We start from the raw sequence: 72,089 nt of genomic DNA on the forward strand, positions 1-72,089 counted from the left end.
ATGGTTTGTCTATACATGAGAAACAATGGAATATAATTTAAAATATATTTTTGTTATAGAGCTTTCTGTGTAGATGTATACTATGATCCTGGATCATTGAGCTATAATACATACATGAACACCCTATGCATACTCTCATCAGCATCACACATACAGTACATTTAATTCTTATTCATGAGAAATAATACGTATGCTTGACCTATTTACGTCATGTCTTTTACACATGCTATATTTACATCATTTTTGGAATAATGTCCTTATTGTCCATAATCCATAATGTATATCATTCATCGTACAAAATGTATTTTTTTTATTCACTGCACATGCAAAGATGCTCATGGAACCGTGAGAGATGTACAAATGAGAAAGTAACGTACTTAACAAGTAATATTCCGGTCGATTTGCCCTTTACAAAATTACACTGACAAATAAATGAAGGGGAAGGGGGGAAAAAAATTACATTCCATAATGGACTACGCCTAGCTATACTGTACAAATCAATTAGTCTTGATAACATTTCAGACTTAAGATAATGCTGCGTACAGTATTGGGTTTGTTGTGTGAAAATAAATAAATTAATCTTTGGATGAGGTCTTAAAAAGTGCACACGTGTAAGAAAATATAGATCAATTGATCAAATTAAATCGAAACAATTCAATGACATGAATGACAATTCAAAACAACAGAGAGTGATCTTGATACAGCAACACTATAGGCTACAGTCCTCAAACATGTATGGTTCCCCATGATCCCTCATACACACACATACAAACAGCTGACAAAACATACAGGCAAAAAATGGTTGGTGGGTCCTCACACAAAACAGAATGTCATTTCAGTTTGATAAGCAACTAAGGGTTGGATTCAATCTAAGCATGTGGGGTCACATTGTCTGCAATGCAATGCACTTCCAGAAGCGTGTGTGATCTGCACAGTAGCTTGTCCCAGATGATTTAGAGAGATGATTTAGATAGATGATTTAGCTAGATGATTTAGCTAGATGATTTCGAAGTCCCTTAGCCAGATGCAGCTCTGCTCACCAACATCTCAGTCAGGTTCCCAGAGTGCTGAGCGGGCCACCCAGCACACGCCAAGAAGGAACCTCGGAAGGGATTTTCTAAATCAGTTGTCAAACCTCTCCACCAGGGACATGCTCATGTACAAATCCACCGCATTTATAAAAGTCTTCCCAGACTGTGCTGTGCTTGACTTGGATATTTCCTTATCGTATTGTCCTTTCCAACACTGTTCCAACCACTGTGGTGGAATGCGTCACCAGGCTCAGCCCGGTACAGCTCAGTTTGGCTCAGCTCGGTTCGGCTCTGTACTGTGATTGGGGTCAAACGGTCTTCCCCCGTAGCCTCACAGAAGACACCGTATCTGACCATCCATGACGTCAGTTTCAAGACCAACACTGCGGTGTCTCTGTTCTGATTGGTCCATCCGAGCATGTATACAGTCAACATGTCCCCCTAATGAAACAGGAACACACTTATTTGCACACAAACGACAACCCATGCTGATATGTCCATGAACCACACATAACAACACTCCAGATCAACAACAGAAGAGACCAAAGAGATGAATCGTATAGAACAGCACAATATTTAGAAAAAGAACATTGTCCGTATTTATTTTTTATTTTTAAGATTTTCATCTGGGAATCGCACCGTGATTCATATCTGTCCATATCTGTTGTCTGTGTCAAGATATGTTTGGAACGTGTGGTGACCTGTTCCTCTGCAAATCCGATTGTTAAAAATAAAAAATAAAAAACGATGACACCATTTGACTTCACCATTATTCGACGAGGGCTTTCTGAGGCATTAAAAACGTTGACAACAAAGTTAAAAGTTCAAATTCTAGTTTTTGTAGAAGGGTGGAGCAGTCTTCTGTAGTGGTTTGATTCCACTGACATTCAGTGGTTCAGATCAGTAAGATCCAGAGTGACTGAGACACTTCGACCTCTTCTCCATCGATCACTACAGGATTGTACAAAACAACCTTCATCATCTTCAAGTCCTCCGTTCAATTTACGTCCCCTTATGGCCACGCATGAGTTACCTGTTATGATAAAAGGAGAATGTATAAGCGTGACATACAATTAAAACTGCAATTGGTATATAATTCGCATGGTTCAGTAGAGAAACAGAGGAAAGGCTCTGAACCACAGTGATGATGACCATGTTATTTTTGGGTGCGAGCAAATGACACTTTTCACAATGGGTTTGGACTACAGCCTGCTAATGTAACACTGAATATGCTTTGTGACTGAATGAGGCTAAAACACGGGGTGTTCCTTTAATAACCTCTCAGATGATGGACTTATGTGATAATATTCAGTGTTTGGTCCCTGGATTGGTCATAGGAGATCTGCTGCAGTATCCCTCTGTGCTTTCATCATTCACTGAGCCGAGAAGCAGAAGAAGAAAGACCGGAAGGAATGAGAGAGAAAGAGGGGGGGGATAAAGAAAGATATAACAGGAGAGATAGAGCAAGAGAGAGAGAGAGGGGGTAGAGGGAGAGAAAGGAAGAGAGGGGGGTAGGGCGGAGAGAAGAGTCACCAGAGAGAGAGAGAGAAAGAGAGAGGCGTAATAACAATGGAGGCCCCTCTGAGCTTCATAGACAAGGCATTGGAATGATCCTATTTGCAGGGGTGCACATAACTTTTTGGGGCCAGTGCTCAGAGGAGCACCTAGGGATGCTGCTTGGTGCTCCCCGAGCTCGCGAGTCACGACCCCATCCCACAGGATGGATGAAAAAGGGATACATGGATAACTTATATTAGCAAAACGACATTTATTCATAAATAAAGATGAACGAACAAATGATTGTGTGCAAAACAAAAGAAACAAATGCAAAATCAAATGACTGCTCTTTAAGCATGAAAGTCTGTCAGACTCCTTTAAACACAATGAAATCAACTGACATCTCTTTAAGCACTGCTCTGTTCTGTAAATACTGAAATCAACTTTTCAACAAAAAGTTACAGCCTAAGCATTTACTTATGCTACAAGCTTAATCATCATCACTGCTCTCTTGACTGCTGTAAGTTATCACTGTCCTCAATTTCAACCATGGTAGAGGATGTTGTAGGCCATCACTTTAAATAGCTCGTTATTTTGATTGTGCAACAAAGCCTTTTTTCTTCTTCTTTTTTCTAATAGAATTCCCAACCATATTCCCTGGGTCAGGGGTCTAGGTGCGATAATGAAGCTGTAAAACAAACGTCTGAACGTTTGAAAGCTTCAGAGAAAAGAAACGTGAAGTCCCTTGGTGTTGTTTTTCCTTTTAGCGACGAGTCGTTCGGGACTGAATTTTCAAGTGTCGGTGTGATAACCATGCGATACGCGATACGCGATACGCGGAATGAAAGTACGAGTTACGATACTTTCCGAATGTTTTCGTGAGGGGAGTCGCCGTGGTCGTCGTGATGGATTACTCGTCGCGCCTTCGGCTGAGGGGACGGCAAATAGTTACTTACTTGGTGGGGCTTGCTTCTTGGACCCAGCTGTTGGTGCGCAAAAGCGCCTTCATGCCGCTGATCAGCCGCGCAGCATGCATTTTGGCGACGCATGCGCACTGGCGCACCAGTTATGTGCACCCCTGCCTATTTGGTTGGAAGACATATTCAATTAAACAGTTTAAAGCGTAATTACATGTACATACTGAATGCATGACAGGCAGTCAGTATTGCAACTGAGGGCGGGATTTTTTGTGGGGATTTTACCATTTTAGACCTTTGTATCCTTACAAGGTTTGGTAAAGGCACCAACATGTTCAATGGAAGTAGCATACAGGATTGTTTCATAGGCTTTAAAGGCCCAAGCCAGCCAGTTTTGCAGCCTGTCTTTTCTTGAAAGAATGCAATAAAAATTGAGTGGTGACATCAGAAACAACTGTCAATAAAACGTGTGGAAAGGTTGTTAGACTCAGTCCGAGAAGAAGCTTCAGAGGGTTATATTTGACTGATTCGGGCGCTCACTTTAGCAGGTTAACCATGTTACACTTCAGAGCTCAGAGCTATACGAAATGTCATAGGTCATGGCACATGGGAAATCGTTTTAGGAGTAGCTAAGAAAAGAGAATATAACGCCGAAAATACACATGCTTTGACCTAATTTTCGGGCTTGAATCATTGTGCAATAACATTGTGCAGCACCAACATATCATATTTCAGAAAAAAACAAAACTCAAATTGACTAATGTGGGAGTTGTTTTTAATGCAGGCCTTTAACATGATTGATTGCTATAATCCATTATGAAAAAAAGTGACAATGTGAACTAATGAACACATGGCTATCAACAACAGTTTAATTATTATAGCTTTGATTTTGGCCCGTATTTGAAAAGATGAGTTATAAATAAGCAGTTTCTGTAAGCTATTCAGTACTTCAATATCCTGTTTCAAGATGGAAGAGATATAAAATCCATGATCTCAATAAAAGCTATTGACTCATCGTACCAAACTCACTGTATGATAAGGTTTATACAAGCTGGAATATTCACCACCTAAATATTAACCAGAATTTAATTTCCTCTTAAAAAATAGCTCCAATGATATGATATCACTTCATAATAGAATAAACAAGCACAAATAACTACTAACTCTATAGAGTGAAAAGATACTTTGAGTAAACCATATTGCAGGTTGAGAAGAATAGAGAATGGAGACTGATTCGTAAGATGTTTAAAGCCTGATAACCATTATTTACGTTATAATTAGATTAGATTAAACTTTATTGTCATTGAAGAGTACAAGTATGAATGAATGAATGAATGAATGAATGAATGGACTTTATTGTCATTGCTACAGTACAGGTACCAAACAACGAAATTTAGGAGGGGTGGCTCCCCTGGTGTTAGGAAAGGGAAAAAAAAAAAACTTTTAGAAAAAGAATAAAATCACAAGAAGGTAAGGAGCTGGTTTACACAAATAAAGGCTATGTACACAATCCACTGTACTATACTGCACAGATAGTCAACTAGGGTTGTCATATTGCACAAAAGTATTTTTTCACGTTATTTAAAGTGTCACAGTTTGCAGGCTTGAAATGTACCTTGTTTGTGCCTCAGCACTAGCTGCCATACAATCCGTCCAGACTGTCCTGGGCCCAGAACTTAGGCTTTTGCTGTGTTCAGGGCCTTGACGGCCCTGTGGTAGAAGCAGTTCTTCAGTCTGTTTGTCTTAGCGGCCGGGGTCCTGTACCTCCTTTTCGAGGGCAGCCTGATAAAGTGTACGTGCCCAGGGTGGGTCGGGTCCCTGGAGATCTTGGAGGCCTTCCTGAGACAGCGTGTGTTGTACAGCTCTTCCAGAGAGGGGAGGGGGGCGCCGGTGATCTTCTGTGCTGTTCTCACGACTCTCTGTAGCGCATTTCTCTCCGCTGTTGTGCAGCTGTAGAACCAGTTGCAGATGCCGTAGGTGAGGATGCTCTCCACTGCGCCGCGGTAGAAGGCCACCAGTATCTCCTGCTTGTTGTGTTCTTTCCTGAGGCATCTCAGGGTGTATAGCCGCTGTTGTGCCCTCTTGATGGTGCCTTTTGTGTTGTCCTTCCAGGTCAGGTCATCCCGCATGTGATGTCCCAGGAATCGGAGGGTTGAGACTCTCTCCACGCTCTCTCCGTCGATGAGCAGGGGCTGGATCTCGGACTTTTTCCTCCTGAAGTCTACGATGAATTCCTGGGTCTTTGACTTGTTCAGCAGCAGGTTGTTAACCTTGCACAGCTTGCTCAGTTGCTACCAGTCAAGGTATAGCATCTAACCAGAAGTGCAAATAGTGACGTAAAAACATGATATAAATAAGGGAGTAGGTTTGCATATGGACGGTAGGGACATGTCGTGAGCTTAGAATGATAAGGTTCTATCTCTGTTTAGGGTAGTTCTACGGAGCCCCCCTGGGGTCACATGGTAGAAGAAAACAAATTTGATGTGTGAATCCGTTCCCTCGGTTTTGTAATTCGTTCCCTCGGTTTAGTAATCCGTTCCCTCAGTTTAGTCATTCGTTAGGGTTAGGGTTATGGTTAGGGTTAGGGTTAGGGTTAGGGTTAGGCCCTACGAGCCAGAACGATCGCAAGGATTAGGGTTAGGGTTAGGGTTAGAATCCTTGCGATCGTTCTGGCTCGTAGGGCCTAACCCTAACCCTAACCATAACCATAACCCTAACCCTAACGAATTACTAAACCGACGGAACGGATTACTAAACAGAGGGAACGGATTACTAAACCAAGGGAACGAATTACAAAACCGAGGGAACGGATTCACACATCAAATAATATTTTTTTTTCTACCATGTGACCCCAGGGGGGCTCCGTATAGTTCAGAGATATTCAGCGTCAAAGTTTTTACATTCCATTATGTTTTACGAGATGGAACCTTTGTATTTTATTAATTACTATTAGAAACAAAAAAAAATCAACATTTTATAAAAATAACACCACACAGGCATTAATAAACACCTAATGGATCAGATTATGTAAAAAACTCAATTTTGACAAAAATGGAGATAGAACCTTATAATTTTAACCTAACCCTAAACCCTACCAATATTTGAGCGAACTCCTTCGCATTATCTTCGGAGTGAAGTCATATATTACATCATTCCGATGTTGTGTTCCTACCAATGTTGAGACCAAACCTACGCCCTTGGATATAAAAACATGACAATGGTAGTGATACAATGTTGTATGTGCAACGGTAGTATTGTAAACAGCAGTAGTGCAAAGGTTAAAGAGTGGAGTAATCATGATTGTATCATGAGTTTCTTGTTACTGCTAAATCAAATGATTAAGTAAGCCTCGGACAGAGTAAAATGGTTTGTATGGAGGAATCAATACTGTGTTTGTTGCGAACTGTGAGACTCTGAAACTGTAGAGAAAGCTGTGTGGAAAGTTTCATCTGCAGGAGGAACGCATTGAGAGGAGCATCATGAATCTTTCAAGAGGGTGAATTCTTAATCTTTACAAAATGTCAACTTGCACTCTGCAGAGATTTGATAAAGTCAAACCATTTCTCAAATAGATTAGAAGGGAAAGCATTTTTTTTTATTCATAAAGATATTAAAATATGAAGATAAGGGGAGGTTCATTGCTGAATCAGTGCTTCTTTAATTTACCTCCAGGTATACACAGTATGTTTCTTTCATAATTTATATTCAAAGATAGACTCTCATCAAATATTGTAGTGAACAAGAGCGAACAAGAGCATCCAATCGTTTTACAGTGAGTCTACCTTTATTTTATTTTTTTAAGTTTCCTAATGTGCATTATAGTAATGTCATGCTAACTGAGCAATATTTTGTTCCAAAGATCCAATAATAATGCAGTTATGAGATTAGTGGTCTGAAACTGCTGGAAGGTTCCTTCAGTAAGTGGAGTGAGATCTGACAATAAAGGAGGAGTGGAAATAAACCCTAACAGGTTTACATATGAAATAAACCCTAACAGGTTTACATATGAAATAAACCCTAACAGGTTTTTCAGAGATTTAGGAAGGAGAGAAGTAGAAGGGATTATTGAACAGATACATCTCGAGATAAATGCTAAACAACTTTGCATGAGGCCATGGGGCACTTCAAACAGACAACTTACAAGGGTTGAAGTCGCCTAATAAATATAAAGTGTATTATACACATTAAGAGCTGCTAAAGATTGAACAAGTTCAATTGGGATCCTACATTTGCTTTACCATGAGGCAAAAGGATTCACATATGTTACATGCTAAAACAGGATGATTCATTAATATAATTAGAAATTCTGTTCACTGTATTTGCTTTGCTTTAATCCCTGACAGCTGACAGTCAATACATAATATCTGAGAACCCCCCTATCCCCCGCCGCACCCCCCAAAAAACTCAAATTGCAAGTGTGCGCTTGGTATATCTCTTGAGTTAAATTGAAGTAGACACAGCACTCACTGCTGGAACGCCATGTGGAAAACACCGTCTTTTTAGACCAACATGTTGTGACTTTAGAATTATAAGGTTCTATCTCAATCTCAATTTTTTATCAAAATTTAGTTTTTTACATAATCTGATCCATTAGGTGTTTATTAATGCCTGTGTGGTGTTGTTTTTAAAATGTTTACATTTTTTAGTTAGTAATTCATAAAATACAAAGGTTCCATCTCACAAAACATAATGGAATGTAAAAACTAAATGTTATCTCTGAACTACCCTAAACGGAGATAGAAATTCTAAGCTCACGATGTGTCTCGGTCGACCACAGAGCCCCAATACCAGTGGCTCTATTTCCAATGAAAACCGCAGAGTTTTAATGCAGACGCACCTTTATGACAACTTTACAATAACACTTTTAATCAGAATGTGGTCACCTTTTCAGTGCTAGGGTTTGTGGCCTCTCTGTGCAAGCCAAAGGCAGGTTGAACAAAGTGACCAGAACAGGCTCCAAAATCACACAAACCCCACAAAAGACCACCCCACAACTGACTAAGCAGTACACCATAAACCTTGCCCTGAAAATTCTGGACAACCCTTCCCATCCATAGGACCTCCCTCCCTCCCCCTCTCCCTCCCTCCCTCCTTCCCTCCCTTCACAGAGTACATTCTCCAACAATCTGGATGTAGATTCCTGATGTCCCAGGGTCAAATCAAAGACAGCTATCACCTCCTTTCTACCGAGGAGCGGTCGACCTGACTGCACTGCTATGCACTTTATATTATTATTAAATTATTATATTATTATGCACTTTATGTAGTCCACTGTAAGCCCATGAGGTGATGATGATGTCTATTTTAGTGTTGATACGTGTTTACGTGTTTTAATGACAAGGGGACAAATTCCCCTTGGGGCAATAAAGGTTTAATTAATTCATATGGTTTCTCTCCAGAGGCGTACTATCCCCTGGCCTTTATCTTCTATGTTAGACATTTGAGACTCATTCATTTATTAATTATTAATTAATCTTTTTTTCCATGTGACTCCAATTGGGATAGAAACCTCTTTGAAAACGCAGCTCTGAAGAAAATATGCACACCTGATAGTGTGCAACTTACAGTATAATATTATGCACTGCTTACTTGCACAAATCACCACGTTTCGGTCAAGAGATTTTCTTCAGAGTGTGGTCAAATTATTTTTACAAGTAAGCAGTGTTGCATGGAGTTTAAATGTTTTTACAGTTTCACAAGGGAACTCTGGCAGACACGATAGACCTACTGTGTTCTGTCAGGCTCGATCTTGGCTCTCTCTCCATTCTGCTTGTCGTTTGGAGACTTCTGGGAGAGGCGTGTGGACATGGTGGCAGCATTGACCACAGCCTTGAAGCTCCTCTTCCTCCCCTTCTGGACGTTCTGCTCTGGGTGGAAGAGGATGACGTACACCTTAGGGATGTAGAGCATCCCCAGAGACACACAGGCGCTCAGGGACATGGACACGGTCAGGGTGGTGGTCTGGATGAACATCTGAAGCCCAAGGACAGAGAAATAAAACCGTCAGAGATACAGTAGGAACCCATATTCCAGTCTTTCTGTCTACACACTGGCTCTCAATTGTTAGAAACTCTCATTCTCGCCTCCTCTCACCAATCCTCCACTCATTTCCTTCTCGAAAAGCATTGGAGGAGAACATCTAAGGGGGAGATTCTAGATCTTCTCCTCCAATGTGTTTTGAGTAGGAAGCGAGTAGTGGATGAAGGAGAAGAGTTTCTTACAGTTCACAACAATGATGTGCCCTGAAATAGGGGGACTAAGTATAAAGACAATTATTTATTTATTTTAAATTGTGAAATTTGATGGCACACAAATACTGTCAAGTAAAAGCTAAGAATAATATTATTATTAATAATATTATTAATATACTTCCAAAAACCTCACAGTAATTGTTTGATTTCAAATAATTTTTGGAGTATAGAGGGAAAAGAGGGGGGAAAAACCCTCAATGTCCCATTACTTATGCAGGGCACTGTAGTTCAAAGCCAATACAAAGCCACCAAAAAAGTGTTATATTATGCTCTGTCTACACACTGCAGAATACAGAAAAGGTCATCAAAGGCTCAGAGACGCAGGACATCGCAGGCAGATTATTCCATGAGCAGGAAGATAGAGAATAATACATCTTAATCATGGGCTTTTGAAACACAAGCAGCCCTGTAGAAGAGAAACCCCCCTGATAATAATCTCTCAGGCTACAGACACTAAAACATCTAAATAATGGGCATTTGAAACCTAAGCAGCCCTGTTGAAGAGAAGGGCCCCCGTGATAATAATTTATCAAGTGTTTCAGGGGAATTCCTACATGACAGAGAGATTATTCTATCTACACACTCAACTGTTTAGAATACAGTTCATCTCAGTCACGGACTGTTGAAACCTAAGTTGCTATATTTCAGAGTTGGGTTCAAATGTCTCTGTCTCAAATCATTTCTAAAGAGTTAGAGGAATTCCTAATTGGTTCCTGACTGCAATGACCTAAAAAGGCAAAGAAATTAGACAAAATACTGCAGTATCGCAAACAAAATGACATGTTCAATATAGCTATGTATGCATGTTATGTATTCATAATGGGCTATTAATGGGTGTCTCTACTAATGGGTTTCTGTCTATGGTGTAGGAGGCTAAGTGTTAACACTAATTCTTTATTCCATAGCATATTCCGTAGCATCACACCTCTTTATTAAGATGGCTAAAGCATTGTTCCCACTCGCCCACACACACACTCCCCTTATCTGCCTGCAAGCACAATAACACTCCCCCTAAACCCCATGCTGCTAGGGAAGCACACTCTTTGTCTGCGTGTCATAGTGTGTCGTTTTAAGATAAAGAGGAATGAAGCTTTCCTCTCGTTTCATCCCCCCCCGCCCCTGTGTCTCCTCATCCCCATATCAAAGACAGCCTCAAACTGAATATTGTCTGCCTTGAAACTGCAAAAATATGATCAAAAGCTGAGCAGGTGGTTTCCCTACTTAATTTCTCTCCGTTCGACAATTGTTCGCTTTGCATAAATTCCCGCAGAAGTGCAGAGGTGAAGAAAGCGTGAGCAGGAACGTGTGAGCGCTAAACGGTAAATGGACTGCACTTACATAGCGCCTTTATCCAAAGCGCTTTCCAACAGCCTCTCATTCACCCATTCACACACCAATGGCGGCAAGCTACCATGCAAGGCGCCGGCCCGCTCACCGGGAGCAATTTGGGGTTCAGTGTCTTGCCCAAGGACACTTCGACATGTAGCCAGCCGGGGCTCGAACCGCCGATCTGCCAACCTTGCGATCATTAGACGGCAGCTCTAACCTCCTGCGCCATAGCCGCCCCGGTACTTCTGTGTGCGACAACAGAAACTCACTCAGTCAGTGTGACCGGAGCGACTGTTGCCACAAGCTTGCCATCCGCATCACGTAGTCAGTAGAATTCCAATTTGTTTTCGACACACCACAGCGGAACCTTCCTTACCTTCTCGGTGGACTGCGCCGTGCCAAAGAAGATGGGCACGAAGGCCAGCCAGATGATGCAGGTGGTGTACATGGTGAAGCCGATGGGCTTGGCCTCGTTGAAGGTCTCGGGGACTCCTCGGCTCTTGACGGCGTAGACGGTGCACGTGACCATGAGGACGATGCTGTAGCTCAGGCAGCAGATCAGAGACAGGTCAGACATGTCGCACTTGAGGACGCCGCGCGCCAGCTCCGGGTTGGGAGGCCTCTGCTCCTCGTAATCGATGATGGTGTGGGGGGGGACCACGGCGAACCACACAAACACTCCTAGAACCTTTAGACACACAGAAACACGTAGAGACAGAACCTTTAGACACACAAACACATGTAGAGACAGAACCTTTAAACACACAGAAACACGTAGAGACAGAACCTTTAAACACACAGAAACATGTAGAGACAGAACCTTTAAACACACAAACACATGTAGAGACAGAACCTTTAAACACACAGAAACACGTAGAGACAGACAAACAAGGGCCGTCCAGGCCCTGAACACAGCAAAGACCTAGGTTCTGGGCCCTGGACAGTCTGGACGGATTGATGGCAGCTGCTGGACTGAAAAAATCAGGTGTAGTGCTGAGGCACAAACATGTACATTTCAAGCCTGCAAACTGCGACACTTTAAATAAATGTGGAATAATACTATTGTGCAATATGACAACCCTAGTCGTCTGTCTGTACAGTATAGTACAGTGGATAGTGTACATAGCCTTTATTTATGTAAACCAGCTCCTTCCCTTCTTGTCATTTTTTTCCCCTTTTTTTTTCCCTTTTTTTTTTGTTTTTTTTCCCCTTTCCTAACACCAGGGGAGCCACCCCTCCTTAATTTCGTTGTTTGGTACCTGTACTGTAGCAATGACAATAAAGTCATTCATTCATTCACAATGAACCCGGGGGCCACAATCTGTTATGTTAACATATCATTGGAGGGAGGTTGCATTGGGGACTGCACTCCTAGAATAAAGGGTACTTAATAATAATAATAATAATAACTTTAATTTCTATAGCGCCTTTCAAACAACCCAAGGACGCTTTACAATTATAAGATGGTCAGACAGACAAAACAGAAAACAAACAAAGCAAAACTGAAACATTGACTAGGGGCTAAAGGCCTTGGTGAACAGATGGGTTTTCAGGGCTAATTTGAAGGAGTCCAGGGTGGGGGCGTTGCGGATCACTATGGGGAGGGAGTTCCAGAGAGTAGGTGCGGCTACGTTGAAGGCTCTGTCCCCAAAGGTCCGTAGGTTGGTGCGGAGGATGGATAGCAGGCCCATGTCTGCGGACCGCAGGTTCCGGGAAGGGGTGTGTTGGGAGGAGGTCAGTTAGTTACTGGGGGGCGCAGGCGTCGAGGGATTTGTAGGTGAGGAGGAGGATTTTGTATGTGATGCGGGACTTGACCGGGAGCCAGTGGAGGTGAATGAGGGTGGGGGTGATGTGCTGCCAGGGCTTGGTGTGGGTGAGGACCCTGGCAGCTGCGTTCTGCACATACTGGAGCCTGTCCAGGGCTTTGGTGGGAACCCCCGAACAGGACTCCATTGCAATAATCCAGACGGGAGGTGACGAAGGCGTGGAAGGCGTACTTGATTTGTCCCTGTAGGGGCAGCCTTTGACGAACCCTCTGTATATATATATATATATATATACAGTATATATATATGTTACGGTACATGTGGGAATACGGTACATGTGGGAAAACTAGGATTAGGGTTAGGTGCTACGTCCACTTGGTACATGCTGGCATGTCTAACCCTACCCCTACCCCTACCCCTACCCCTACCCCTAATCCTAACCCTAACCTTAACCGTAGCACCCTAGCACCTAACCCTAACCCTAGTTTTCCCACATGTACCGTTTTTTATATATATATAAGGTACCCTTTATAAAGGCGTTATAAGGCATCGGTAAAGGCTTTATAGTTTATTTGAGGAGGTAGGATGAGAGGAGCTGTGGTTGCGCTGCACTGTTTCCCCAGTGTCCCAAAAAAATAATTCTTCCTTCTTCTAGCACGATGACTGCCAATGGCTCCAGGCCTGAGCATAGATGACTTTTTCCTGCTATGACTGGTGGATAGATGATTCACTTACTTAGTCAAATGTATTTGTTGTAGTTCACTTTGGATAAAGGCGTCTGCTGAATGCCAAAAATGTAAATGTAAATGTTGAGGTAGTGGGAAAAGCAGAATGTGTAGAGGAGTAAGCAGATGTCTTGTCACAAGTGAGTGGTGAAGAAGATGGTGTCTGTCTGGCTAGTATGCAGAGACAGGAACACCAATGTTGTCTGTCTGTCCGTCTACTTGGTCTGTCTGTCTGTCTGTCTGACTGTATGTCCGTCTACTTTGTCTGTTTGTCTACGCTGTCTGTCTGTCTACCTGTTTGTTTCTCTACCCTGTCGGTCTGTCTGTGTGTCTGTCTGTGTGTCTGTCTGTGTGTCTGTCTGTCTGTCTGGCTGGCTGGCTGGCCGGCTGGCTGGCTGACTGTCTGTGTGTGTGTGTGTGTATGTGTGTGTGTGTGTGTGTGTGTGTGTGTGTGTGTGTGTGTGTGTGTCTGGCTGGCTGGCTGACTGTCTGTCTGTGTGTCTGTCTGTCTGGCTGGCTGGCTGACTGTCTGTCTGTGTGTCTGTCTGGCTGACTGTCTGTGTGTCTGTCTGCCTGTTTGTCTACGCTGTCTATCAGTCTACCTGTCTGTTTCTCTACTCTGTCTGTCTGTCTGCTTGTTTGTCTACACTGTCTGTCTGTCTGTCTGTCTGTCTGCCTGCCTGTCTGTCTGTCTGTCTGCTTATTTGTCTACTCTGTCTGACTGCCTGTCTGTCTGGCTAGGTCAGTCTGTCTGTCTGTTAGCCTGCCTGTTAGTCTACTCTGACTGTCTGGCTAGTCATTCATCTGTTAGCACCGTAGGTACACACACACAGACAGACACGCCAACGCTCGTCTCGCCTGTCAATCTCAGCTCTCCTAATCTGGCCTCAGTCCACCCTCTACATACACAGTGACTAATTCACAATATGCTGCTTGATGCTAACAACAAATGCTTCATGAAGGGCTTCTCTGTTATGGAAAAAAAAACTGTCAACATCACAATAATGAGGGGGCTGGGGGGATGTAGAGCTACAGCCTTTTCATATGCCAGCCACGAGCATCACATGCCTGTACTGTATCCCCCCCTTCCGCGTAATATCACATATTGGGAATTATACTCTAAATACCTCCTTCCTCTATGAGGACATTCTATCTACATTCACATTGACACTGGATCTCAGGTGGTGAGCATTGACCTATTTAACCCCTCGTATGGCATAGAAATTGTATTTTCTTCATGGGTTTTATATTCAGGGTGGAATCCTCGCTCCATATCTGCGAGCCGAACTCGAATCTTCACGCACAATTTCCCATTTACATCAACGCATGAAAATGCTGGGAGTGGTGCAGCTACGTGCGTGGATCTGGAGTTATAATACCACCCTTAGGTAACCTCGTGATTGACAGCATATGAATTCGAGTGGATCTGAAGTTTATACTTTTTTTTAGAATAGATTAGATTAGATTCAGCTTTTTGTCATGGACAGAGTACAAAGTACAAAGACGAACGAAACGCAGTTTGGCATCTAACCGGATGCAAGTTACAGTGAGGATTAAGTAAATGAGTAAAAAGTCAGTATATGTGGAATTCATCTTTTTTACTTGATCATATTGAATGTACCGCTGCTGTCAATAGCTGTCAAAAAGAGAGCTTGATCTTGAGGCTTAAAAAGCACACATAGGACAAGGTTATACCCTACATTATCATATTGGTATATACTGCAACACATCAATCCATACATTGAGCTTGATCTTCAAAAGCAAGGGGGAGGTTTATAGTGAGTGCATCACATGACACCTCTATATACACACGTGTCTATATGTGTGAACGACTGGTGTCGAACTCTGGATCACTGGGTGCTACCAGGCTGTGTTAGCTTGACTGAGGTAAAGTCAAAGCATTATCTCGGGGGAACTTACTCTGGTCTTTAGGTCCAGTTCGAGGTTCATCATCCCATGAGTGTAGTTTTTTTGTTCCTTTTTTCACATTAAGTAACAGCAGCTGGTGAAACAGCTGCTGGTGGAACAAGTCCGCAACTGATCAAAATGTTGCAATAGGGAGTAATTCCCACTACTCTACACTAACTAGGTAGTAGTGGGGATTACTCACCGAATCCATTGCATTGCAATCTTTTGGCTTGACTAGCGAGTGTGTCGTTGATTTTCAACAACCTTGACATGTATTTAAATTTTTCTGAATGAAAGTCCGAACATATGGTCGGTTGCCGGGTGTGCTAGTGGTGGGGCGGGTTGGGTGTGTGGGGCGGCCGGGGGTTTGGGGGCCACTGCTGTGTGCTGGTAGGCAAACTGGTTGTAGTCGCTCTATGAGTAGAGGGCTGCAAGGGAATTTTCCTGGCTGCACAGTGTACAGGTTTTTTACCTTTGCCTGCTTGCTCTGTCATCATGCGCATTGAGTCACATCTTGTGAGAAATGCACGATACAAATAAAACTTGATTCGATTTGATTTGCCGACTTGTCCCCGCTTTCACCAGCTGCTGTTACATTTTATTGAGATAGCCGGAAGATTCGGAGGGAAACAAGACGAGAGGGACGACCGGACAGAATTGGAATTGAAGCGCTGACCCTCAGCCGAGAGAGAGTTAGCCTGTTGTGCGCTGATTCTGGGAGCCTTTAAACCACGACCACTCCCCTCTAGAAACCTCACCTGTACAGAGATCAGGATGAACGTGATGGCCAGCTGGGAGGTGGGACTGATGAACTTGGGCGGCGACACCGACTTCTTCCCCTGCTCGAAGATCCGGTAGATCCGGTTGGTCTTGGTCAACATGGCCGAGTAGGTGATGCTCATGCCCAGTCCCAGCAGCAGCCTGCGGAACGCGCACACCACAGCGCCGGGCTCGGCGATCATCAGGAAGGTGATGAGGTAGATGAGGAAGATGCCCGTCAGGAGCACGTAGCTGAGCTCCCGGCCGGACGCCCGCACGATGGGCGTGTCGTTGAAGCGGATGAAGGTGATGACCACGGAGGACGTGGCCAAGATGCCCAGGATGGCCAGGAACACGGGGATGATGGCCCACGGAGAATGCCACTCCAGCTTGATGATGGGCGTGGGCCGGCAGGCAGTGCGGTTCGGCGTGGGCCGCATGTCGAAGGGGCACATCTCGCAGGTCAACTCGTCCAACTGATACTGGTAGCCGTCGCACAGCTCGCAGTGCCAACAGCACGGGACGCCCTTCACCATCTTCTTCCTCTCGCCGGGGTTGCAGGGGAAACTACACACCGAGTCTGGGATCTGACGGTCCCCTCCCGACCACTGCATCTCCTCCATCTGATGGAGAAAGGGGTGGAGTGGGGTGGGGGGGTGGGAAGAAGGAGACGAAAGAGTGAGGCAGAGAAAGAGAGAGGGAGAGAGAAAGAAGGATAGAGACAGAGAGAAAGAGATAGGGTAGAGAGAAAGGGAGACAGCCAGAGAGAGAGAGAGAGAAAGAGAGGAAGAGATAGAGTGTGAGGGTTGCCAAAATGTAGGAACTACCAAACTAGTTTAAAAGAGGGCTATGGTTTTACGCCTACTGTGTCAATATAGGATGTGACATCCCGGACATGTACTTCATAAAGTGACATAGAGGTGCATAGATTGTGGCCCGGGGTGGTCCAGTGGTCCAGCACCATGGTCTACAGTGCACACACATGCCCATGTCGGCATGGGTTTGAATTCGGCCCATACCCTGCTGACATACCCTCTCTCCCTTCTTCTCCTTACTTTCCTGTCTGTCTTCACTGTGTCTGTCTAATAAAATGTACAAATATGAGTGGGACTGCCCCACTCAGAAAACATAACCTTTAAAAAAGAGGTGCATATTTACATTGAGTCTCAGGTTGTTGGTCCATTGGCCAATGACTTTGTATCCAGGGTTTGTGGTATTGGACATCTGGTACTGGAAAATGTCATATCGTCCTGGTGCATCTCCATTCTCATTGAACAGAACCCCAGTTCCTGCACTGCCTGTAACGAAAGACAAATGAAAAGATGACTGGGTCAAAAACACTAGGGAGAGATTGCACAACATGCAGGATCTATCAAATGGAGGGAAAGAAGAAAATACTCAACTGACTGTCAAGTAAATCATTCAGTAACTAATTTCATCAATCATGTATGCACCATGTGCAAAGCATGGCTTATGAGAGGTAAAGTAGAGTGCATAACTCTGCATCCTTTAAAAAAGAGAAAGTTCTTTTTTTCCCTTTCTGTTAAACAGATAAACACCTGGCTTTGGTAAACAAAGTGACAACCGGAGGGGAGCGTTGCTTATGGTAAAGTGATGAAGAGGATTGGAGGGAATTAAATTCTCAGGGTAAGACGTGAGAGCACAGTGTGACTTGAGTGATTTTGACGTCTTCGGAGCCGTTATGGAGATTGAACACAGTTCTATTCTCCACAGGAGCGGTTGTCTGGACACAGATTAAGACCAACAGAAATCTCGGCTTTTACGCAACACAACCCTAACGACTCCCACTGCAGACTCCTCCTCAGAGCCTTTTACACAACTGTCCTTCAACCTACACAGCTGACATGTATTATTCATTCACACAGTATCGTTTTCTGAAATAACCCACAACCCCCACAACTAACGAGATATTTTCTTTTAATTTCTACACAGTTGGTTCATAATAAGAAACACTTTATAGACAGATGTACTCTCTCAGATATTAAAACATTAAACGTAGGCGGCAAACAGGAAATCGACATTAGCATCGTCCCTTATCTCCAAAGGATGAGTAACTGTTGAATAATCATTAGCTAAATGGAATTACTGTGTGTGCTCTGAAGCAGCAGTCTTCGCCCACTACTTGCTTGACAATTTTCAGTAAAAATGTGGATGTGTACTCTACTGAAGTGTATGATGAACGGTGAGCAGGACCCAGGAGTCACTAGAGATTCTCAGTCCTTTAAGAGGTAAGGGAGGACAGCCTGATTAGATACGCTTCCTTGAAAATAAGGACTTAGCAGGTTCTCAGCAGTAATGCGTATTGCTTGTTCAGTTGGCTCCCCTCAGGCGTTCCATCACAGAGTGTGTTCAAGAGACGACAGAGACATGGGCATGGGCACAAAGGGGACGGTCTAAATGGGACTGTTTTTCATAGAAAGCTTTCCTGCTGAGAAAAAGCAGTCACAGTGGGGGGCGGGGGAGTGTTATATTTCCTGAGATGAAGAGGAGGAGGAGGGAGGACAGTGGGGAGGAGGAGAGGGGGAGATAGGAAGAGAGGAGGAGAGGGGTTGTGTGCCTGGAGATAGGCATTGGAGACTCTGCGTTGGGGGTGGATTAGAGAGATGTATTTTCGGAAAGAGAAGTACTGTGTAGGATGTCCAATGTGTATCTCCATCAAACACAACGATTCATCTAACCGGCCAAGCCACTTCCTTCCTGAACAGATTCCTGAGAGAAACACCAACATCACCAACTTACCTTCTGTCAATAATACTCGATTACTCTTCAATTACAATTCTACTGTGTGTAAGGATCAATGCAAAGATGGACGGATGTTTGAGTAATCATACGGAAACCATGTGGACTCATAAAGACCTAGACTAAGCCGACATAGACTGAAAAGCATCTTCAATGACTAGGTCTCCATTGACAGTGCAATATAATCTGATGTAATGATCAGACTTTTCTTTTTCGAAAAATTTGGATACATTTTGAATACATTTCCGCGTTGTTGAAAATCAATGACACATCGCTAGTCAACTAACACAGCTTGTTTTGTGAGCCTGCTAACAATGTATAGTAGTGTTATAGTTAACTAGGTAGCAGTGGGGGATTACTCACCAAATCCATTGCGTTGCAGTATTTTAGCTTGACTAGCGAGTTTGTGTTGTGATTCTCAACAACGTTGAAATGTAGTTCTGTGTTTCAAAAGAAAAGCCCAAACATTTTTATTGGTTGCCGATATGAGGACAGAAGCTTTGGTCCCCATATCGGCAACCAATCAAAATGTTTGGTCTTTTCTTTTTAAACATGTCAGCCATTGTGCCAACTGCATGTTTGGGGTGGAGAAACTGACATTTGACCTGTGTGTCTTATGAATATCAAATCAAATTGTATCATATAAAAACAATAATATATTATAGAATAATATATATTATAGAATCATATATATATTATGGAATAAAACACTATTAACACAGTGAAATAATGACAACGGTACTGGGGGAGGGAGAGTTGCTATGGCAACCGTATGCAGAGCTAAAAAGGTGAGGTAAATGTCTCAGACCCCCTCACAAGGGGAGGCAAGGTATTTCACAGTGGGGTTTGATAGAAACAAGCCCTGCCTCCACCTGTAATCCCTTTTATGCGGGGGATCAAGCAGTCCAGCATCTTTGGATCTGAGGGTGTGAGTGGTTTGGTAGGGTTTGATCAGGTCTACGAAATAATCAGGTGCAAGACCGTTTAATGCTTGATAAGTTGAAAGTAGGGCTGTCAATGATAACGCGTTAACGCTCGCAATTAATCTGGAAACCTTCACGCGTTAACATGTATTTATTAATTAACGCAAATTAATCATATGACCAAGTTCTATTGATATGCTAAGGCAAACGCAGAGAGCAATGTAGAGGGGTTTCAGGACAGACTGATTTGTATACTGGGTTGTAATAATGATGACAGTCGTTGTTTACATTTGTGACCACTTATGATGTTTACATTATGTTTAGACGTGAATCACTCTCTATGAATCACTCTCTATGCTTGGGAGTCAAAGGAATTGCCTGACCCATCTGATACCACTTTATAAGTCTTCTGGGTCCTTTGTGAATTAGCACACCTAGCAGACATCCTGTCTGCCACAAATTGACACACACCTTTTTTCCTTATAGCATGGTAGAATGAAGGCTTCATATGTTTATTTGGACCAGGAATATCCTATGGGACAGCGACACTAGCTTCAATAACAACAGAGGCGACAACCTAACGGTAGGAGTTGGTGAATAATTGATGACTGGAGTAGAGAGCTAGCTAGCTAGCCAGCTCTGAGCTAGGTTCAAAAGACAGACAGTGTTCTGAGACACAGCCAGCTGTCCTTCCCACTACGGTGGTTAGGTCCAGAACAGGTCTGCCAGCGACAAGGTCTGGTGTTACAAACCAGTTGTGAAGCTCAACTTGTAGCTTAAAAGACTGTTGTTCATGGACTATATATGCTAATAGTGCTAAGTATAACAATAACAGCTGTTTAAACGAGCAATACAACCTGCTACTGTCTGTGTACAATAATGTTTATTGAAAGTACTCTTCAGAGACACTATGGCATTCAGTTTCTTAAATAGGTCCACTCACTGTAGCATTCATTTGGGTGAGATGTTACTTTGCAAACAATTTACAGGAAAGCTGTTTACTTTTTTAGCAGACATTACTTTATAACTGTTCTTTATGTGGTTGTCTGCTAATTAAGTCTGCAATTCATTATGGACGTTGTGGGCAAAGCCAAGCACTTCCTGAGACTTTTTTACTCTGCAAATGAAGAGATTATAATCTTATTCAGAAATTATCAAAACTAAGGTAAGGTGATTGACAGCACTAGTTAAAAGCAAGACCTTGAAATCTGGTTTGTGATGTTATGAAGGCATGAATCTATTACTCTGCGTCATGAAACGATACAAAATCCTTGACATCCACAGCTCTGGATGTGTTTTTGATGTGTGCATTGAATATGAGTTCAGGCTCAAGGATGACACCAAAATCCTTAACATTATCATTTGCCACAACATTGCAGTCGTCTACTTTAAATGTTTACCTGATATGAGGTGTCTCATATTTGCTTTGAAGCATAGTAGTGAAATGTCATGCACATTGAAAAAGATAAGGGTCCCAGGACAGAGCCTTGCAGAACACCACAGGTAACCATGTACCGTTCAGAGGCCTGGTCCTCGAGCTGAACTCATTGATGTCTGTCAGTTAAATATGAACGGAACCAGGAAAGTGCATCACCACAAAGGCCATCGTAGTCTCCTAATCTCGACAAGGGAATCTGGTGACCAACTGTATCAAAAGCGGCACTGAGGTCCAGAAGGACCAGACATGAAACAGAACTGCTATCAGCTGCAAGTCATATATCATTTACAACTTAATCTAGTTCCATTTCTATTGAATGACAGGGTCTAAAACCAGATTATAGGGTGTTGGAAAATGTGTCAACTGCTGGGCTAGGATCGTTTAACCCTAACCCTAACCCTAAGTAATTTGGATAGGAATGGAACATTCTAAATTGGTTTTCAGTTCTTCAGGTCACTTGGGTCAAGACTAGGCTTTTGCAGAAGGGGCTAATGACGGCCAGTTTAAAGCAGCTTGGCACACAGGGAGAGGGAAGCATTAATCATTTTCAAAATAGGATCACCAAGCACTGGGAGGAGTTCTTTAATTAGCTTGGTAGTAATGAGGTCAAGAATGCAGGTAGATGTCTTGGAGGAGGTGACGAGTTTAAAAAGTTCCTCCTGGTTTATGGGTCTAGTCATGGGTGAATTCACAGACTGGTTCATGGTGTGTCTGCAGAGATGAGGCATCAGTGGGGTATGTATATTGAGGGGTAGCCATATTTATTCTGTCTCTCTTCAGTCTGATAATAATAAAAAAGAAAGTTAATGAAATCAGAACTACTAAAACAGGATGGATGTGCTCTCTCTGAAGTCGACTGGTTCTGTGTAGGTTTACCAACTGTGTTGAAGAGAAACATGGGATATAGTATAATATATTATATTATTGTCACTTCAATTTAGAAAGATGGGATGACCTGGCAGATATTAGTGCAATATCACGATCATTTTCATCAGATCCAGTGGGGGAATAAGAATTCAACACATCAACACATTTTTAATTCAACATATTTCCATCGCAGCTATTCACATTACATTTTAGCACATTACATTTTTTGGAATTACCAATGAAGACCAGACATTGATATTAACTCAATACAACTACACAGCTAAAGAAATTGTAACAGTCCAATCCATAAAAAACATATGTGCAATAAAGGGGAAGCTCATCGGGGAGCGAAGCGTCAGTGTCCAAACTGCTTGGTCTCCCTTTATGGTCCGTAATAATAATACACAGAGCCTTGGTACTGAGATTCAATCTGATCCCTGTAATTCCACTTGGCGCCGCTGATGGCTTTCCAGAGGTTGGACCGGGACATCAAGTAGACATTCGAGTCCCTAGAATTGAATGCGGTGGTCCATGCTTTCAGCAAGGCACGGATGTCACCCTTAATCCATGTTTTTTTGGTTGGACAATGACCGTACTGTGACAGTTGGAACAGTGTTGTCTATACAACGCTTGATGACACCTGACCGGAGTCAGTGAAAACATTGATGTTGTTGTGAGCGGAGGCTTTGAACTCACTCCAATCCACACAATCAAAACATCCCTGAAGCATATCCTGAGTAAGCTCACCCCAGCGCTGAGTGAACACTGGTCACGCTTGCTTGAGCGTCTGTCTGGAGCTCAGCAGGAGCAGAACAGAGGCCTGGTGGGGTTTGCTGAAGGCAGGGGCCAATCTGCGCTCTGTAACTATTCTGACAAAGAGTGGAACAATGGTCAAGAATGTTATTGCCACGCGTGGGACCCTATGCTTTTTCAATCTCACCTCTCACTTGACTAGTCTTAACCCTTACATAAGGAATGTTGATCCACTACTGGGAACAATATAGCAATATTTAGTCCTACCCAATGAGAAGATTAATGATAAATTCTGTGCTATACATCTTGAAATTGATAAACTGTTGGTTTGGGTTTTCAAAGCACCTGTGAAATTGTCTCAGTCCCAAGTGACATCCCAACCCAACATTGTTTAGAATTACACAGACCATTGGGAAATCGACTCATCTCTTCTGGTTTTGAACAGCTTGCCTGTGGAACAATGACCCTCATTAACACCAGATGAAATGAGTCTGTCAGTGTTTCCAGTCATACAATAAATAACACAGACTGACAACATCTGAGATAATCAAAGATAAGTTTTGCATTATGAAAAACCTCTGCAGTCACTTTTATAGGAGACACCCAATTATACTCAGGTGTGGCCAACACAACACAACACACCTGATTCCCCTCAAGGCAGTAGTATGTAAGATCAGTGTAACTTGGTGATAGTTCTTTGGTAGGGGGCTTCGGCATTTGTTTAGATTGCAGACTTGATGGTATGCTGTTTAGTAATTTTCTCTTCACTTCAAGTACTAAAGGTCTTCATATTATTATTATTTTGTTAACATTTTGTATAAGCAGTGCAACAATGACCTGGTTACCACACATAAGGCTGGATCTCAGCACACTCAACACTAAGTTTATAAATTGGCCTGTTATGGTTGCCATAAGTAAACCAAATATTGGCCACAATACAACCATAAGTGGGCTGTATCTGGTTGCAGTACAGTTGCCAGATATTGACCACAATTTGATGATCCAGAAGTAGGCCAGTCCTTTGCCACACAAACGCCAAGCCTTGGCCAGAATTTGGATGGGACTAATGTAAGCTATTAGTGTACATACAATGTATAATAATACATATAATGCCCTCACCGTTAAAGTTCACAGAACGGATATAGCTAAGCAGCATAGGTCCCTCCACAGGATCCATCTTGTCACAGACGCCCGTGGCACCGGGGCACAGGTCCAGGTGCATGCTGTGTATGGCATGGGCCATGGCGTAGACCGCATCGATCACAAACTGGACCTTTCCCTCCTGCTCATAGTGAGAGTCTCGGCTTATCCTCTCTTCGCCTAGAAGAGAGAGGGAGAGAGAGAGAGAGAGAAACAGAAGGAGAATACAGCACATTACTGCCTCTGGTCAGTGTCTGTATCAAAAGAAAACATAGTGATATTCATATAAAATAATATTCAATGCAATGTTCTTCATACCTGTACATTTCTTCTTTTCACTGTCTATTTTGATGCCTGGCCGAGTCAGTTTGCATCGGAAATCGTCTTCCCAGAATTCAGCAAACCAGATGTTCCTGCGGTTGTTTTCTAAAGACCTGGTGGTAAAGTACTGGTCGAACCCTGAGCCACAGGGACACACAACAGCCATGCAGGGATTATTTACTTGAAATAGCAACATTGCCCAACTTAAATGAAAACAATAAAAACACCATGAAATGAGATATGATTTGTGATCCAATAACCACACTAGGGGGCTTTAAACACTACAGGGTTTGGGTCAAAGCATACTGTGCTGGCAGGTATCTTCCTTTCACGTTGTCCCTTTTTAGCACTGTTTCAGCATCTACACTGCAAAAAGTCAGCTCTCAAAAACAAGAAAAAAAAGCAATGGGAAATATTACTTAAAATAAGCTCAATGATTTGCCAACAGAACAGGAAAGTAATTAAGTAAGAGATACAGTGCCTTCTGAAAGTATAAATCCACACACAATACCCCAGATTGACAAAGTGAAAACACATTTTTTTCAATTTCAGTACATTTATTAAAATTGAAATACAGAAATACCTCATGTACAGAAGTATTCAGACCCTTTGCTATGAAAGTCTTAAAATGAGCTAAAAGGCAAAAAGGTCAGCAACAAATCACTACAGCAACATCATCGCTAGCTCACCTAGGCATGTCTGACCATGTGTCAATCCTCCTGATCCCAGCCTACACTCCCATGAGGAAAAGTGCTCCCATCACCACTAAGACTGTCAGAACCTGGCCAGCAGGGTCCGCTCCACTGCAGATCTGCCTGAATGACACCTCATGGCAGGAATATGAGCATGAGGACCTGGAACAGTTCACGTCGTCGGTTCTGAACCACATAGTGAACTGCACCAACTCAGCCACCGTGGACAAACGGGTCCGGGTCTACCCCAACACGAAGCCATGGATGACTGGGAAGGTCTTCGCAGGGAAGGGCACACTGCTGTACAGCACCACCAGGGCTAACCTAAAGCGCGGCATCCGGGAGGCCAAGGCAGACCACAGAGAGAAGATTGAGGAATGCTTCCTGAGCAACGACTCCAGGCGGGTGTGGCAGGGGGTTCAGCACATGACAAACTTCAGAGCCAACAGGCTCACAGCCGCGGAGGATGACCCCCTGCTGGCGGAAAAGCTGAACTCCTTCTACGCCCGGTTCGACGAGGGGCGAACGGAGGTAACCACAACACAAACACCACTCTCTCCAGCTCTCAGCAGCCTCACCCTCACAGAGCATGAAGTGAGACGCGTGCTGAAGGCGGTGGACCCCAGGAAAGCCTCAGGGCCGGATGGCGTCCTGGGACGGGTGCTGAGGGACTGCGCCGACCAGCTGGCCGGGGTTTTCACCAACATCTTCAACCAGTCCCTGTCCCAGGCCACCATCCCACCCTGCCTGAAAACCTCAACTATCATCCCAGTCCCGAAGAAAAGCACGGTGAGCTGCCTAAACGACTACCGCCCGGTGGCACTCACACCAATCATCATGAAGTGCTTCGAGAAACTAGTCCGGGCCCACATAGTCACACGCCTCCCGCCCAACCTGGATCCATACCAGTTCGCCTACAGAGCCCACAGGTCCACAGAGGACGCCATCGCGACGATTCTCCACTCCACTCTATCCCACCTGGAGAGGGGAAACAGCTACGCGAGACTGCTCTTTGTGGACTTCAGCTCTGCCTTCAACACCATCCTTCCAGACAGGCTAGTGACCAAACTACTAGACCTGGGACTATCACACTCTATATGTGCATGGATCAAGGACTTCCTGTCTGACCGCCCCCAGAGGGTGCGGGTGGGCTCCCACACCTCCACAGCCCTCAGACTCAGCACTGGGTCCCCCCAGGGCTGCGTGCTAAGCCCCAACCTCTACAACCTCTACACCTACGACTTCACCCCCGTCCACCCCAGCAACTCCATCGTAAAGTTTGCAGACGACACCACCGTGGTGGGCTGCATCTCGGGGGGGGACGAGGCGGCGTACAGGGATGAGGTAGAGCAGCTGAGCAAGCTGTGCAAGGTTAACAACCTGCTGCTGAACCAGTCAAAGACCCAGGAAATCATCGTGGACTTCAGGAGGAAAAAATCTGAGGTCCAGCCCCTGCTCGTCGACGGAGGGAGCGTGGAGAGAGTCTCAACCCTCCGATTCCTGGGGGTGCACATACAGGATGACCTGTCCTGGAAGAACAACACAGCAGCCATCATCAAGAAGGCACAACAGCGGCTCTTCTTCCTGAGAGTCCTCAGGAAAGACCACATCGGACAGAAGATGCTGGTGGCCTTCTACCGCTGCGCAGTGGAGAGCATCCTCACCTACTGCATCTGCATCTGGTTCTCCAGCTGCACAGCCGCAGAGAGGAATGCGCTACAGAGAGTCGTGAGATCGGCCCAGAAGATCACTGGCGCCCCCCTCCCCTCTCTGGAAGAGCTGTACAACACACGCTGCCTCAGGAAGGCCTCCAAGATCTCCAGAGACCCATCCCACCCTGGGTACGAACACTTTGCTCGGCTGCCCTCGAACAGGCGGTTCAGGACCATGTTCGCAAGGACAAACAGACTGAAGCTCAGCTTCTACCCCAGGGCCATTCAGGCCCTGAACACAGCAAAGACCTAGGTTCTAGGCCCTGGACAATCTAGACAAATTGATGGCAGCTACTAGATTGAAATCAAGTGTAATACTGAAACACAAATGTGTACATTTCAAACCTGCAAACTGCGACACTTTAAATGAATGTGCAATAACACTATGTGCAATATGACAACCCTAGGGTACATAAGGTTCAGAGAATAGGAAATGTTAGAATAGGTATAGCATAGCATAGAGTACAGCACAGTGTTTTATTTGTATAGTATAGTATAGTGGATAGTGTACATAGCCTTTATTTATGTAAACCAGCTCCTTTCCCTTCTTGTTTTTTAGGTTTTTTTCCTAGCACCAGGGGAGCCCCCCCTCCCAAATGTCGTTGTTTGGTACCTGTACTATATCAATGACAATAAAGACCATTCATTCATTCATTCATTCATTCATTCATTCATTCATTCATTCATACAACATAAGTTGAATTGAGTCTATCTATCTTAATGCAAGGATAATAGTTTTGATAAAACCATTGTTTTTATAGGGTCTCTGTCACACTGTTTGGATCAGGTTGTCAATACAAACTGAGCAAATGGAGAGGAGCAAAACTGCTCAGGAATGCGACCCTGAGGTCTGGGGAGACTTAAAAAAAATGTGAATGGTACAGAGGGAAAAGCACAGTCGATGGGACAACATCATCTCAGTCAGTCTCCAAAATGGTCTATAACCAAGTAGCCAAAAAGAATCCCTTAGTGGAAAGTAATCTATCTCATATCCAGAACTGTGTTTGCAACAATGAATTCAAGTGATACAGCAAAAAAACTGGCTGGAAATGTGTTTATTTGGTTTTTCTACAAAGCATTTAGTTTAGTGCAAATCCACCACATGCAATGCAGTTTCTGCACCATCTCTCATGTGAAGAATAGTGGTAGCTGTAAGTTATGGGTATGTTTGTCACTGGCAGGGACTGGGGAGTTTGTCAAGATCAAGAGAAAATTTGGAAATTAGCTGAGTTGGTAATGATATCCTAATCTACACAGTGTGTAATTGATTCCTATGCAAATCAGAGAGCCTATAAATACAAAGATATTCATTCCACTATTATCCTTGCAATAAAATGGACTCAATTCAACTTAGCGAGTGATTTGTTGATGACATTTTTGCATTTTAGCTCATTTTAAGAGTGTCATAGCAAAGGGTCTGATTACTTAAGTACATGAGGTATTTCTGTGTTTCAATTTGAATAAATTTACTGAAATATCTCAAATCTTGTTTTCACCTTGTCACTCTGGGGTTTTGTGTGTGTATTGATGGCACATTATTTTAATTTAATCCATTTAAAATGTCTCTTTAGAGTCTATAACCCAACAAAATGTGTAAAAAATGAAGGGTTCTGAATACTTTCCCGCACTGTATCTTAAAACTAGTGCAGTCAGATGAAAAAATAAAAACATTACTTAGATGTACTTTTTGCAGTGTATGGTGGATGTGAACCAGGCCAGACTAGTGTATAGTGGATGTGAACCAGGCCAGACTAGTGTATGGTGGATGTGAACCAGGCCAGACGAGTGTATGGTGGATGTGAACCAGGCCAGACTAGTGTATAGTGGATGTGAACCAGGCCAGACTAGTGTATAGTGGATGTGAACCAGGCCAGACCGGCGTATGTTGGATGTGAACCAGGCCAGACCAGTGTATGTTGGATGTGAACCAGGCCAGACTAGTGTATTGTGGATGTGAACCAGGCCAGACGAGTGTATGTTGGATGTGAACCAGGCCAGACTAGTGTATGGTGGATGTGAACCAGGCCAGACTAGTGTATGGTGGATGTGAACCAGGCCAGACTAGTGTATGGTGGATGTGAACCAGGCCAGACTAGTGTATGGTGGATGTGAACCAGGCCAGACTAGTGTATGGTGGATGTGAACCAGGCCAGACTAGTGTATGGTGGATGTGAACCAGGCCAGACTAGTGTATGGTGGATGTGAACCAGGCCAGACTAGTGTATGTTGGATGTGAACCAGGCCAGACTAGTGTATTGTGGATGTGAACCAGGCCAGACGAGTGTATGGTGGATGTGAACCAGGCCAGACTAGTGTATGGTGGATGTGAACCAGGCCAGACTAGTGCAGCTCAGTTGGGTTCAGCTGAGTTCAGGGGCCTCATTTATAGAAAGTACTCAGATCAAATTTTGATCTTACCCGTGTCGTACGTAGAAAACCACGTCAACGTAGTGATTTATACAATTTCAACGTGAGTCAATTTGACCGTGGAAACGATCGTAGCTCTACGTCGAGTATTGACCTTGCGTACGCACATTACCTACTGGTTATGCAGAGTTATTACAGGCATGTGAGCCGCACTGCCTACTGTAATTCATGCAAGTGGCTCGTAATAAAATTAACGATGTTGTTATCAGCCAAGAAAATGAGTTTAATTCAAGATTTAAAAGGAACTGATGTTTTTGATTGTATTTCAGTCTTCCTTTATATCCCTCCGGAGCTGTCTATCTCCCCTTCAACATGCCTAGTGCGTTGCGTTCCACAACGGACCTTGCCCGGCCACGCGCTAAATTATACTGGATTTTCTCCGGTGTCTGGGAGTTCGCAAAGGGAGTTCGCAGCCATATAAGAATAAGACCACCTGATAAGAATAAGACCATTATATTATTACAGTATAAGCAGCACTCGCCCCCCTCTTTCGTCCCCCTCTTTCCATACGTTATGTCATTTTATCAATTAAAGTGGTATTACTGCTATTTCAAGGTGCGATGGGGCACGCACACATGCAATGACATTTTTACCAAGTTACTGACACTGAAGTCACTGACGCTGAGGGGATGCTAAAATTGTCCTCATATGATAAAATCCACCACCTCCCCTGATTTTCTTTTACAACTTGAGTACTGAGTATAAGCATGTGCCTGGTTAGTTGTCATGATCAAACGTTACAAATGCAACTTACCGAGAAGCCACCCTTCTCTGCCCTCTCCCGCTTCCAGACGAACGCCTACCCTATATTATAGCACTTGTCTTAATTCAGCTGCTATAATTGAGCCGCTATCACAGGGCGTTAATACAAGCCTCATTCACCTGCGTTCATTTTACCTGCGTTGGTATTTATAGAAGGAAGCACGTACGCAACTTTAAACCATCTCAGCCCGTTTTATAAATAATGCTTACGTCCGTTTAGAAAAATGTGCTTACGTGAAAGTCAAAGATGACGTTCAAGTACTTTTTTTTATAAATGAGGCCCCAGCTCGCTGGTGTGTATTAGGGTAAGCATACCACTTATAATGAAACCGTGTAGCCTACTGGTCATGCATTCTCTAGCAGTATGCTATTGTGGATATTGCAACGCTGCTGTTCATTGGGTGGGCTGGGTATACTGTACCATCGATGGAGGCTCTTTTGGGCAGGATGGTGACCGCCCCCTCAGCCACGTCCTCCTGGTCTAGAATAGGAGAGCTCTTGGCCCCCCAGCTGTCGGAACCCACAAACTGGAAGTGACCTGTGAGATTGGCCTTCTTGGCTGATTCTAGAACCCGTCTAGATTAGAGAGGAAATGGAAAGGAATGATAGGGATAGTTCAGTATTTGACACCTTATGGTAAAATGGTTCCTTACCGGCTTAAAGTAACAATCTGGGATTCGTACATCCATTTTGGGGCTTTTAAATGAATGATATAAAGCCATTGATACCTGAAAATATATTTGACGTGCCTACATGAGATTAATTCAATTTAGTTTCACCCCATCCGAACCTACAATATAAGCTTGTTTTACTCAATTGTTGGTAAACAATGTCATTGTGAACAGACACATTTCAAAACATGGTTAAAATGATCACTTTGATCTCATGTAGGGTCAGTCTTTGTCTCCATAGCTCTGTCTACGAATTGAACAGTTACATTTCTCAAATTCCATCCCCCATCTGTTGCCCCAGAAAGTGGTGGGGAGACCACTTTGTTATTGTTTAAATCCCAAATTGCCACTTTAAGGTACTGTATATGGTAACTATCCCTTTAAACTCAACATTAAAGTAGTAAGACTTAGGTTCACGTTCTCACAAGAAAATCTGAATCATGACCCGGAACAAGTGGATGAGATTAGAAGTGAATGAAATTATTTCTCTGATTTGCGTTCTCACAGCCCTTGATGTAAACGAAGTAACATACGTCATCGAAGCAATCAAAGCACGCAACCGAAGCAACAGACGTGGTAGTTGATTGGTCAGAAAAATAGAAAATTGCCCATTCGTCCCGCTCTTATCCAGATCAACACGCATGCGCTGTTGTTTTCCTATGGACAGCCTCGAGCAGCGTTCTCACCAAAAGCTAAGCGAAGCGAAGTGATGCATGCATGGTTTCTAACCCGGAGCGAAACCACCCTTTTCAGGCGGAGCATGCGTCGGTTGTTTGCTCTGGGAGCGACTTCGAATGCACGTTCTCACAGCTCCAAACGACGCAGAGCAAAGTGAATTTTATCCAAAACTCTGATTCCAAGTGAAGCCTTGGACGCATGCTCAGCCTGAAAAGGGTGGTTTCGCCCCGGTTAGAAACCATGCATGCATCACTTCGCTTTTGGTGAGAACGCTGCTCGAGGCTGTCCATAGGAAAACAACAGCGCATGCATGTTGATCTGGATAAGAGCGGGACGAATGGGCAATTTTAACATTTTCTGACAAATCAACTACCACGTCTGTTGCTTCGATTGCGTGCTTTGATTGCTTCGATGACGTATGTTACTTCTTTTACATAAAGGGCTGTGAGGGTTAAATCAGAGAAATAATTTATGCAAGAATCAATCTAATCTGCAGCAATCTCATCCACTTGCTCCGGGTCATGATTCGGATTTTCATGTGAGAACATGACCTTAAATAAACTCAGCAAATCTATCAATCAATCAATCATTCAATCAATCAATCAAAACCGTGGTCTGGACTAAACCAATGAGGGATAGGCTTTTTATCACCAACATACATTTGTACATAGAATATTTTAAATGTGACAACCATTAATTTAATTCAGATTCTATGGTAACACTCTCTGCTTGCATATGGATGTCAAAAGCATTGTTGTAATAGTTGATAATAATAGATGATGTTATGTTATCTCATTTGATATCTACACTACTCAGAACCGTAAAGGATTCTACGGTAAGGCTGTCTCTGTGGAATAACCTTTTTTGGTTCCTTGTAGAAATCCTTGCACAGAAGCTTCTAAATGGAACCCAAAAGGGTTCTACAATATATGGAACCCATGAGGGTTCTACAAAGGGTTAGGGACAGCTGAAGAACCTTTTTGGAACCCTTTTTTTTTACAAGAGTGTGCAGTGTAGTAGCCCTGAAAAGAGTGTTCAGCAACAGTTATGTCAAAGGTTCTGTCATTGTCCTGCAATCAAGTTACTTGAGTAACGAGGTGATTACGAAGTGCCCCTACTGTAAGTGAGGGTAGCTTTAATCTCATCACAGAAGATTAATCTTTGAATGAATCTTCAGGCGATTTACATAACGTGAGCTTAGAATGATAAGGTTCTATCTCCGTTTAGGGTAGTTCTGAGATATTGAGCGTCAAAGTTTTTACATGCCATTATGTTTTGTGAGATGGAACCTTTGTATTTTATGAATTACTAACTCAAAAATGTCAACATTTAAAAAATAACACCACACAGGCATTAATAAACACCTAATTGATCAGATTATGTAAAAAACTCGATTTTGACCAAAATGGAGATAGAACCTTATAATTCTAACGCCACGATAAGGTAGAGCCACCTGACTGCTTCTCATTCCATCTGGTGTGTTCATGTGTGTACCTTATAAGAGTAACAGGGGGAGAGGGTTGCTTTCAGGCACAGGTGTGTCTGTCGTTGTTAGTCAATCATGAGGGTGTGTTTCCGGTGTGCCATATGGAGCAGAATCTGTTGGACACCAACATACGGTGCTGTTTGTAACCCTGTCATCCCTGCAGTGAACACTCTCCGAAAAAAAGGTTTCTTCCTGTATCTAAAACCAAAATAGGTTCTTTGGCATATCCTTGTAGGGGAACTCTTTTTTACTTCTACCAAGAACCCTGTTGGGTTCCATTTAGAATCCGTGAGGAGAGTGTAGATAGACTCAGAGGAGAATGGCAGGGAGATGTAAGACAATATAGGACGTATTGGTTGTCAAATTGAAAACGAGAGAAATGTATTCTGTCATACACTACGTTTACAGAGGTTTGAGTCTGCAACACACTTGAATGGTTGTGGGAACCATGTGGAACGGGGATACAAGCAGCAGTAAAATACATCAGTCATCTAATACAATGACTAACACACCCGTGCCCTTGTAAACCACAGCCAAGAAATGGACCACTGACATCTATTTCATAACTTTCAAATGTCCATATTCTAGTTTAATGGTACATTTGACTCTTGTTTTCATGGGGAAATACAACATATGAGTATGGTGTGTATGGAGGAAAGGGTGCTGATTCTTTTTCTTTCTAGAAGACATACGGGTCAATTACATCATACGAGGGTACTACCATCTACCATCTACTTTTCCACTCGGGCTTGAATCAAACAGAGATCTACAGTGATCATTTCAAGCACGACAGTCTCTCACACAGATCCTCAATCGATGCGTTCTTAAGTATAGCTCTGCAGTAACTTGATCTTAGGACATTTGTTTCATTTGGCATTGGTGGGCCTGTCATGTCCCACTCATGTCATGTCCCACTCATGTCATGTCCCACTCACTTTTATAAAATTGCTTTTGTGCCACCCCCCCCCACACACACACACACACACACACACACACACACACACACACACACACACACACACGTTTTATCGAATAGATTGCATTTAAAATCCAAATGATAAGTGATTAGAGGTGATTTTGGCATACTGGTAAAGGTAAGATTCAGTTATTTTTATGTCTACCTAACTGTGTCTCCAGGACCTCACTAGGGACCAAACCAAGCCCGGATCAGGATGTTCTGACAGCCATTATCTCCTCATGTTCCTCAAGACTCTAGGGAAATGTACGTAGTCATAGGTACATGAGCTTCTAGAACCCTCCATTCTCAGGACAGGATTTCCCATTGTTTATATAGTTAGGATTTGAAAACATAACTAATTGCGATGAACTAAATTACTGAAATGATTCTTTAGTAAGCTAATACTCATTCACATTTTGAGCATTGAAGAGAGGCAATTCCAAATAAATCTCAAATGAAATACCTTGATATCTGACTTACCTCTTTTCTAGTGCTATCTAGTGTCACTTTTATTGTAATATAGTTGTATATACAGTCAATAGAACTCTTTTCATCTCTGATAAACTACTACTGATGAAATTACAATAGACCATTTTTACATTGTTTTTCGCTGTCCGCTACATTACGAGCTAGAAGTGCCATGGGTCTTGAAATTGCATAGGAATGCAGAAAATTTGCTTTAAATGGCAATGAAATGCTGTGGGAGGACTGCCTCTACATATAAAATCAAACATACGCTAATGTCTCTGAACTCACAGGGGCGTTAGTGGTTATATTTATGCTTCTATTCTTCACTCTTCCTCCTTCATACTTAATGGAATATGCCACTTTCAGTCATTTCAGTTAGACTTCTGAACTTAATTCATTTGAAGACTCTCTCTCTTGTCCTAATTACAAGTGAGTCACCACTGTGGATGAGGGTATAACCTATATTATAATAATAATAATAATAATAATAATAATAATAATAATAATAATAATAATAATAATAATAATATATGCCATTTAGCTGATGCTTTTATCCAAAGCGACTTACATTGCAATGAGTGCACACATTTCAGTATAGATGGTCCCAGCAGGAAATCAAACTACTACCTAATCTAAAATAGCTACTCTCTGTGGTATCACTTTTGCATTTTTTATTGAACCTTTACGTGATGCTTATTCACAATGACAGCCTAGCCAGTGGTGATTAAAAGTACAAAATTACAAAACAGTCACAACATTACAAGAACCATATCTCAACACAGAAGGACAGGGCCATCTGTCAAACACACAAGTTGATAACAAACAGTGACAAAACTCAGCATCGCAACACAGAGGGAAAGAAATATGTTGCGTTTACTTGATGTCATCCTCGTTGGCAAAGATGATGACCCCGCGGGCGTTGGACGTCTCCATCAGCCTTTTAATGATCTTGTCGAACTCTCCGGGCCGAGGCTCACGCGGGATCTTCAGAGACTGAGCGATACACACACCTGCGTCACGGAAAGAGACACAGACATTGATGTCCATACTGAATGAAAGAGACACAGACATTGATGTCCATACTGAATGAAAGAGACACAGACATTGACGTCCATACTGAATGAAAGAGACACAGACATTGACGTCCATACTGAATGAAAGAGACACAGACATTGACGTCCATACTGAATGAAATAACATGAAAATACGAATGAGAAGAAAACACGACGGCCACGGTCGTCAAAGCAACATGGCGGTATCCACAGAGAGAGGAAGGGACAGACTTCACAACGGTTATGTTTTCACAATGTCCCGAAGCACTCGAGTCAGTTTGCCTTGAGACTTGACCCTAGGATTACGGGCTAAGGCAGTGAGTGTGTTGGCAAGCGGGATACCCAGGTACAATCCCAGTCCGGTTGCATACATACAGTATTTTCCCACATTAATTTCCCACGTTCATTTAACCAACATTACAGAAGATGCATTTGTGACACGGTCTGGTGATTTTTTGGGGGGGGGGACTTTTATTTTGAAACACGGAAATACATTTCAACGCAGTGGGGATTGCTCACCCAATCCATTGCATTGCAGTATTTTGGCTCGCCTAGCGAGTGTGTGTTGTGATTTTCAACAGCTACCTAGTTAACTATAACACTACTTTACATTGTTAGCAGGCTTACAAAACAAGCTGTGTTAGTTGACTAGCGAGTGTGTCATTGATTTTCAACAACGATGAAATGTATTTACATTTTTCTAAATAGAAAATCTAACATTAAATCGGCTGCCGACTTGTTACCCCTTTCGCCAGACCGTGTCACATGTGACATCACACTACCGGTAGGAGAAGAGAGTGTTGGTTGTTTGACTGTACCTGCCTCCCGAGAGGTCTGGACGAAGGCATCAACTCCACTCTCTCCATAGTTCCCCTCTGAGGCCAGCGTGGAGACGTAGTTCCAGCCCATGGCCTTGACGATGTCCACCATGGCCTGGGCTTGGTAGGAGTCCGGGGGCACCACGCGAGAGAAGAAGTCATACCGGTTGTTGTCACTCAGCTCTGGGGCCGTGGAGGCATAGCTGATCTGAGGGATCTACAGTTACAGAGAGAGAGAGAGAGAGAGAGAGAAGAAAGAAGAGATGGATGGGTTACAGAAGGAGGAGAGAAGACACTGTAGAGGTTGTTGTTGCTCGGGGGATCTAGAGGGAAACAGAAAAGGAAGTCAACAGGAAGTTGTGGCAGATATGATTTGGAAATGTGATAAGACTTGTATTGTAAGCCCAGATATACAGTGCATTCGGAAAGTATTGGGACCCCTTAACTTTTTCCACATTGTGTTGTGTTATAGTCTCAATTTAAAATGAATTAAATTAAATTTATTTGCCATCAATCCAGACACAATAGCTCAGAATGACAAATCGAAACCACTTTTTTTTTCAGTACATTTAAATACAGACCACATGTACATACGTATTCAGACCCTTTGCAATAACACTCTTAAAATGAGCTAAAATGCACAAATATCATCAACAAATCACTCACTAAGTTGAATTGAGTCCATTTTAATGCAAGGATAATAGTTCATGTAATTTTGTAAGTATCTTTGTTTTTATAGGGTGCTAAACTGCTCATGAATGCAACCCTGAGGCCTGGGGAGAGGCCTCAGTCACTCTACAAAATTGGTCTATAACCAAGTGGCCAAAAAGAATCCGTTGGAATGGAAGAAAAATCTATCTCATATCCATAATTGTGTTTGCAACAATGAATTCAAGTGGTACAGCAAAGAAAGTGGCTGTTTATTTGGTTTTACTACAAAGCATTCAGTTTAGTGCAAATCTAGCACATGCAATTCAGTTTCTGCACCATCTGATGTGTGAAAAATAGTGGTAGCTGCATCAAGTTATGGGTATGTTTGTCACTGGCAGGGACTGAGGTGTTTGTCAAGATCAAGAGAAAATTATTAAATTTGCTGAGCTGGTAGTGACATCCTAATCTACTTTACTTTAATCTACCCTTTATTTAACCAGGCAGGGCCAATAAGAACTCATTTTTATTTACATTGGCAGCCTGGCAAAAGACAAAAGCCTCTTGGGGCGTGGGGGGGAGGGGCTGAAAAGAAATCAGGTTATATGTTAAAAACAAAGAACACACACGACAGACAGCGGCACACATCCAAAATTCCAGCACAGTTAAAAGAGTAAAAACATACGTACATCTCTACACCTCCTCCACTTACAGTCACAGCATCAAGTTAAAGGGACAGCATCACTACACAGTGTGTACCGGTAATTGATTCCTATGCAAATCAGAAACTCTAGAAAAACAACATTATTCATTCCAAAATTACATTAACTATTGTTCTTATTGTTCTTGCATTAAGATGGACTCAATTCAACTTATTGAATCATTTGTTGATGACATTTTTGCATTTCAGCTCTTTTTTTGTGATTTTGATTTTCAGTTTTATACACAAGACAAACAAACTAACAAACAAACAACAAGCTGCCAGACATACAGTACATGTCTAGTATGATTTGGTTCAAAGCAATTCCCAAAATGCTACATCGTCAAGTAAAGTATCAAGTAAAGTAAAAAAGAGTACAGGCTTGCATCACTACAGGATATAATAAGAGATCAGTCAATAATTGGACCCCCTGTTAAAATATCTATTGGGAAATGTAGAGTTGTAGAAGCGTGTACTCTCCATCTGCATGATAATTATTAATTTGTTGAGACATTTCTGGCAAACGGAGAGGAGCTCTCGAAAGCACGTCTACTCCATCCGCTACTCACTAACGCCCCCTCGCATTGTAGCTTTTATTTTGAATGTCACAGCAAACGGTCTGAATACTTATGTACATGGGGTATTTCTTGTATTGCAATTTTAATAAATTTACTTATTTAATTGATTACATTTACATTTTTAAAAATGTGTTTTCGCTTCGTCATTCTGGGGTATTGTGTGTGGATTGATGGCAAATTCATATTTCATATTAAATTTAGTCTATAACACAACAAAATGTGGAAAAAGTGAAGGGGTCTGAATACTTTCCGAATGCACTGTAGGCTTCATAGTATGAGGATGTCCCCTTGGTACACCGGTTACATAGAACAGTAGGTAATAATATATAAGTCTAACATCTATCATGTCATATTAGATGTATGTAAACTCTATTTATTAATTTCCTTTGGGATTTTCTTCAGAGTAAGTGCTGTTTGAGTCCCTGAAATACATTATTCATTGTTACATGTTTTGAAAATACATGCAGGGATACCCTGCATTGGCATGTGTTGTATGAGTCCAAAGCCATTTCGTAATATCTATTACATAGCTATTACATCACATTGATCCAAAAAAACGACCTGATAAGGCTACAGCTATGGCTGTCAATAATTTAAGCCTCATGGTCACTCCAGTAAGTGTTGTTGAAAATGTTGGGGGAGGGGTTGCCAGTAATTGATTCAGAGTGAGGGAAAAGATAGAGAGGGACGGAGGAATGGGAAAAGAGAAAGGAGAGCAAAGAGAGAGGACCATTTGACAGATTATCTTTTTTTGTGTCCGTTCAGGTTCAATAATTGATCCAGAGAGAGGGGATAAAGGTAGAGAGGGACAGAGGGATGTGAAGAGAAAGAATGAGAGAAAAGAGAGAGGACCATTTGACAGATTATTGGGGAGGATTAGAGGGGTTTTTAGTCAAATGAAGTTAAGCACAGACTGAGGGGCAGAGAGAGAGAGAGAGAGAGAGAGAGATCAAGAGACATGGCGTTGTCATTTCTCAGCTTTGCCCCACACAATAGATTTGGTACTGACCATGTGGGGCTTACACACAACATACACACACACACACACACACACACACACACACACACACATACTGTATATAATTCCTTAACACATTGTACACATTTACACACTCCACGTGTGCACAATCCCCCAAAAGAATCACTGCAACGACATGTCTACCCTAGTAGAAACACTTGTACTAGTGTACACACGGTAAACTATCAGTCCCTATAGTTGACATACTGCCTAACCAATGAAACCCAGAGAATCAGAGAATTTCACTTTCATTCAGCTGAGAGACCCAGATCCAAATCCAATCTTTTAATCAACATAGTGGTTCCTGTCTCAATCCCACCGTTGTTACTCTGTCTGCAAAAAACACACTCTCCATCCATACATTCTATCTATCTATCTATCTATCTATCTAGTATCTATCTATCTATCTATCTATCTATCTATCTACCTCTCTGTCTGTCTGTCTGTCTGTCTGTCTATATCTATCTACCTATCTATTTATCTATTTATCTATCTATCCACCTATTCATCCATCATCTATCTTTCAAGATCCTTCTGCTCTGATTTGGTGAGGCTGCATTCCCATTGTATGCACCCAAATTGTGGAATGCATTGCCAGTTTACATTAGGGATGCAACCTCAATAAATATGTTCAAGTCAAGACTAAAAACCCATCTTTTTAATATTGCCTTTAAATGAAAAAAATATTAAATTATGATTATATAATGATTGGAGCACTTTGAGCTGCAACATTTGCAGGAAAAGTGCTATACAAATAAAAAGTTGTTATTATTATTATTATTATTATTATTATTATTATTATTATTATTATTATCTATTCGACCACCAGTTCCTTCCTCCTATACCTATTTGTGACAGGATCTGGTGAAAAATTCCTCAAGTAGGTAATTTTTCTGTTTTTTCCAGATTGTAAGCTTTCAAATTATGTGTCATACATTGAAATCTGAAAATAGTTGAAGATATGCTTATTTGAATGTTGGTAGACCTCAAACCAAATACTGGAGAAACTAACTCTGAATCCAAATATATGCAAAACAGCTGCGAGTAGCTATCAGCTAAAAAGAACTGCATGATCATGCACATCACAACATGCTGAAAACAACATAACTACACATAATTAGATGATCACACAGTCCTTGTTTTTGAAAACGTCCTAAAACGTACGTTTGTTTACAAGCCATGTATCACTTACCCAATAGCCTACGGCAGACAATACAGTGAATCCAATTCACAAATTCTAAGTATTTAGTGATCCTAAAACTATTTGTCATATCGAGTGTACACTTTTTAATCACTTTTTAAATTTAAACTTTCGTAATATGCAAAAAAATAGAAAACACATAAAAATAAAAGCTTTTTGGTCATTTGCATTACTTGCTGATATGCAGACCTTTTCACTGTCTGCTTGCCTGTTTGTCTGCCTCCCTGCTTGCCCATTTGTCTGTCTGTCTGTGCATGCATGTCATGACTCAGTTAGCAACATAATGTGGAGCATGGTTTTTGGCAGAGGTAGCATGGAGTTCATGTGATGCTCTAAAACCTTGCGGTGGTCTTCATATTACCAAAAGTTCAAAGTATTATCATGAGGCAAATGATGCCCCCCCCAAGCAATGGTTATGATAATCATTACACTGTAGTATAGAACTAATTAGGGCTCTCACTCACAACTCAAAACAGTCCTTGTATGAGAGGGACATTTCCACAAGCACTTTGAGCAACATAGAGCGTATTGTCCCACAAGAAGAAAAAGGACTGTTCTTTATTCCACTCGTGTACTGCCAAGAAACACTACAGTGATAGAGACTAACTATGTGAAACACTCAGCTATGTTATAAATGCAAAGCAATTAGTGAATCAATATGTAAAGCATATTAAGACAATGTTGCTATTTCAGTTCTTACTATGTTACTACAGTACACAGGTGTTAGAGCAACCTGATTTAACATGTCAAAGAAATATCTTTAAATCCAAAAACAGATATGCACATCCTTAACTTATGGGCCCTCCAAAAAAAAACACAGAACTTGCTGCTTCCAAGTGCTTTATTTCACCACAAAACAACATTTCAGCCAACAGGTAGAGTTACCTTCGTCAATAACGTATTTGACACACCTCACTGAGTGGACAGAACCTGAGGACAGAGGAGAGAATGGAGTCGGGATTGAACTACGGGAATCAAAGAGATGAAAGACAACGTCAGCACCAGATAATACAGTGACCCCTCCATTACGGGTCATATCACTGCGGGGGATTAAGGCCTCCGACAGGGCATGGCTAGTTTTCACTGTAACCTTTTTTACACTGCTATAAAAAGTAATATCGCTCGGCCCAGGGACAGAGGAGTGTATTTCCTTTTCGGCTGCACAAATTAGCTTTTCACTTCAGTCCTTCTGGGGCACCTAAGAGCAGAGAGGGATGTGAGCTCCGGTGGGTTGGCTGAGCCCTGTCACCCCCTCTATTCCAACACCGCCCTACTTCTGTTTCCTCTCCATCATCACGACATCGAGCTGGAATTAAGTGTCTCTCTGAATATTAAATGGTTACGTTTTTTTTTTTACTGAGCGAAAGGGGGGGGGGGTTGGCGGGGGCGGGGGGGGGGGGGGGGCGGGGGGCTTATTTACATGCCTTCATCCCATCCCGTGCTATCCGGGATGGAGATAAAAAAGAAAAATCCAGCTTGCTCATGATTTTTAAATGGAATAAAGCTCTATTTAAAGAAGAAGAGGGGTTTGCGGCTGTTGCAGTCAGGAGTCATGTATGATTTAGTGACTCTCTCTCTCTCTCTCTCTCCGAGGACCCTCAGCACGGGGCGGGGGGGGGGGGGTCACTCCAGACGTGGGTGGGACTTACATGGCCTGTCAGTCTCCGTGGAGCCCAGCCAACTGGGCCAGCACCAACGATGGACAAACAGGCTCCCTGTGGAGGCCAGCCAACTGGGCCAGCACCACGACACCACGGACAAGGAGATGATACCAACATCCTCTCTCACTGAGCAGGTGTGTACTAGCGCAGAAGAGCATTCTCCCCCACATGAGGTATGGCGGCAGTGTAAAGGAGGCTATGAGGTAGCCCTGCCTGTGACTTGTAAACACAGATATAGCCCTTGTACAAGTACCACGAGGATGACCTCTTGGTATAATGGTTTACATCTGTAGCATCCATGCAAGACATCCCCGCTTCCAACCCTGCCAATTAGGCCTAGACATGATGTTTGTTTAGAACTATCCACTCAAAGGTACTGGAAGAGGCTGAACCATAGCATTTAGAATGAGAATAGAATTGAATCGTTCAATGTACTGATCCTTCTACGAGAAGATGCTACTAGTATTGAAGACTGTGAGATGTACTGTGTTTGGGAGACAAAACTCGCTTCCATCTCAACACTCACTGAAATACTGTGATTGGCGCTTGTTGTCTTTGTTCTTTGTTTGTGACACTGTGGCTCTGGCTCACCCTGACACATTGTCCTTACTCACCAAGCCCATTTTTAATGGACCACTGACCTGTAAATTCCACAGTTTAAACATGCTCCCTGCAGTTCTTACATGCCAATTAGCTTAATTCCGTTCATGTATTTTCTCTATCAAACATTTGTTATTAATGGTTAGTGAAGTGTATCCTAGACCAGTGTGTTTTTTGTCTCGGTCTCTCTCTGTATATCTCTCTCACACACACACACACACACACACACACACACACACACACACACACTTTCTCTCCCCATCTCTCTCTCCCTCTCTCATACTCACATGCGCATGCACACACACACACACACACACACACACACACACACACACACAAACACACACACACACACACACTTTCTCTCCCCATCTCTCTCTCCCTCTCTCATACTCACATGCGCACACACACACACACACACATACACACACTTTCTCTCCCCATCTCTCTCTCCGACCCTCATACTCACATGCACACACACACACACACACACACACACACACACATACACACACTTTCTCTCCCCATCTCTCTCTCCCTCTCTCATACTCACATGCACACACACACACACACACACACACACACACACACTTCTCTCTCTCTCTCTCTCTCTCTCTCTCTCTCTCTCTCTCTCTCTCTCTCTCTCTCTCTCTCTCTCTCTCTCCCTCTCTTGTTGTCTCCCACTCTCTCTCCCTCCGATGTCTCTATATTTAGCCGGAGGTCTGAGCGGCTGCCAGTGGCTTATTGTCCCAGTAGGCATCCCCAATTCTCTAGCTAACAGCAGCCTGATCTGCTATCAGGCTCCTCAGCCTCCTGCTAAAAGGCTTACAATAGTGTGATGAAAGAGTCATTAAGCTGTGCTGTCTGTGACAAGCGGTCATGAGAGGAGAGAGAGCAAGTAGCAGGAGGTCTGTTCTTCTCTTCTCTGACACTATGCACTCATGAGAAGCTAGGAGTCAGTAAACAAAAGAGAAATGATAAACAGAAAGAACGTGAGAAGTGGAGGATTCTTTAAAAGAGACGTCCTATGGTGACAGGTTACAGAGGGATGTACATCTTTAAAGGATGTATATCTTAGCTTATTGAAGCCTTCATACAGATTGTATACCTACTATACAATGTGTGCACAATTATTAGGCGACCATATCATTATTTCTATGCACATTTTCCAACTCAAACCATATAAACTTGAATGCTTATTAGATTGAATCATTTTCTGGTGATATGTATTGGTGTCATGAGGAAGGGTGTGGCCTAAAGTGATTGACACCTTATATTAAGGTGTGCACAATTATTACATCAGGTAAAATGTGCCAAAAAAAAGAATTAACTGACACTGAATATTCAAAAATTGCAACACTCTTGAAATTGACTACCAGACAATCAATTGTTTTGTTGCGAATAGTCAACAGGGGCACAAAAAAAGGCACAAATTAACGGCAAAAGACTTGAGAAGAATTAAACGTGTAGCTACCAGGAACCCATTATCCTCCAGTGTCACCATATTCCAGAACTGCAACCTACCTGGAGTTTCCAGAAGTATGAGTCAAGTGCTCAGAAACATGGCCACCTCCAGTCAGTCAGACACCACCTCCAGTCGGTCAGACACCACCTCCAGTCAGTCAGACACCACCTCCAGTCGGTCAGACACCACCTCCAGTCAGTCAGACACCACCTCCAGTCGGTCAGACACCACCTCCAGTCAGTCAGACACCACCTCCAGTCGGTCAGACACCACCTCCAGTCGGTCAGACACCACCTCCAGTCAGTCACCACCTCCAGTCAGACACCACCTCCAGTCAGTCAGACACCACCTCCAGTCAGACAGACACCACCTCCAGTCGGACGGACACCACCTCCAGTCGGACAGACACCACCTCCAGTCGGACAGACACCACCTCCAGTCGGACAGACACCACCTCCAGTCGGACAGACACCACCTCCAGTCGGTCAGACACCACCTCCAGTCGGTCAGACACCACCTCCAGTCAGTCACCACCTCCAGTCAGTCAGACACCACCTCCAGTCAGTCAGACACCACCTCCAGTCAGTCAGACACCACCTCCAGTCAGTCAGACACCACCTCCAGTCAGTCAGACACCACCTCCAGTCAGTCACCACCTCCAGTCGGTCAGACACCACCTCCAGTCGGTCAGACACCACCTCCAGTCAGACAGACAACACCTCCAGTCAGTCACCACCTCCAGTCGGTCAGACACCACCTCCAGTCAGTCAGACACCACCTCCAGTCAGACAAACACCACCTCCAGTCAGACACCACCTCCAGTCAGTCAGACACCACCTCCAGTCAGACAGACACCACCTCCAGTCGGACGGACACCACCTCCAGTCGGACAGACACCACCTCCAGTCGGACAGACACCACCTCCAGTCGGACAGACACCACCTCCAGTCGGACAGACACCACCTCCAGTCAGACAGACACCACCTCCAGTCGGACAGACACCACCTCCAGTCGGACAGACACCACCTCCAGTCGGACAGACACCACCTCCAGTCGGTCAGACACCACCTCCAGTCAGTCAGACACCACCTCCAGTCAGTCAGACACCACCTCCAGTCGGTCAGACACCACCTCCAGTCAGTCAGACACCACCTCCAGTCAGTCAGACACCACCTCCAGTCAGTCAGACACCACCTCCAGTCAGTCAGACACCACCTCCAGTCAGACAGACACCACCTCCAGTCAGACAGACACCACCTCCAGTCAGACAGACACCACCTCCAGTCAGTCAGACACCACCTCCAGTCAGACAGACACCACCTCCAGTCAGTCAGACACCACCTCCAGTCAGACACCACCTCCAGTCAGACACCACCTCCAGTCAGACAGACACCACCTCCAGTCAGTCAGACACCACCCCCAGTCAGTCAGACACCACCTCCAGTCAGACAGACACCACCTCCAGTCAGACAGACACCACCTCCAGTCAGACAGACACCACCTCCAGTCAGTCAGACACCACCTCCAGTCAGTCAGACACCACCTCCAGTCAGTCAGACACCACCTCCAGTCAGACAGACACCACCTCCAGTCAGTCAGACACCACCTCCAGTCGGTCAGACACCACCTCCAGTCAGACAGACACCACCTCCAGTCAGTCAGACACCACCTCCAGTCGGTCAGACACCACCTCCAGTCAGTCAGACACCACCTCCAGTCAGACACCAACTCCAGTCAGACAGACACCACCTCCAGTCAGACACCACCTCCAGTCAGTCAGACACCACCTCCAGTCAGACAGACACCACCTCCAGTCAATCAGACACCACAGTTTTCCTCGCTTATACACTAAAAACTGAACTTGAGACACAATGACCAAAACCTGAAACCTGTGTATCTTATCTCACACCAATTCTTCACAAATACAAACACATTTCCTGCTTTTCACTAATTTTGCGGCTCTAAACCACACAGTTAACAAAACACTTAACACAATTCTTTACATTTTGCACAATCTTCCTCGATAAAATCTCTTGTGTTCACATGGAAAACACTACCATTCAGAATGCTTAATTCAAACCACCGATCACACAATCACACTCCTCATATGGACAAAACACCTATTGCTTTTGAATTAGCAATCATAGCTTTAGCAATAAAAGGTGAGCTCTCCTGTGTTGGAGAACAATGGATGCCAGCTTTGCAGAGAAAGGAAGAGCGAGAGGTGTGAGAGTCAGAAGAGGAGGAGGAGGACGAGAAAGAGGACAACCAAGACTACGACCTAGGAGAGTAATTGCCTCTGACAAGATTTGGGCCACTTTGGTTGACCACTTTGATGAAGTGGCTTTTAACATCGCAAAAAGGACGGCAACAGGGAAGAAACGTCATCGGCCAGCATGATAACCCTAACCCTAACCCTATAGCTGCTGAAGCATATCAGGGCTGGATTCGTCATGCCAGGCGATACCTTCCCCGAACACGATGAAATGCAGGATGCAGCCTAATTTTCTTTCTCTTTACAGTATATGCAGAAGGCATTTTATTTTATTATTTTTTTTGTTCTGTATGAACAACATTATTCAAATTCAACTGTGTTTGCTATGATATATATCAGAATAAAAAAAAACTGTTCTTGTATTTGTGTAGTATAACACTGAAAATGCAAAAGGCCTACCGATAATCATAGTAGTGTTTTCCACTGATCATAGTGTTTTCCATTGAGCACATTAGTATTCAATTGGTTCTTAGAAGTGTCTATTCATGTGATGGTGTGTGTGTGTGTGTGTCATTTGATGACAAAATTTCATTTTGAGAAGACATAACATTATTTTGAACGCAGTGTTTGCTTTTGCAAGAGATTTGTTTTTTGCAAGAGAGTTTAGAGTTTTGTACGTGTGTTTTTGGATCTGTGTTAAGAGTTAAGAGAAGAAAATTAGCCATGCTTTCAGAAAACGTGTTAAAGCGTTAGAGAACAATTGTATAAGGGATGGGTGTAAGTGCTTTTGTTATTTTGTCTTACAGTAACTAAACTTGCACTTCAAACTGTGTGTGTAGGCGTGTTGGACTCCCAAAAAGTTATTGCATCACCAGGGGGAGATGTAGGACTTGCGGCGGAGGGCTTCCCTTATTTCTCCACATAGAAGGTGCAACCCTATGGAGGAGGGGTACTAGTGTGGGCTGCTATCCTTAAGGATGAGCTAGTTGGACCTTTTCGTGTTGAAGATGGACTGAAAATCAACTCGCAAAACCTACTGCCAGTTTCTGGAAGATATCCAAGCAGTGGTACAGAAAGAAGTCTGCAGCATTCAAGAAGTTCATGATCTTTATGCAGGACAATGCTCCATCACATGCATCCAAGTATTCCACTGCTTGGCTGGCCAGCAAAGGCCTCAAAATGACAGAATATTGACCTGGTCCCCCTCCTCACTTGACTTCCTATTCCTATCCTATTGAGAACTTGTGGGCCCTAATGTGAGATTTACAATGAGGGAAGACAATCCACCTCTTTGAACAACATTTGGGGAGCTGTGGTTCCTGCTTTGAAAGTTGATCATGAATCGATCAAGAAACTGACAGACTCCATGGATGGAAGGCTCATGGCAGCTATTGAAAATATATTTTTAAATATTTAATTTCGAATAATTCTGCACACTAGTAGTTGTCTAATAATTGTGCACACGTATATATTCCCCTGAGAAAGACAAAACTAACTTTTCAGGTTTGAGGTATTTGTTCAACAATAAAATTAATCCTGAGGAATACAATGTGCCCAATAATTGTGCTCGCAGTGTACATAGAAGCTTTACAAATCATGAAAATCCTTTTGTCTGGTGTTTTGCCAAATGTTGATATTTTCAGTTCAGCTACTTAATCATGATTTAAAATCGAACTACTTATACTGAAGTGAAATATTGTGTACAGGCTTTGTGTTTACCTGTGACACCTGGCACAAAGATCCATTTGTGATAATAAAAAAAGGGGGGAAAAAGAAAAAGATGGTTCCAAATGGAATATTAGCATGGCCCTGCCACATCACTGAATGAATATATTCTGAATATGAATATATTACTGAATAAAAAATGGAGTACATAAAGCTGTTCCCTGAACCAAAATACAACGTTCTTCTCTTCATTAAATAAACATGCACACAGAGTTCACCAGCACATCCTTCAGAAGAGTATGAAGTAGGAATAGAATAATTATGCAACTGCCAGGTCGCCATCGTCCCGTTCCCTCACTGTGAGTGGGATTGACAGCCTCTGTTTCTGTGTTGGGGGTTTTTCTCACTCCCTGACCTATTTGTAATCAAAATAAGTGCGGATGACAGTGACTATGCGTGTGGCTGTCTGCCTCTCTCTTTAGCTGGCTCTTTGATAGATTAGAGGCCTGGGGACTGACTGGCTGGGCTGAGACAATGCATTTGAGGTCTGTGTGGCTGGCTGGCATATCAGTGCTGGGGTTACAATGGAGTGAGTGAATGGGCCCTCTTGTCTTGAGGGAGAAAGACTTGGCAGTTACTGTTAGTGTTGGGTCAGGCACAGTCAGTGCTCAGTGAAAGTTCCCTCTCCGCTCACCACGGTTAGCTGCAGACCAGAGCTCTGTTTCTGTCCTTGTACTTCTTGATTTGAGCTTTGATCATACTGACACTGTTGATGTGTGGCAGGGTGATAGGGACTGGTGAAAAAGTCCTCAAGTAGGACAATGTAATTTTTCAGTTTTTTCCAGATTATGAAAGTGATTGTAAGCTTTCAAATGACGTGTCATACATTGAAATCTGAAAATAGTTGAAGCAGATATGCTTATTTGAATGTTGGTACCCCTCAAACCAAATACTGGAGAAACTTGCTCTGAATCAAAACACATGAAAAACAGCTTCTATTAGCTAGCAAGCTAGCAAGGAATATCGCTATGAACATCTATCTGCATGTTTAGTACATCGTAACTTGCTGATAGAATATCAATATCCGTGGCCTGGGGTGGTCCAGTGGTCTAGCACCGCGGTCTACAGTGCACACATGTTGGCATGGGTTTGAATCCGGACCATGCCCTGCTGACATGCCCTTACTTTCCTGTCTATCTTCACTCTCTCTATCCAATAAAATGAAAAATATGAGTGGGATTGCCCCACTCAAAGAAAATAACCTTTAAAAAAATAAATAATATCAACATACTAAAAACACATACAGGTGCATCTAAAAATATTAGAATATCATGGAAAAGTTCATTATTTTCCATAATTTAATTCAAAAAGTGAAACTTTCATATATTCTAGATTCATTACACATGTATTGACATATTTCAAGCCTTTTTTGTTTTAATGTTGATGATTACGGCTTACAGCTCATGAAAATCTAAAATCCAGTATCTCAAACTATTAGAATATTACATGAGACCAATCAAGAAAAGGATTTATAATACAGAAATGTCGACCTTCTAAAAAGTATGTTCATTTATGCACTCAATACTTGGTCTGGGCTCCTTTTGCACGAATGACTGCATTAATGTGGCGTGGCATGGAAGCAATGGCACTGCTGAGGTGTTAGGGAAGCCCAGGTTGCTTTGATAGCGGTCTTCAGCTCATCTGTATTGTTGGGTCTGGTGTCTCTCATCTTCCTCTTAACAAACATAGATTCCCTCTATGGGCTTCAAGTCAGGCGAGTTGGCTGGCCAATCAAGCACAGCAATGCCATGGTCATTAAACCAGTTACTGGTCGTTTGGCACTGTGGGCAGGTGCCAAGTCCTGCTGGAAAATGAAATCAACATCTGCATAAAGCTTGTCAGCAGACGGAAGCATGAAGTGCTCTAAAATCTCCTGGTAGACGGCTGCATTGACTCTGGGCTTGATAAAACACAGTGGAGCAACACCAGCAGATGACATGGCACCCCAAATCATCATGGACTGTGAAACTTCACACTGGACTTCAAGTAACCTGGATTCTGTGCCTCTCCACTCTTCCTCCAGACTCTGGGACTTTGATTTCCAAATGAAATGCAACATTTACTTTAATCCGAAAAGATGACTTTGGACAACGGTTCAGTTCTTTTTCTCCTTAGCCCAGGTAAGACGCTTCTGACATTGTCCTGGTTCGGGAGTGGCTTGACACTAGGAATGCAACACTTGTAGCCCAGTTCCTGGTATGGATACGTCTGTGCGTGGTGGCTCTTGATGCGCTGACTCCAGCCTCAGTCCACTCCTTGTGAAGCTCCCCCAAGTTCTTGAATTGGCCTTTCTTGACAATCCTCTCAAGGCTGCAGTCATCCCTGTTGCTTGTTGCTTGTGCTTTTTTTTATTGGTCTTAAGCAATATTCTAATATTTTGAGATACTGGACTTTTCATGAGCTGTAAGCCATAATCATCAACATTAAAACAAAAAAGGATTGAAATGTTTCACTTTATGTGTAATGAATCTAGAATATATATATTAAATTACGGAAAATAATATTCCACGATATTCCATTTTTTTAAGATACACCTGTAACTACACATAATTATATGATCACACAGTCCTAGCTTTTGCACACGTCCTAAAACGTACATTTGTTTACAAGCCATATCACTTACCCAGTAGCCTACAGCAGACTATACAGTGATTCCAATTCACAAATTGTTTAGTGATCTTAAAACTGTTGTTTGTTATATCGAGTGGACTCTTCGACACTTGCAACAAAAAAAAGGAAAAAAAACTTTTTTCTTTTCTTTTTTAAATAAGCTTTTTGGTCATTTGCGCGACTTGAGAATTGCCGACATGCAGACCCTTTCACCAGACCATGTCACACATTGTCCTTCTAGAACGATGAGAGAATGTTGTTGGTGTGTGTGGTGTGGTTTTAGTGTGGGCTACAAGTGGTGATTAGGATGTATAACAATGTGGAGGCTCTCCTAGCTCGTGGTGCACTCTATGCCAACAAAGGGAGTGTGGTGCAAGATTTTTTATTTTTGTCTTTTTTCTTAATATCCTTCTTTTTCTGTATTTCTTTTAATGCTATATGTAAAGCACTTTGCTTATATATATATTTGCTTTTATTCATTGTCAATTTTATTTTTCTTACTATACTCCTCTTGCTGTATTTTTTTATAATGTATGTAAAGCACTTTGAATTGCCCCTGTTGTATGAAATGTGCTACACAAATAAGCTTGCCTTGCCTTGCCTTGCCTTGGGCTAGATCCTACCTAAACATTTATTTGAATGGATGGAAAACCTCAGCTCCGTCCTAGGTCCAGTTTGGTGTTCCGCAAGGCTCACTCCTCGGCCCCTTACTGTTTTCTTTGTATTTGTTTCCCTTAGGATGTATTATGCATCTGAGGTCTGTTTGGCTGGCTGGTACATCCTTGCTGGCGATACAATTGAGTGCAGAGAATGTAGAGAAGGACAGAGTGAATGGAGAGAAAGTTGGCTGCTACCGATGGTGTTGAGTCAGTAACACTGGACCGGTGGAGGGCTATGTGACCGTTCCCTCTCCACTCACCAGAGTGCTGATTCTGATTGTTGTGTTAAAAGATTTGCTGGAGCAAGAAACAGCTAGAGTTTAGATTGTCCGACAGGGGCTAATGCACAATTATATCACAGTGTGAATCAAGTCGACTTAACTTTAGAGTACTTAATGCTGCTATATATCTTCCATAATGCACAATTATTTGAATCAGCCAAAAGTAGTCTTCTGTTTAATCTCATCTGAATGAATAACAATTAGAAGACAATGCTGTTTCATAGATTAGAGACTGGCTGCTGTACGAGTGATTGACCCAAATTCAAAAATACTCGTTTTTTTATTACTTTCACTAAATCTCATCTGAATGAATAACAATTAGAACATCATAATGTGCCTATCCTTTAACAGCTTCACTTTTCTTAAGAATAGGACATAATGGCCATAAGCTATTAACTGAAATAAATGTAGAGAAATGACTGATAAAATTCAACCTTTGTTTTCACTTCATTGAACAACGAACACTCATTCAGGCCGGAGTCCTACCACTTTGTGTGGTTCACTGCTTTTCATCCCTCTAATACCGAATGTTCCTTTAATGAAGGTACACGGGCAATGCTCTGCTGTGCTGCTCCATTGTCCTCGCTCAGTATGAATTAGAAGGGTTTAATTAGTGCTTTGTCTCCAGACAGCTGTCCCCAATGTGCAATACGCTTTTTTTTTCTAAATCTATTTTCATTCTTTTCTATTTGAAGGGATAGCTCCTTCTCCTTCTCATATGAATCACACTCTTGTGTTGGTCAGCTGAATTTTACTTCATATACTGTTCTCTTCTTAGCTGAATAAATGCATGCTTAACAGACAAGCCAACAGCCTTTTATAAAAATTTAAAAAATGCATTTCTTTAACTTGGTGTTTTTTCACCTTGAAATGGATACTATGCAGAGAGACAATCAGGGAATGCCGCTGACAGATGCCAATGGCATACACACGGTTTACATCATTGTGAATGGTTTTGGTCAACTACAACTAATGTATAATAACTTGTAGTTTCATTTGAAAAGGATTTGGCTATGCCAATGGACTGATGTACAGCAGACACACTATGCTGTCTGACAAAGGAATGACGTACAATCAATTTCCCTCTGCCCAGATTCAAAGCTCTGAAAAGCAGATCCTGAACAATACTGTCCATTTCACAATTCACTGTCTTATATAAGACTCCATGTAGGATGGGATTTCACTCTAGCAGAGGACCAAGGAAGAGAGGGAAATACTCAGTAAGCTTTTGTAGGGTGCAAATCTTTACATTCGTCACAGAGATTCTACATTTTCTCTTTTCTGGCACCCAGTGTAAGGAGTTCTGGAGTCTGACTGCCAAACCAAAGAGAGAGAGAGAGAGAGAGAGAGAGAGAGAGAGAGAGAGAGAGAGAGAGAGAGAGAGAGAGAGAGAGAGAGAGAGAGAGAGAGAGAGAGAGAGAGAGAGAGAGAGAGAGAGAGAGAGAGAGAGAGAGAGAGAATAAAATGAATGAAAGAGATTGGGAAATGATGATAGAGTAAAGCACCATCACACAAATACAAATAGGCACTTGTTTGCCCTACAAGACACTTGTTTAAACGTTTTTCAGGGTAATCTGTTGCCAGTTTTTCCTCGTAACATTTACCTTGCCTTTTAGATCATATCTAGTACATTCTACAGTATATACATACGGTACATGTGGGAAAACTAGGGTTAAGGTTAGGTGCTAGGGTGACTTGGTACATGCTGGCATGTCTAACCCTAACCCTAACCCTAACCCTAGTTTTCCCACATGTACCGTATTCCCACATGTACCGTAACATATACAGCTTACTGTGCAAATGACAAGTGGGACCCTGGCAGTAGAGAGGCTGATTCTGTTCTCCTCAACTTGTAGGTCTGCGCCTCCTCCCACTCCAATGAATTTAACATCTCATCATTCAATTACTTACTCAATATTTACTCATTGTTGCAATAATGCTCAATCCAATGGTGACTTTACACAGTGCTAAAAAGCACATATTTTGAGTGGCTTTAATCCTATATTCATTAATTCAGTTTACCATGTATATTAATCATTTGAATGTTAGCTAACTGATCATATTTGCACACAAGGTTGTTTTGTATTGTTACCATTATCCCATCCTTTTATTACATTATTATTTGATTAGATCATATATGTATTTCCTCTTTTTGACCCAAAGCGTGCTACTGAAAAGTATTACCACAAATAACACCTGACCTTTTCACTAGACCTCAATTCCATGACGAATCAGAACTCGAATGCTTTTTTCTTCTTCCGCCCGCCCCATTCACACATTCAATTACGGAGCTTATTATGATATACAATATCGCATGACTCTTCCCCTACGACACGAAGACGCGATGTAGTCGAGGAGATTGGAAACAACATTTCTCGTTTCGTTTCATAGAATGGAAAGTGGGTGGTTATAAATCATGTTCTGTCCAGACACTACCCAACCCAGGCCCATCTCATCCCAGGGAGGACAATAGTGGAGCTTGAGGGCCGCTCAGAGCTCTAAACATGATTAGCCGCACACTGTCTAAATCCTTATTGTCAATTAACTGCAGCACTTAACTCGGCGGGAAAGACTGTCCCTCCGCAGGCCCATGTGACTTCTCCATCAGTGGCGTTTCACGCAGCTCGAAAGCCTCAGGGTCACACCGACCTCATGGCCAGAACGCTGCAGCTAAACCTCTAAACATACTGTATGGATTACTAAATGGAACAGGAATAAACTGCTGTATTATTAAACAGTGGCTTGGTCAATCTGAACACTTGTAGGGTATTTGAGGGCTAAGGCTGACTATAAGTCGGGGTGCAACAGAAACAAAGTCTTGATAGGGAGATGTGAATGAATTGCACACAAAGGCCCAATCCAGTTTCTCTTTCCTACCCCCCGTACAGCTCGTTTTGGAGTGCCACTCACTTTGGCGGCAAGCCCCCGGAACAGAGCCACAAGGGGCAGGGGTTGAAATCTTCCCTTATGAAATGGGACGACCCTTCAAGACCCTGATACGTCATCAGTCGTATCATAGAAAACCGTGGACGCTCACGATTCATTCACAACTTTCAAGTTTCATCCTATCAATCGATTCAGTTCATGACAGAATAGAGGTGCTCTGTAGGCTAGCAACCTGTGCTCCTACCCTGCCAGTCTGCACTGATATTAGAGGAGTGGTAACATCATAACGTCATATGCCATCAAAGGGGGGAAATGCTACATGGAAATATGTCAAAATGCGGGACTATCATGCACAAATCAGCCACATGTAACGTTAGATCGCTACACACAGCTAGACACATAGACATAGGCATAAACACATAGGCATAAATAGCTTATTTTTTTAAATGTTTGTTATAAAGACAAGGTCTATAATACATTGAAATGACATTAAACTAAGATAATACGATGGTTCATCATCATTTCTAAATGCTTTATTAACGAAGAAAATAATTACTTTTGTTTTCTCTTCCTGCTTGTCAGTCCTGTTTTCACTATGTGCCGATGATTCGCAGCAAGGCATTCTGGGATGATTTGCAAGGCATTCTGGGATGATTCACAAGGCATTCTGGGATTTCGTAACCCTCCGCTTGTGAGCCACAAGGAGTCTGGTGGCAAAAAATCTTAGTTTGGAGCCATAAAAAGTCCTACCCCTTGTGCCCTACACCTACATGAAAACAATAATTGGGACACCCCTACCCTAAACGTGAATGCGCAAAACAGAGCCGTAGGGGTGAAAACAGAGCCGTAGGGGTGAATTGGGATTGGGCCAAGACATTGACCCTGTATACAGAAAATGGAGTGTCGTGGAAAATCTATCTTGACTCTAATACATTAAACTACAAATACTCAACTAATTAATAATAAATAATCAAAGAAACCGGAGCTGATGATGACTACAAGGGAAACCCTTTATTGAGAACAATGCAGGGCCAAGTTAGTTCGCAAAGCAACTCCCGTCCCCCTATCCACACAGACCTTTACACTTTTGCATCGTCCCCTCATAAAAATTGTCATTTGCATAGCCCCCATTCCTAGCTGTTCCTGGGCCTGTTCTTAGAAAACCCTTTGATCAGTGATAAACTCTTTTCCCATACATTCCAAGGCGTTGTAATGTTTACTCTGGGCACCATAAACATTGATTACCTTTTGACTTGACTAGCGAGTTTGTGTTTGCGATTCTCAACATCCTTGAAACGCAGGTCCGTGTTTCAAAAGAAAAAGTCTGAACATTTTGATTGGTCGCCGATATGAGGACCAAAAGCATTAGAACGTGTCACACATTAACTTTGGGCTGTCTCACCTCGAAGAGACGCAGCACGTTGGCCACCATGATGGACACGGAGCTGGCGGATGCCCCGATGACCCCCACCACGCGCTCCGGCTTGCGTATGATGGGGGGCTCCCCGTTGGAGCAGCGGATGTCCGACGTGTCCTTCTGGATGAGGGCCTGGACGAAGGTGAGCGACTGCTCCAGGGCGTAGGTGTCTCTGGAGCAGGTGTCCAGGATCCTGGCCCCCAGGGTGATGTTGGGCAGCAGCTCCGGGTCACTGTTGATCTGGTCCAGGGCGTACAGCATGGCCTCCATCCGGTGGATCCCCTTCTCCTTCTTGATCTCCCCACAGGGCAGGCCGTGGGGTCCCCGGGAGTGGACGGGGAACAGGCCCCCCAGGGTGATGTCCCCCGGGATCTTGATGGAGTGGGGGTGAAGGCCGTGGTGGGTGGCCCAGGACCCCGGGGGGGTCACCAGACCCACCCACAGCATCCATAGTAGGAGGTGGGGCCATGTGGCGGCGGAGGAGCGGGAGCCTCTCCAGCTCTGTCCTGAGGCCCAGCTCCGGAACGTTCCATGCTGGCGGTGATGGTGGCAGAGTCGGGGCGAGGGTGATTGGGATGTCATGGCGCTGGGACTTTTATTGGCACAAGTCTTCACCCTCTACAGAACTCGAGGCACCTGTGAGAGACAGAGCAGAAAGTAAAGAAAGTGAAGCATTTATTCATAATAACACATAATATGATCTATTGAGATTATTGATTCAAGGCTTTAAATTGCAGAGTGAGGATGAATTATTAGACTTATCCCTTTTTTAGTAGGGGAGGACAATAGAAAACGAGAGGAAAATAGATATAAATGAAAAGTAGATGGCAAAGACCACTGAGAACGGAGAGGAAAATATAATGAGGGTCATGCAAGCCAGGACTTAGGCCTACCCGTTGAATACCAAACCCAGAGATGTTAGCAAAGGCCAAACTAATATTTATGATTCTCCAGCAAATATCATATTCTTTCCCAGCAGAGTGGGGTCACATTTTTCATTCAGTTAATAGCACAGGGCACGCCCCCTATCGCAAGATTGTATGGTAATCCCCTCACTTTGTACGAATGAAAGCTGTCAACACTGTAATGAGATGATATGTAGCTTATTTTCATTGCAGAAAGTGGATTTGAATGCTGATTCTTAGTGGTGATGGTGTGACTGGCTGTGGCTCAATAGGGTTGTAATGCTTTATAAAGACATCTGCTGTTTGGATAGGGGTGTTGGATGTGGAAGACTGAGCTCTCTGTGAAAGGCATAGCTGCACATGTAAAGTAACATCAGTTACTGGAGGTAACAATGTATACATGTATATATGATGTATGTACGCAATTCAAGATAGCGCGGGGGGGGTTCCTCTGTTTAATTGCCCCCAGGTTTTTTTGCTAAAGTTAGCTGAAGTACTTTCAGGGTAAGGACACATGATCTGACTATAAGGTGAATTTTTTTTTTTTTTTTTTTTTAAATGAACTATCCCTTTAATGGTTTATTTTGACGCATCCAATCAGCTCTCTTTGACCATGGCTGAGCAAAGGCCCTGCTGCTCACCTGAAGAGGGAGACATGGGGCTGCAAGGTCACATGTAATGTAGGTAACATATTACACATATGTTGGCAACGTACGTGTGTGTAAGGCATATTGATGAGTGATTACTCAATAGGGTTGCATGGTTATATAGAGGCAACTATAAATAGCGCTTCATGACTCATACATGTATGTATGGAACATGGATGAGGTCAATGAAAAGGAATGATCGCTCAATAGACATGCACAGGAGGTGGGGTAAGAGCAGTGGCGGACTGGCCACCGGGCAAGCCTGGCAAATGCCAGGAGGGCCGCGAGACTCTAGGCCGCTCAGAATGTATTATATAAAAAATATATATATATTTGTAATTTTGTCTCTAGTGATTTTCATTGAAAATAACTTATTTCAGCAGACCGCGGCCCAAAACATTTGATATCGGCCGGGCCATCCACGCAGTTCTGCATCGCGGATGCCCAGGGCCCTAAACCAATAGGAGCAGAGCTCCCCTATGGGGCGGAGCTCCACGATCTAGAAGGATAGTTATGGTAAACCAATAGGAGCAGAGCTTTAGGTAGCGGGGTAAACCAATAGGAGCAGAGCTTTAGGTAGCGGGGTAAACCAATAGGAGCAGAGCTCCCCTATGGGGCGGAGCTCCACTCATATAACTGGAGTATATCTCCATAACTATCGTAGTCAGTTCTATATCACCAGTGGACACGCACCTCATGTCATCATTCCGTTTATAACAGCAGTTAACGTTACACTGCTTTCATTTTCAGAATGAGGGAATTTGATGAGAGCGATGCAGTTAATGTGCAACAACTGGATGCAGGGAGCAAGTGTAGTTGGAAGTAGGAATGCACCGAAATTCGCATGTATTGGGCCGAAAATAGCACAAAAAAGTACATTCGGTGTAAAAAGGCTATTGAAAGAGATATTGACTGATGACTGCCTACTGATAATACATAATTACAGCAAACATGTCGGTAGTTTGGCATCTGTCCTCTGACTTTTTATGTTAACAATCCGTGTTGCGTGTTGCGTTTGGAAATAGGGCTGTTGTGTCGCAAATGCCAGGGCTGTTTTTTGAACCCAGTCCGCCCCTGGGTAAGAGATAGAGACTAAGGTAAAAATGTAGGAAAGAATAGGATAAGATTGATTTAATCATGTTTTTTTGGGGGAAGCAGAGTTGGACCGAGCCTTGGGAACTCTAGGGGGAACATAGGCATTGTTATTAGACAACACCTGTTAGACTACATGGTTACATAGACAACATACATTATATGCTACGTGGGTGAGGCATATGGATAGGATTAAAGATCGAAACAATATCCAACATTAAGGGGTTAAGAGACAAAAGAAGACAAAAGAATGGAACAACGTTTTTAACAAACGGGAGCATAGTGCTGGATAGACAGAGAATTGTAAATAAGCAGCCGTACATTTGAACTATATGTAAGATTACATGGAAAATGTTTGATAGATGTTCTATAGATGATAGATATGCCATCATACCAAAATGAAATGGTCAACAACTACACGACAGTAAATGCCATCTCTGTAATATTTGCGTTTTGAGGAAGGAAAATGAACACTTCTGACATTTTACACTTTTCAAATTAAATTAATCATGTTCAGTCTGCGTTTCATCTTAATGCCATGCCCTGAGGGGCTCGCTGTCACTGAGTCTCTCACTAGCTGATAACAACCAACACACGTAGGGCCTACTATCAAATAGGCTCGGAAATTTGTCACCCCAATTTACTATGCACAATGAAAACGTCTTCGACATGAGTTTCTGAGGCAAAGCATTACTTTCTTTGCTTAGTCTGACCCCTCTGTGATGTTCAGTTGCTCTCTCTATAGCTGCCAACTGTCCAACGTTTTCAACGTTGTTTTCAATTGTGCACGCTAATTATGTTTTAAAGCTGCCTCTTCATGACTTAATTGGATTTTAGAGCATGGTTCAAAGTGGCAGAGGAGCGAGTTTGGATGTTCAACGTGAGAGACAAGCAGTCTCTGGTGCACACTCCAGCAAATGCAATTATTTCTATGGTGAGATAAACACCGCTTTAACTGGTGTACATAACGGACCGTATTAATAATGAATATGGCCAATTTGTGGTTGGTCTAATGGCCCGGTCTAATGTACCCGGGTTCAAATTATGCAGATTACTTTTGGGAACCGTGACTGCGGTGGGGGGCGGTCCAACACAGATATTGTTTGGGGGAGCCTTCTTTTAAATGTCAGTTCTTATGGGGCGGTCCTGATTTGTTATGGGGGGGGGGAGGGTCAGTACTGTAATTCAAGCTTTGGATGTGAGTATGTTGTCCATGTTACAATGCATACACTACCTAAGGATGGACTGCATTAGGGAGTCAACATGAATTCATGTGAGTTAATGTTCTAAAGTAAGTAAAGTAAGTAAAGTACTGTGGTAAAGTAATGTACTGTGGTAAAGTAATGTGGTAAAGTACTGTGATAAAGTACTGTGATAAAGTACTGTGGTAAAGTACTGTGGTAAAGTACTGTGGTAAAGTACTGTGGTAAAGTACTGTGGTAAAGTACTGTGGTAAAGTACTGTGGTAAAGTACTGTGGTAAAGTACTGTGGTAAAGTACTGTGGTAAAGTACTGTGGTAAAGTACTGTGATAAAGTACTGTGGTAAAGTACTGTGGTAAAGTACTGTGGTAAAGTACTGTGATAAAGTACTGTGATAAAGTACTGTGGTAAAGTACTGTGGTAAAGTACTGTGGTAAAGTACTGTGATAAAGTACTGTGGTAAAGTACTGTGGTAAAGCACTGTGGTAAAGTACTGTGGTAAAGTACTGTGGTAAAGTACTGTGGTAAAGTACTGTGGTAAAGTACTGTGGTAAAGTACTGTGGTAAAGTACTGTGGTAAAGTACTGTGATAAAGTACTGTGGTAAAGTACTGTGGTAAAGTACTGTGGTAAAGTACTGTGATAAAGTACTGTGATAAAGTACTGTGGTAAAGTACTGTGGTAAAGTACTGTGGTAAAGTACTGTGATAAAGTACTGTGGTAAAGTACTGTGGTAAAGCACTGTGGTAAAGTACTGTGGTAAAGTACTGTGGTAAAGTACTGTGGTAAAGTACTGTGGTAAAGTACCGTGGTAAAGCAGGAGATGACTAATCATATGCCATCAGGCCCAGTCGAGGGGGGGTTGTGGAGTTTCGGACTGTCGGGTATTTCGTCGATGGGGAGGGGGGGTGGGGTAGTGTTGGGTGTGTGTGTGGTAGCTGAGTTTTGGATTGTCGGGTGTTTCATCGACGGATGGACGGACGGACGGGGGGTGGTGTTAGCAGAGTTTTTGATTGACGGGTGCATCGATGGTGCAAGTGTGACCCCCTCTAGCCGTTGTGGCCCTAAACAGCCACATAGTGTTTATGCCAGCGGCCGTCCCTGTACGCCACGTCTGATGTAACCTCACTTTGACAGATAACACAGTACAGTAATACATTATACAGTTTTGTACATTGGTAGACTATATTGGTATTGGTCCTATATGTGCCCTCCTGTTGGTCCTGGTATAGCTGTTTATTTAGGACCTGTTTTTTCCGAGTGAGAGGATAATGGTATGGTATTTTACACTAGAGAAAGAAAATAACATGTTATGTAGCTTACGATTGTCCAGAGGCAGGACTGAGTCATCAGTCAATCAAGTAGCATCCTGAAGGTCCCCAAATGTGTGATAACACTATGCCAGCCATGCCCAGAAGGAAGAGGGGAGTCTTCAAGGTGAACCTAATTAACAAGTCAGATATTTGACTTCTACTACATCCACTGACTTGCTATAATTACATCTACTTTCATCATTTGTTTATATGCTCTAATCTCCCCTACAGCTGGATTATCCCTTAAACCCTTAAAACTATTTTGGTAGCATTTTCCATTTTTTGAAATATGTCAGTCAAGTACACACACTGAGGATGACCCCTTAATGATGCACGGAAGGCAAGCATGCAAGCATAATGAGTCATTCTCATTATAAAATAAAAATCACCGTGAGGTATAGGCAACATTGTGATGACTAACCAACCCACCTCCAGGCAAAAGACAATGAGTGGGTTTGAATCTATCAAGACCTTTTTCTCTGATGATGTCCTGCCATTGTGAAACATGCATGATCGCAATAATGGTGGTGCTAGAAGAAAAAAAATCACCAAGATGCATTTGGGGTAAAACTCTATGACAATGATTACGGCATTCATAATTAATGAATGCTGAAATATTCCTTAATGAGGAAAGAAACAAAGGCACAACACCTGTGGTCGCAATAGACAAACAGGCTCCAGAAATACATAATTCAAGCACCATTCAAGCACCTAAGTCATAATCATAATACTGTATATTCAACTGACCAAAACAATACCTCTGGATATTCATTTCCATTGCTGTTTTTGCTCATGGATTGCAATCCGTAAATGTTCATCCAGGATTGACCAGGTGTGAAACCTGGCACCAAACTTAACTATCTGAAAGCTGTAGAACATCACCAGAGCAACCACAGTGACCAAGAACAGAAGTACAGTACAGAAGCACTCACGGAGGCTAGGCTAACTGCCTGACAGTCGGATGCTCCTTGGCTATAGTGACCTGTGTCATGACTTGAGGAAGGGCATTCAGAACCCAGACCTGGGTCAAATACACATGTCAAATACTTGAAAAGTGTTTGAGGTGTGCTTTATTTGGCTTGGGGACGATCCCATTGGTTACATCCAGGCAAATGATATCAAGTGCAGCTAAATTATTTGAAAGCCTTTGACCCAGGTCTGTTACCCAACCTTGTATTAGCTGTGTGGGCGTTCAGGAACATCTGGAACATCTCGTTTAGCCCATTAACCGATGAGAGCAGATGCCCTTTTGTGTTATTACAATTGCCTGCTACAGGTCACAACAGACATCAAAGCTGTTATACACCACCAGATCTACTGTATACGGTCTCATTATATATTATATTGAGAGATTTAACGAGCTCCACATGTTTACAATGAAGCCTGCACCACACAATGGACTCTATAGGGAAAACACAGATGTCCAATGAAACAGTATAGCAACAGGGCTCTACGATGTGCTTCTAACTCGGTGCATCGTTTCAAGTATTTCAGTCCGAATACAGTACCGGGCTGATGCTCAAAGGACGCGAAACTACCACCCCCGACCTTTTCCTTACTATGTCCCATGATAGGAAGTAAAGCCTCAATAACAGGCTGGTCTTAACGAAGTATGACCACATTTAATTAAACAACAAAGAGGTTTATAAATCACACTGACAATGTGTCCAGTAGGCTATTATATAAAATAAAAAAAAGATGAACAACATAACCTTAAAATAGTATAACCCTTTCAGTAGGCTATAACCTAAACATGGTAAGATGTTGTTGAAATAAATACTTGCTGTAACGTTCGCACACAAAAAAGATCCAATCTGCGCACTGCACCTGCAGGTAGAGTTGCACAGGTGCCCGCGGACCGCGTCGTGTCATCCCACCTCACACATTATTATGAGTTTATGGAAGAACACAGGAACTTCAGCAGTCAGCTTTACCGAATATGCACGCTGTCGCAGAAGAAAGACCACTCGTATGATCTACGCCAAATACAGTTCCAGGCAGCTTTGGAGACATAGCCTTTCCCTCGATAAACTAGTCCATTGAACAACTTTGCGCATCACTAGATCATGACGTGTCCCTGTGTCGAGTTTCAACAGTGTGCTCATGTAGGCTATTTTGTGACGCTTGTGACAATTTACCTACTTTTGCTGATTTTTTATCAATGATATTATGAAATTGGCATTATGTTTGTATTGATGTAGCCTACTGTGGTCACTGGCCGACCGAAAATCACCCACAACTCAGTACATGTCCAAAAAGCTGATTTAAACATATTTTTAAATTAATATTAGCCATTTCCAAAGGAAATTGTTGATGTTGTCATAAGGTCATGATACGTGTACAGTGTGTATCACTTACCTGAAAATGCCATCCTGATGTTTCACTAACTTGCTCCTAGAAATACAAAAGTCATTGAAAACATCCAGAAGCCACTACAAATATTGCACGTTGATTCTCGGCGAAAGCCGTTTTCAGTTGTCTCAACTTTTTTTAAACAGTGAAAAAAATGTGTCTATTAAGAATATTGAAGAAAAAGTGTTCCATTGATCGGATTCAAGTCTTTAGAACTTGCTTTCGAGGTTTTTAATATCGTGCGTCACACGTGAACATGTGCAGCATTCCTCACAACTGTGACGCTTCAAATCACTTATCAAATCTCTTTAAAGCCTGCTTTCCCCTCCCTCTCTCTCTGTCTGTGTCTCTCTCCCGTTCTCTCTCCCTTTTTCTCTCTCTCTCTGTCTCTCTCTCTGTCTCTCTCTCTGTCTCTCTCTCTCCCTCCTCTCTCTCTCTCTCTCTCTCTCTCTCTCTCTCTCTCTCTCTCTCTCTCTTTCTTTCTCAAACTCTCCCCTTCCACATGTGTGTGTGTGTGTGTGTGTGTGTGTGTGTGTGTGTGTGTGTGTGTGTCTGTCTGTGTGTGTTCTGTGATTTGACCTTTGTTGCTCCATTAAGTCATCATTGTGACTGAGAATGAAACCATGTAAGATAATAGCCTATCATATATCACAATGTACATGAGGTGAAGGCAAACCTGACACTTTTTTACTGATCAATAATGTTAATGGTTCATTCAAGTTTTCATCAGGTTACATAACCTATGTGTCCTATTCTCAGTAATGACCATTAATCTGCCCAACATGTATTGAAATGCTATCCTCAACACAAACTGAAATTGAAGAAGTCCTTATTGCTCTTCTCAACCAAACTACTGTCTCAATGACAGTATTATTTCATATTACTCTTGATTGAATTTGTGATTTATGATTCATTATCATTGTTGAACCAGAAGGTGGCACTTGTACACTCAAGCAATAAAAGTTTGTTCACAATATGGCAAAAAAAAGTATTTAAAAAACCACCAACCAAAACTCTACACTTTAACTATAGAGCACGATATTAACAGATATGAAGGTATTAAAGGATAACCTCATTCTAAAGTTCAGAGGAACATTGATGAAGCAGGGTGTGCATGCAATGCCCCCTTAAATCATGCATAAGTAATAGACACATTGTATTTTTAAAGCCATGAAAGAGAAAGTTTGCAGAGGCTGGCATTATTAAATTTGTATGTGCTCTGGGGATGCTTCAAGGCTGCATTTATACCAAAGCAGCCAAGTGCTTGGACTTGAAGGATATCAAGTCACAATTGTCTACGTTTTTCACAAGAAGGTTGTCCCAAAAATAATACTTTGCCCAAACCCCGGTCTATCTGCCCAGCAACTACATGGAACTGTGCTGTGCCCAGCAATCCTCTGATATATCTGATATCACCAGGTCTCGCCAAGGCCTTACTGAATGCCATAAAAGAGCCTAAAAACAAACAAGCCAAATTACTTTTTATCACACTTGGGGGGTATTCCATCATGGTCGCTAAATGAAAATCCAGACTTGTTTTTTAGATTTATCATAATTAAGTCTGGATTTTCATTTTGCGACGTTGATGGAATACCCCCTTGGTGGTATTGTTGGTATTCAGAAACATTAGGAACAGCAATAGGACAAGTTTGCCAAATTGTAGCAACAAAACATCTTAAAAATAAAAAACATTAAAACAATTTGAATGAGTGATTATGGCACTCTTACATATCACAAATGTGTTTGCAATATGTGAGAGTATTTTAAACCAAGTTGTATAGCAATGTGTGATATGTTTATTGATTTCATAGTAATAGCTTAGTAATAACATAATTGTAACATTGTTATTCATAGGTTCTCATTATTATTTGTTATTTAGAACTGTCCCTGTTAGTAAACTCTCTGTGAGCTATCTTCATCATATTCTGCAGTTGCCTTGTGAAGAGAAAACAAAATGGTTCAGACCACAGACGTCAATGTTCAACAGAGATTGTAATTGAGGTATCAATAATACATCTCACCTTCTGTATCACATGACAGGTAGATAATGATTCCTAGAACAAGTCAATAGATTGACACTCTGTATCTGCTGTTACTATGTCACTATCCCCCATAGCTGCCTGAGCTCTTCATCTTGCCTTTTTGAATATCATTTTATGTTGTGTATCTCTATTCTGTTTTTGTTTGTTGTCCTTTTTTCCCCTTCTTTTTTCTTTCTGTACAATGTCCTTGAGTTTGAGAAAGGCTCTTTTAAATAAAATCTATTATTATTATTATTATTATTATTATTATTATTATTATCACTACTACATTCACACCTCCAGTGCCTAACTCACTGTACCTACAGTTGAAGTTGGAAGTTTACATACACTTAGGTTGGAGGTGAACCTGGATTCAATTGGAGGTGTACCTGTGGATGTATACTGATCAAAGAAATTAAGGAAACACTTCAAGGATATGGTCCTCCCCAAACCATCACTGACACGCCAAACCGGTCATGCAGGATGATGTTGCAGGCAGCATAACATTCGCCACGGCGTCTCCAGACTCTTTCACGTCAGTCACATGTGCTCTGGCAGTTTGTTCAGAAACATGCACACGAGTAGCCCGCTGGAGGTCATTTTGTAGGGCTCTGGCAGTGCTCCTCTTGTTCCTCCTCGCACAAAGGAGCATATAACGGTCCTGCTGCTGGGTTGTTGCCCTTCTACGGCCCTGTCCAGCTCTCCTTGAAAAATCTGTCAGAAATGATAAGGAGAGAGAAATGGTCTGTGGCCACCACCTGCAAAACCATTTCCTTTTTGGGGGTTGTCTTGTTGTTGCCGCTCCTGTCCACCTGTTGTCACTTTCATTTGCACCAAAGCAGGTGAAATTGATTAACAATCATTTACGCTTCCTAACTGGACAGATCGATATCCCAGAAGTTTAATTGACTTATGTGTTATACTGTGATGATTAAGTGTTCCTTAAAAAAATTTGAGCCGTGTAATTTAAGGCCCACCTTCAAACTCAGTGCCTCTTTGCTTGACATCATGGGGAAATTGTTGTTGTTTTTATTGTTTTATTGCTTTTCTTGTTTTATTGTTTTACTTGTTTGTAGGAAGTATTTATTGTTTTATTGTTTTACTTGTTGGTTGTTTTTGATGCGCTTCGTCTTGCACATCCAAGGACCTGTTTGTCTGTTCCTTCTGTTGTACTGTATGGGAGTGGCTGTTGGTACGGCCCCTTCCTCCAGTGTACCTCTTTAACACCAGGGACAGCGACGGAAACAAGTCCCAGACTTTATCGCTCTATCCCTGACAATCACAAATGCCTATGTATTGTATTCTTTTTTGGTCAATAAATCAAATCAAATCAACAAAAAGAAAATCAAAAGAAATCAGCCAAGATCTCAGAATTTTGGGGGGGATCTCCATAAGTCTGGTTCGTCCTTAGGAGCAATTTACAAATGCCTGGAGGTACCACATTCATCTGTACAAACAATAGTACGCAAGTATAAACACCACGGGACCACGCAGCTGTCATACCGCTCAGGAAGGAGACGCATTCTGTCTCCTAGAGATGAACGTACTTTGGTGCGAAAAGTGCCAATCAATCCCAGAGCAACAGCAAAGGACCTTGTGAAGCTGCTGGAGTAAAAACCACCATAAAAAAGCCAGACTATTGTTTGCAACTGCACATGGAAAATGTCCTCTGGTCTGAAGAAACACAATTTGAACTGTCCATAATGACCATTGTTATGTTTGGAGGGAAAAGGGGGAGGCTTGCAAGGTGAAGAACACCATCCCAACTGTGAAGCAGAGGGGGTGGCAGCATCATGTTGTGGGGGGGCTTTGCTGCAGGAGGGACTGGTGCACTTCACTAAATAGATGGCATCATGAGGATGGAAAATTATGTGAATATGTTGAAGCAACATCTCAAGACATCAGCCAGGAAGTTAAAGCTTGGTCGCAAATGGGTCTTCCAAATGGACAATGACCCCAGGCATACTTGTGGCAAAATGGCTTATGGACAACAAAGTCAAGGTATTGGAGAGGCCATCACAAAGCCCTGACCTCAATCCTATAGAAAATCGAGCAAGGAGGTCTACAAACCTGATTCAGTTACGCAAGTTCAACAATTTAAAGCCAATGCTACCAAATACTAACTAAGTGTATAACTGTACACTTCTGACCCACTGGGAATGTGAAAAAAGACATAAAAGCTGAAATAAATCATTCTCTCTACTATTATTCTGACATTTCACATTCTTAAAATAAAGTAGTGATCCTAACTGACCTAAAACAGGGAATGTTTACTTCAAACAGGTCATTTCACCTCAGTATGAATGAGAAGACACCCCCCACCTCACATCCCCATCTTTAATATCTAACCCAGCAGCATCATTTTTGCATCTGCTACAGTTGTAGTAGCTCTCCTCCCCCCCTGCCACTCAGCACACAGCTGAACTCTTGAATGAGTGGGAGGAGGACGACGCAGCACATGTGATGTTTTGCTTTAAGATGCATGGCTAGGCTCCGTCCAGGAGGAGCAGTACCTTTAAGATGCATGGCTAGGCTCCGTCCAGGAGGAGCAGCACCACGGCGGTGTGGACCGATGGACAGCAATAACGCTGTAAAGTCGGGAAGGAGTGAATCCTTGTTGCTGGCTGGTTGGCTGGATGGCTGGCTGGCTGGCTGGCTGGATGGCTGGCTGGATGGCTGGCTGGCTGGCTGGATGGCTGGATGGATGGATGGCTGGATGGCTGGCTGGATGGCTGGATGGCTGGCTGGATGGCTGGATGGCTGGATGGCTGGATGGCTGGCTGGATGGCTGGCTGGATGGCTGGATGGCTGGCTGAATGGCTGGCTGGATGGCTGGATGGCTGGATGGCTGGATGGCTGGATGGATGGCTGGATGGCTGGATGGCTGGATGGCTGGATGGATGGCTGGATGGCTGGATGGCTGGATGGCTGGCTGGCTGGATGGCTGGATAGCTGGATGGCTGCTGTGTTTCACAATGTCTCGCAGTGCACAGCTGGCTCACGGCCTGGCTGCGGGCCGGGGGAATCTCACCTCTGTTGTCTGGCGCGGGCGCAGGTGCCAGGAATAGGATAAGCCCTGAACCACTGGGGCATGACATCCCATTCACCGCCTCCACATCAGGCCACAGTGGAGGGAGAAAGCAATAAAGCCCAAAAGAGAAGCTCCAGAAGCTCCAGAAGAGCCAAAGTGATTATTTTATTTCACACCTTCCTGTAATGTTCTGTTTGATCCTTTTTTATTGTTATTTCTATAAAGTTTTGATCTGAAGTAGAGTAGCGAACCATAGTGACAGCATCAGTCTGGCTCCTGTATGTTAGGGGGGCTCTGTGTGGGGAGGGGGAGGGCGTGTGTGGACACCACGAATTGATCCTGAAATTATGAAAAATACCCATTGCTGTGAAGGCCAGTAAAACTGAAAGCAGACCAATATGATTACAATACTATTTTACTTATTTTAAATACTGTATAAGCAACTAGGCTACATGATGTGAATGGCAACATGTTATCTGGGATTCCTCAAAAATCTATTCTGGCCTAAGTTCACTTCATTTCGGTTCACTTCAGTCCATTTCAGTCCATTTTTAATTATGCAACACGCCAGCACTTTTTTGAGATATACTCTGTCCTCAGGACAGGATGCTTATCTGAATGGTTTCCCATGTGTTTAATTTTGTGCCACATTGGTTTGATTCCATATCACCCTCAGTTTCAATCACTTTGAGAAGGAAGAGATGAAAACGCTAGCCAGTGTAACACATTATGCATATGTATATATAGAGGGAAAAACACTCCCTCCTGCTGCTCGTTTGCACATCTACTTTTTCCCGGTCTCGATCAATATTTAAAAAACAGTAAATAAATCATTAGTGCCAGGAGCTTCTGGGCACCTATACACACTTTCTCTGTAAGGGAGAGGGTGGCTCTCTGTCATACTCTCTCTCTCCCCTCTCTCCCTCTCTCCCTCAATTTCTCTCTCTTTCGCTCTCCACCACCCCCTCCTCTCTCCCCTCTCTCCTCTCTCCCTCTCTCCCTCAATTTCTCTCTCTCTCTCTCCACCACCCCCTCCTCTCTCTGTCTCTCTGTGTGTGTCTCTCTCTCTCTATTGTTGATCTCAGCAGTTTGTCACCGTTTGAAATGAAGACTCAGACTCACCTAATGGGTTGTGAGACTGCCTGTGGGGCACTGTGTGTGTGTGTGTGTGTGTGTGTGTGTGTGTGTGTGTGTGTGTGTGTGTGCGTGCGTGCGTGCGTGCGTGCGTGCGTGCGTGCGTGCGTGCGTGTGTGTGTGTGGGTGTGTGTGTGTGTGTGTGATTGTAACGGGTGCTGTCAGAGCGGTCCAGACAGATGGTTTAGTGTTTATCTCCTGTTGTTAGATCTCCCGTCAAGGATGCACTTTGATGTTCATAGCGTCATGGTCACAACTCTCACAGGATTGGAAGAGAACACTGACTCTACACAGTTTGGCTCCTGGCTTTGTTTTCTCTGACAACACAAAATATAAAAATGCATCACCACGGGACCAGGCTACTTCTGGCTGTAGATATTAGCTGTTTTAGGAAGAGTAACTTTTCTGTGGTGCAGACTTTTCATGTTGAAATAGAATCCCTACTGTATAGCCTAGTTTTTCTTCTTTCTTTCATGAATGAATAAAGATAATTCATGTTGTGGAATGAACTGTTGCTCTGATGTTGTTATTCCCCCCCCCCCCCCCCCTAATTACTAAAGTAACTAAATATGTATTTGTCATGTTTCCATCTCGAAGGCCCCTAACTACAATTCACACTGATAAGGACCAGCACTACCTTAAATTGCATGGCTAATTACAGTATATCAAACTCCTATGTAAGGAATCCTTTATCATACACAAGTGAAGCACAGTACAATCATCTGAAATACACTCTTTCTCTGTCCTGTCACTTGTCATACTTTGTACTCTCTTCCTCCCTCGCCCCCTCGCATAATCTGCCGTCTTTGATTTCCCCCTCATAATTCAGTAATTCCTCAGACCCTCATTTGATAATACAGCCGTGATTGAAACTCAGCCCTGAAACGTTGTCTGGCAGGGACCGTCACCCATGCCTCCTCGCGTTTCCTCTCATGTTGTCTTTCCAATTGTCCTGTCGCACCTGATTCATCCCGTCCTAATTTTAAAGCTGTTTTGTTATGCGTAGGCTACAGATTCGATGGACAGTGGCCTGTCAAATCCATATCTTGAGCTGTCATTCACCCGCCAGGATCAAACAGACACACGCTCTGCGAGGCGTTTCCTGCCTGTCACACACTACCTTACCTCCGATGTCTGTGGTTTAATTAGGTCCCTACTGGAAGAAACAGATCATGCGTTTAGATAATGCATCCTAATTGAAAAGAAACATCGCATACTATACCATAGTCATCTGATGACTCGTTGAATATTGTGCAATATTTATTTTCAACAAAGATTGTGCTTTCATCTGTTTCCTGGCCTGATAATGAGTAGCCTATGAGAATGACTACAATCAATGTTTAGTTTAGTGGTGTCAGGAAGCTGGTAGCTACAGTCGCCTATTGATTTGGTACACAACTTCTACAACAAAACAATAGAAAAAGAACTGGACTGGTTACAAATAGCACAGAAGTACAACAATATTTTCATGATCTATTTAGTAGAAACAATGGGTATCAAGCTTGGCTACTCGGCTGACAAATATTATGTTTTATTCCGTTTATGACAGTATTTATTAAAGTATAAACAAACAACATAAAACAACCATCCTTGACTGTTACTGTTACTTTCCCCAATACACAAATAGTGGGGGGGGGGAACACAAATAATGCACCCAAAATGCATTCCAGTGCGTCTTCTTCTATTCAACAAAGAGGCATAGAAATTCATTAAAGAAAGGCAGAAATACGGACATTCCACTTCATCTCCATCTTCCCGCCAGGTTTTACATAACGGCCATTCAATATGAAACATGGCATCTTTCCCTCTTCCCTGAGGAGCGCTGCCAGCCTGCCGCTGTAGTGTTCAGGGTTATATTTAAAACGGATAGGTCGGACTACCGACAGCATCGCGGAGCACTTAGTAAGCCCGATTCATCCTTTTCAATAATGCAGGAGGAACACACATGCGACACGCACATGGTGATGCATAATAAAGCACCGATGCAACCCTGCAGGGGAAGTAAACACAGAGAAGGTTTCTGTCCATTATGAGATGCCTCCGAGTTTACATTTCCTTTATGCGGCATCTCAAATGTTGTCGCGTTCCCAGGCTGCGGTCTAAGGGGTAGATGGTTAGTCCCTGGGCTCTGCTGTCTCTAGTGCACTATTCACGCACCGGCTTTGAATCTGATTGCCGCGAGGAAGCGACGAGATAAAGGGACGTGCGTTTTCAATACGTGGCTCAGAATCATGTGGTGTTTTTTGTTGAAGGGGGGGGGACAAGGATTACAAAAGGGTTCTTAATTTTGCCCTTGTAGAGGAACCCTTTGATAACCTATTTTCTTTGGGACATATACAACTGTTTTGGGTTCCATGTAGAAACCTCTGTGGAAAGTGTTCAACATGGACCTCAGTTGAACCCCAACCCTCCCTAACCCTAACCCTAACCTACCCCTAACCTTTTTGGGGGGACTAACTAAAACGTATTTCTAAAACTGTACGGAAGGCTGCTGGAATAGATAAATCATTGTAACACATGTTTAGTTGTAGCTACAATTTATTGAATAATATCATAGAATGATATTGATGATGATTCGAGGCCCCTCCAGTTTGCTCAAGTTCAAGTTGACTTTTTTCTTC

At 42.9% G+C, this 72,089-nt stretch overlaps 1 protein-coding gene across 1 annotated transcript; it reads right to left on the bottom strand.

Annotated features, from left to right (window-relative positions):
* Positions 1-9,169: 9,169 nt before the first annotated feature.
* grm6a (glutamate receptor, metabotropic 6a) lies at positions 9,170-56,355 on the bottom strand (the record flags this gene model as incomplete). Its single annotated transcript, XM_080534354.1, has 10 exons — positions 9,170-9,418; positions 11,402-11,713; positions 16,183-16,806; positions 17,342-17,481; positions 24,044-24,244; positions 24,383-24,523; positions 30,400-30,554; positions 35,117-35,249; positions 36,110-36,326; positions 55,759-56,355. The coding sequence occupies 10 exons, from the start codon at positions 56,353-56,355 to the stop codon at positions 9,170-9,172; spliced, it is 2,769 nt and encodes a 922-aa protein (XP_080390480.1).
* Positions 56,356-72,089: the final 15,734 nt, after the last annotated feature.

Source organism: Nansenia antarctica (assembly GCF_963989245.1).
Source record: "Nansenia antarctica genome assembly, chromosome: 6".
NCBI lineage: Eukaryota > Metazoa > Chordata > Actinopteri > Argentiniformes > Microstomatidae > Nansenia > Nansenia antarctica.